General features: G+C 34.1%; 1 protein-coding gene across 1 annotated transcript; it reads right to left on the bottom strand.

The window, feature by feature from the left end:
• Positions 1 to 7561: 7561 nt before the first annotated feature.
• LOC149794508 (guanine nucleotide-binding protein-like 1) lies at positions 7562 to 57174 on the bottom strand. Its single transcript, XM_089968758.1, has 13 exons — positions 57012 to 57174; positions 51703 to 51859; positions 51153 to 51240; positions 46637 to 46765; positions 43248 to 43388; positions 42091 to 42307; positions 40233 to 40322; positions 37737 to 37904; positions 28164 to 28216; positions 23294 to 23419; positions 15571 to 15721; positions 9441 to 9581; positions 7562 to 8073 (listed from the first exon to the last, which is right to left on the bottom strand). Exons 1-13 carry the CDS (start codon positions 57082 to 57084, stop codon positions 7853 to 7855), a joined length of 1755 nt encoding a protein of 584 aa, XP_089824884.1. The 5' UTR covers positions 57085 to 57174; the 3' UTR covers positions 7562 to 7852.
• Positions 57175 to 58546: the final 1372 nt, after the last annotated feature.

Genomic DNA, 58546 nt, shown 5'->3' with positions numbered 1-58546 from the left:
CAAACGAGTTCTACCAAAAGCACACTTATGAGGATTTTAGTAAAGATACATCTGGGTAAAGTTGATTGACATCGTGTGATTAACCATCTCGATCTTCTAAGGTCTTCATTTTTTCTAAAGACAGAACTTATGATTGTATTCATCTGCAGTAAAGACGCCATCACTAGACCAAAATGATGATCCTTAGTAAAATGGTTTAAGTCGCAGTTGGTGCAGAGTCAATTCCAATTAGATTATCTGGTAGCCGATGTGCTTATAGTAGCTAGCTTGCCGGACTCAATACCAAAAGCGCCTGGTTTCGAATCCTACCCGGACCACATATACTAGGACAATGTGGTGTGACTCTGGACATCAAACTTACTTTAATTGTTTTGGTACGCTATCATCTTTAATGTGTTGATATGTCCTTAAGCATACCAATCAAACAATCATTGTTCGAATCTCTTTATGCAGTATAGTGCGAAAACATCTTGGTCCATCAAAAGTGATATTTTTTAATGTTTTTTTTTTAACCCGGATTTTACAATGAAGAAAGACGGTACAGATGGTGAGCTATTATGGTGTTCTCTTACAGAGAACATCATTTTGTCTGCCTTGCAATTGCAATATAATTCATCACACTGCTTTTCTTTATACATAAGAAAAACCTAAGTCTTGTTGTATTTCTATTCATTTACAATATTTATCATACTGTGTTACATTGTAATATCCACATACCCCTGCTGAGGTCTTCAATTCACTAGAAACTTTAAAGGTGACAATTCTAGACGACGAAGATCACTGAGGACAGTTCTTTGCAGGACTAGAGCCTGAATAATACTATTTCTGATGTTCCCCAGTGTTCTCTCCCCACCCCCCCCCCCAGCCGCTATATAGCTATATAAAAAACAGGAAAATTTAAACTGGTGTTTAAACCGACACCGTATGGCATCGTAAGAATCCGTCTCAAAGAAAATACTGCACATTGCTTTTTTCCCAGTACTTGTAAACAGGACATGTATTAAATATTCTCAACATGTACTAGTAACTTATTTCGATAGCGGTTCTATTCAGTGAAATATTGACCCAAAGGTTTCATGATAGTACTAATAATGAAACGTTTTATCCCACGCTTCATTCACAACAACGTCAACAGACGATGTATACAGATTGTGCAATGCAAATATGTATACAACGATCAAGAGATATGTGGCATCCCATATTTGTCCATGAATAATGTCATTTAGCATTATAAGGTGACCGTTAAAGTCACAATGACGTCCGACTTCTGCGATACTTTAAAAAAAGAAGAAAAAAAATGAAATGAAGGATTGAGATGGAGATTCGATAGATCAAACGATTAATCAGTTTCTCTTCCGAACTATTTTTTGTAAACGTTTTGGTTTAATTTTTTTTATATATAAATGTGATACTATTACGGGTCTCGAAGTAGAACCTTCCTGTAATCCATGTTCTAAAAAATGCAGGAGTAGCAGCAAAAGCATCAGCGATAGTAATAGCAGTAGTAGTTGTATTATTATATATAGAAATAGTTTTGGTGATGAAAGCGTAGAGATATTAGTGTACACATGTTGACTAAAAGTGTCAGTCTAATTAGTGTGTGTTTGATTTTGATTTTTAACGTAGCTTTAACAATGTTTCAGTCATATCGCTACGATGTCTGCAGTGTGACAGTTCACAGTGATGTCTAGCACTGCGGCATCATGCCGCAGATATGTAGCATGATGTCCCACCCAGTCACGTTATCCTGACAGCGTGGCAGCTGTTAGTACCATTTTCATAAGCCTTTTTCAAGACTCGGCCGGGGATCGAACCCACGACCTCCCGTATTCGAGGTGGACGCTCTAACCACTTGGCCACCGGAGCAGTCTCAGTCGAGGTAGTGGTTTCCGTTGTCGTTTTCGTCTTCGCCGTCGTAGTAGTTTAAGAAGACGGTGAAAATGGTTATTTTTATTATTACCTTTTTTGTGTCCACCAGATAAGACGTTAATCGGTCTTTAAATAACTATCTGCCTACAAATTATATATATATATATATATATATATATATATATATATATATATATATATATATATATATATATATATATATACCCTCATGTTGTAGCCGTTTATCGTTTGATTTATTAGAACTGTGGATGAATTGCACAAGCTGTTTCGTCAATTTAAAAGTAGAGATGATAAAGTTAACGATGTTGACGAGTTCACTGCGTCACTAATTAAACTTTCAAACAAGCAAACAAATGAACGTGATAATCGCATATAAACGTGACATGCATTCATTGATTGTGATCGTTTAAACGGTTATTTAGGAGAAATATTCGTAACTTGTCGCAGGTAGATTATTTCAGTCTATGACCAACCAATGCTCTCCTGGGTCTTACAAATAGCTTATAAAAGCATATTAAGGTCAATGCTATCGCACATCTATCAGAAACTTGCTATGTTACAAGTCCGTCAAAACACTAAATTCCAGTAAAAAGATGCAACTGATGGTTTTGGGAGGAAACGAAGACCAGAGCACAAAAGCCAAGACAACGAACTCTTATTTCCGCTAAATGGATTGTCACACACCCACCTGCTTTGCAATATTCCCCGTTTAGCTATTTTGATACAAGCGATACAAGCAGTATATGTCATACCTGGGATACCTCCAACAAAGAGCATGCAATTTATAGGGCATAAATATACGTCTTCTTAAGCTGGCAATAAGACTGGCAATACATATACTTACATTTACGCATCTTGAATTTATTCAGAATGTACCTTCTAGTTAATTTCAATTAATAGAATTCATATTTTCTCCAGACTATGATTCTAAACAATGAATGAAAGGAAGAAAACACAGGTGCATTTGGTTCAACTACTCAAATTACATGTACATAGTACGGAATTGAATATGTATATATGTACAATTGCCGAGTGTATATTAATAAATGTTAAAAGCTAAAGATGTATACTGAGACAAAGATGGACATGAAGGAAAACAGACGGACGGAGACAGAGTTACTGTCTGATTGATCATTAGATAATTAAATAAGCATAGCAACAAAGACATGCACGAACTCGGACCTGTACAGACCAAAGAAAAAGAACCAGATATATTTACACTGAAAAGACAGTATTAGAATACACTTCATATACAGTTAAGGTTAGCTGAAAAGAAAGAAAGAAAAAAACAAAAAAAGAGTATAAAGCCATAAGTAGACGTTCAAACTCTTGCCAAAGAGACCAAAATCCAAAAGGCCATCAGCAAGCGTATTGCAATATATTCATTTATTCCAATGTAATACCAATTTAATGCCACTGATTTTATACACCCTTTACATCTCTCATGTCTTGCATTTCTCGTCTCCATTTCTACCTTTATTTTTGTTATATTTGTAATATTTTTAACTGAACAGATGTTAATTATGAATTGTATAATGTATGATGCTGTTTAGTTTCGATTACTAATCCTCTGATATAAATCGAATCTAGTTAAATTGTTTGAATTCTTGTGAGTTAATGGAAAAATAGAGCGGGTGTAAGCATGATGTGACATCTGCAGTTTTATACGTGAAAGGGCTCCAACCTAATAACTAAAGTCATCCTGAGACAACTTTTTGGCACGTACCTCTATAACCCGAAATCGACTGAATTGCTGATTGTCAATAATCCAAAGGGTTATAGTATCATCTCTAACTGAACAATTTAAATCATTGATGTCTACGTGTACTACGCCCATCATTTAGTTTTTTTCTTCTTTTTTGTCAGTGTTCGTAATTTTATTATTTCTCAATAAAACAAACTATTTAAACTTAAACGAGAAGTTTAAAAAACATTTCACTACTAAATTGCCGATGCACAATAAACATGATTACGTTATTTTATTATATATAACAATACCATGATCACGCGTACTAACGGGATTTTGTTACTTTAAATGCATATTTGAACTGCTCAACGTAATTGGGACATAATAAGATCATCTTTAAAAAACAAATTTAACTGTCACATTTAAATCCTGGACTAAACTGAATAACATTTAACATGGTCCGAATCAGCTTGGAAGTTTGGAGAATCAGACAGATATATGGGCCGAATCAGTCAGCAATTTGTACCGAATCAGCCTGGTCCGAGTTTGAGAGTAATTACAACATTAATGAATAATGTTAGCATAATAGATTTACCAATCAAGAAAGTTAACAGCAACATTTGTTTAAAAATTTGTATTGTGGTGTTCCTGTGTGTGTTGTTAAAAGAATCTAACAAGTTTATATGAACACACAGACTTTCAGTTATAAGTGATCAATTTTCTATTATCGACATTACACAAACAAGATGAATGCATAATGGGAAGGAGGGGTTTATCATACAACAAGTGGAAAACAGTCTTGAACGTAAGTGTGGAAGAACAATGCATATTCATCTGATGCAGTTACATACAAAATCAAATGTGCATAATAAATTGATGTTGGTAACATTGAATGAAAAAGCATAAACATTTATTAAATGTTATTTCATTTGGTAGATAATTTCTTACTTTTCAAAGATGGAGAAAAAAAAAGAGTAAAATAATTGAGGATTGTTCCAGAACTGCTATTATTCACACAATTTAGAGCTGCACATTGAATCATCTTGTTTCAACTTGACACTTCGCTGCACAAATTGAATACAACTCTTATATGTTAATCATCTCAAATGACGTCACATCCTGTTTGTATGGAAGGGAGTTAACAAATTCGGGGCAGGTTCTTTCCGTTTGATCTCGGAATACAGGACAATATTTTGTATGAAATGTTTGTGCAAATACAATAGATGCAAAGAAAAAAATAGTCGGGATATACTATACACACAAACTACTAAATATCCTTCTATTTACAATGCAATTGTGCAGGTCGGGATTTTTGTCCCCTTTAAATCCATGCATGTTGTAGTCACAGTAAAGTCCATGAAAACTGTTATGCCACAAATATGATGATCATTTATAGTACATCATATCACAGTTTAAAATCTTCATTTGAACTCTTGTTATAAACCCTTCACCTTTGTTAGAACCCTGCATGTATCACTATTATATTTTACATACAATAAACTCTCTTTACAACATTTATTATTGTTACTACAGAATTTTCACCCCAAAGAAATATTATTGGAACAAGTATAATTACACAATAGTTAAATCTGCAGTTTTCTTTGGATTTTTATAATTTAAAAAAATATTACTGGTAAATTAAATACTGCATACAAGTATATTGCTCCATTTTCATGCAAGTCCAAACAACCTGTACTTATAATTAATATTTGTGTTTTGCTGTATGAACAATGTGATTGATGCCAAAAAGAAATTTTGATTTAGTTTGTATTTTCTGTTTCCATAACTTAGATTTATCTCACAAGTGTTTTCTCAAGTCTTCTGTCAGTGTACATAGCCCAATGAACCCTTGACTTATACAGGCAGCATTCAATTTGAGCCCTTGACTTATACAGGCAGATTCAGTTTGAGCCCTTGACTTATACAGGCAGCATTCAATTTGTTTTCAGGTTGACATTCCTTTTGATCAAGCTGAAAATGTAATACTTTTTCAGTGCCAAATAGAGTTCTACAATTTCCTTTACGTGTTTGACCTTAATCCTTTGTCTTGTGGAAGGCAGCACCCTCTTTGTTTCCCCATGTGACCCTTTGACTGAGCCACAAGCTTGATATTTCCTCAGTAACAAGTAAAAGTAAAAGAGGGTGGTTATTTGAACTCCCTGTGATCTTGTTGTAAAATTGACATGTTCAGTCGCATCCTTTTTTATATTGCCCAGGCTGTATGATCAAAACATTACATGCAGTCAACGCTCTACATAAGCACCCACAAATGATGACAGTGAAGCCAAGGAAAAGGATGACTAGATGATGAGTCACAATGACTAGACAATGATGGAGGATTTCAAAACTTTATCAGACGGTGAGAATTAATTCTTGGACATTGTTTATCAGATGACATTAGATAAATCAGGCATGTAATTCTAGGTGACCCAGTTCATAACAAACTGGAAGACTTCAAGAGAGATGTTGTAAAGGCCATGTTTTATAAACATGAGGTATCTCTACCCAGAAAAATAAGACGACATATGAAAAGTTGATACAGTCTTGAAGACGATATGAATGAATGGTAAAATGTTTGCACTCGTGAAATAAAAAGGATCTGATAAATGATATTACACCTAGGAACCAGCTGAAAATATTATTCCATTAGAAAATGAATATTCAACCAAAGAATAACTCTACTCTAGAGGTAATGTGTCAAAGACACCCTTCTCCAGAGGGCATTACACAATAGAATAGAATGGAGCATGGAAGGTTAGAGCTTTTCAAAGATGATGAGTTTCTTTAATTGACATGTGGTAAAACAGTCCAATAGAAATGAAGGAAGTAAAATATGCCATATATATAAAATAATAGAGGGAAAGATAATGTACATTTCAAGTGAAGAACAAAATTGTAAAATGAATAACTTAGAAGGTGACAACAATGCACACAATTTCACTGAAGGATGATAAATAGTATCACATAAGAAATTAAAAGAGATAGCAATCATAAGTTTGTTTATGAGATTTGAATGTAAAAGGTAATGAAAATTATAAAATTGTTAGTGCAGTCACTGGGGCATTTAAACTGCTCACAAATTTATTGAAGATGGAATATCAGTGCTTTGTGCAATTAATCATGGTTTTTCCTGAGCAAACTTTTTACCATTGTACAATTTTTACAAACATATCCATAAACAATTAAAATGCACTTAATGATTTGAAGAGCAGAGCAAAAGGGATAGATACCACTTCTTTTTCGTGAAGTACAGAAGTGGAATGGATCAAATAGAAAAGTTGAAAAGTTGCAAATTTGATAGATTTAATAAGTTATTAACTTGAAGAAAAACAACAATAAATAAAGCCTTGACAACCACATGGAGACATCTCAGAATTATTATATATGATCCTTGGGGCGACTTCTAATAACACCTGGGATGAGTTCTCCCAGGGTGAGTTTTCCATAATTCATTATCAACAATGCCAGTGTGTACACAGTGTCTCAAATGACGTTACACCCGCTATTTTTACAGGGGGAGGGAAGCACGTTGTTCTATTCAAGACGGATTGGGAGAGATGATCGCTTTTTCATAAATTTCTTCGTAACGAGTAAGAATAAAAGGTACAAATTTTCAGAAAATGAACCTTATACATATAGCAAATTATATATGAAGTTTGCGTGAATTTCAATTTTGGATGTTTGTCCCCATTAAATATGTAAAGGGTTTGTTGACATATCAGCACCATCCTGGCTATATAGTGCTCAGTTAAAATTAGTCCCATGCCTCCTCATCTGAAGCAGCATCACATGATGATTTCCAGGGCTGAAATGTTACCTCCAGAATTCACCCATCATAAGAAACCACACATTTAATGATCCTGGAAACAATATCATACTTTGAAAATAATGGCTCCACTTTTAGGATTGTAAGTATCAGGAATCCCGTAAAATATGAAATTCAGTTCTGAACTATCATTCAATGGAAGCCTCAAAGAAACAACATTTTTCTTTTTAACTGATTTATTCAAGAAAACAAAACAGTACAGTGACTGTGGATAATTACTACTGCATAGACATTGTATTCAAACATATAACAAAGATATAATAATTATAGTTTTAAATTGACAACAAACTGTAACTTACAAATGGCCCATTCTGTGGCAAACATAACACTGTCACATTGTCATAAGTTGGAGTCAGTGGGTAAATGTTGTACCATATAAGGACATTTTAAATTTATAACCGAATCAGCAGATGAGTAACTTGTCCTTTCGACCTGAATGATTGACAGATTTACTCATCTGACAAAAAATCAAACGGATTGGATGATGTGAAGGTTGCAGGACCCTCTTCTTCTTCCTCTTCTTCCTCCTCCTCCTCTGATAGTTGACTCCCATCATCCTTTTCTTCCTCCTCATCCTCATCAGTGCTTCCTTTCCCAGCATGCCTCAGTTTCCCAAGTCTGGTCTGTTGTTTAGATAACTGAATTGTCTCAGGGTGATTCTCCCAAAAGTCTGAAAATGAATGATGCTAATATAACAGAAATGGTAAAATGTGTGGTGTGCTGTCAAATATTCAAAAAGTAAATTAGCATTTAAAACAAAAGTGCTTGTAAATCACATATCTCCATGTTGCCCACTCTGAATACCCACCCTAAAAATCTGTGCATATTGGCATCCAGTCTCAGTGGGTAATACTCTGTCTTGAACCATGTCAGAGGAGTTGCACAAAATTACAAATGTATGCATGCATGAACACATGTGTTCAAAACAAAATGATCTATGCATGCCTCACACACAAGTGGTAAAAATTGCATATGTATGCATCCCTGCAAACAAAAGTGGTAAAAATTACAAATGCATGTATGCATGAATATACAAGTGTAAAAATTACAATAAACATATGCATGCAAGCACACACATGATAATAATTATAAATGTATGAATGCCTAAAAACACAAGTGAAAAAAATGAAAAATGTATACATGCATTTTAAAAAAATTACATACGTTTTCATGCATACATGCACTAACAAGTGTTAAAAATTACATAATTCCTGATTTTTTCTCCAAAAAGCTGAAGGGTAATAATTGCTTAAATGATTCATGTGTCAAAGTTCAAAATAAAAACTGATTATAAAGAGACCACAAATAATGTCTCTGTCAATAAAAACTCGTACCAGCCATACATGTGATGTGCAGATGTATGATGTTAAGCTTGAATGACTATCCTGTACCAAATTATTTGTGACCCTATAAATTATGAACTTGATTTAAATTCCTAAGTTAGCTAAATGGTTTGACTACAATATGCAGAATTAAACTGAAATACTGACCTATACCATGTGTGTGTGTGTGTGTGATTTGGATTTTTAACGTAGCTTTAACAATTTTTCAGTCATATCACTATGATGTCTGCAGTGGCAGTTTATAGTGACCAGTCCTAACACTAACCTCTTAATACTGAGTGCCAAGCGAAGCAGCTAAAGTACCATTTTTATAAGTCTTTGGTATGACTCGGCTGGAGATCAAACCTACAACCTCCCACATATGAGGCAGACACTCTAACCACTAGGCAACTGGAGCGGTTTTTACCTATACCAACATTTTCACCAATTGTTAAATTATAGTAGATCAAATTAATTAAATATATATAGAGGACCTTAAGGATAAACTAAGTGTAAAATTGATAAAACAAGACTCATTTCATATGCAACAAACTTATTAGAGAAAGTAACGATGTGAATATCCTGCCTAAAGTTACCAAACTGTTATATTCCATTCATCATTTATCTGTAATGACTTTATTTGGCTCAATGATGGATTGAAACATTGTTAAATAGTATTTCACACCAGAAACATACATTTCTTTCTTCTCAATACCTTTTTTATCTGTGTATCCTGGTGGTCTAAAACAGAGACACAATCTGCCATCCACAGCCATCCTCAGAATGTAATTGGCTGCCCTGTATGTGTCCAGTCTGGCAGCCTTGGCTGTCACAAAGCCTCTCTTCTTCGCCCATGCTGCATAATGCATTGATAAATCAAAATTACTTCCAGTTCATTAAAGTCTTCAAAACTTACATTGTAAACAAGAACCTCTCAAAGGGACTGATACCATACACACCCAATAGATTTTTTCAATCCATGAATAGTCTGTTTCTACCCTCCCATCATTCCTTTTAACTGTGGAGTATTGAAATCCTTGTAGAAATCAATTTTTTTAAAATAGTAAAATGTGTAATAATACATAGTTTCAATGACATTCTGTGCTAGGAGTATATCTTTTACTTGCAAATCCATCCCAAGCTACAAAGATGTAACCTCTATCTACGGATTGATTTGGTAGCACTCCATAGTTTCATAGTTTGCATAGGGTTAGAATATTAAAGAAAAAGAATTTCCCTGGGTTTCCTCACTCGTTATACATGCAATTCATAAAAAACCTTGTATATCTTATGTTTTGTTCAAAGAACCTTTAATTCTCTTTATTTTGGTGTATGATTGATGGCTGTAATATGTGTTAAAGAGTATACAGCTTGGCCTTACTCCAGATGTGCACCTCTCAAGCAACTGCTAGCTCCACTTGGTCATTTTCACTTCCTGAACTTCAGAGGTAAATTGTATAAAAAAACAGCTGATAAGTATATTTACATTTAATTTATTTGGTAATTATATAATTTTCATTGCACTTTCAGAAGCTGTTATTGTTTAGTCTGGCAAAAAATGTTTTCCCTTTAATAGCTGCTAAATATAGTGTACTTTAGACCAATACAGGCTGATATGTTTAGCACAAGGGAGCAGTCATTTTAGTAAGCAATGTGCTTAGATCATGTACAATTTCCACAAGTACAACATCCAAAGAAATGTCAGCCATATTACATCAAAACAACATAGAGGTATGCCAACATTCTCTCCATTGTGCATGTTTCAAATGCAAACATCTTCACTTTACATACATCACTCTCTCAAAAGTACATAATAACTGGTGAGCACCCACTTTAGCAACAGAAATGCTAAAAGTCATCTGCTTGCCAAGGTTAAAGTCAAATGAGAATGATCTCCCCTTGGACAGAGGGAATGGCACCCAAATGCATTTATTCCTCAGTTACTACTTGTGAAAGTGTGCACACTCTTGCAGGGGTGTAAATCTAGAGGGCTTTGCAGGGTGTGACTGTATTATAATTCAGCAAGTATTATTGATAAAACATATTTTACTCTAGTCTTTAGTTTCCTCTTCAAATACTTTACTGATCATAGTATATTAGAATAGGTAAGAGGAGGGAGTTGGAAATGTTTCTGGTCTCCTAAAGAACATGAAGCAGTTTCAAGTGGCAGGAGATATGGCTTGGACAAGCTCATTGCTTATGCACATAAATGGTGGGAGAATAAGTTTTTACTGACGCAAATTCAGCATATTCAGTAATCCACACAATTACAAAGGCACTGAATAATGTTATGGTAGCCTTTACAGGTCAAACTAGGATGAAAGGTGACACATTGTGGATGGATCAAATGTATTTGTGGTAAATGCTAGATAATGTCATTTCAGATCTCCACCACACAGTTTGGATGAGGTCAGTTAGGGAACAGCTGTGCTCACATGTTATGCTAGTAGCAAGCAACCTTATAAGCCAATATGCAAAAGAATTTGTTCAACTTTTGGGTTAGTCCTTTGTAAGCTGAAGGAAAACCTTTCAGTTTTATCATTTCTTCTTTATTTGTGCAGAAAGAATATGCAAGGTTTCACTCTTCTGATTGGCACAGTTCACCTATGAACCCTTCTGTGCCCTGTTGTGGTCCTGTTGATGCTCCTGGAACTAAAGGTGCACAGCAAATAATGATTTCAAGGCAAAGAACTGATCCCAACAAGAGCAAGATCCTAAATGCGTCCAAGAATTTGCAACTGTTGCCCCTAATAGACATTGGGGTTTACCTCTTTTAACTCCTTGGTAATATGCTTATGCTCCCAATGATGAGAAAGAAACTATCCACTCTCATACATATTTTTAACATGGTGGGATTTGTGGCAGCAATTCTATTCAATACTTGTTTTGAGGACTGTTTTTGTCTGAGGGCTATCCTAATATGAGTGGAGCATGTGTAGAATACCTCAAGATGGAAGACCTGCATTCAGCAGGCAATGTGAAGGCAGGATTTCTAGGGAATCTCCACTACTAAGTGAACTAGACCACTGAGCCATGATATTACCCACTTGGATGGAGCAATCAGGATGAGACGGCATTTTAATTTTCCTGCTATCTGAACAACTTGGGGATCAGAAAGAAGGGGATATACTGTATTTCATAAGATCATTCCAGTACAACGCAATCATACCAACAGGTCAGTTTTCCAAATCTTGTACAGCATAGACAAAGGTTGGGGTTTGTGTTCCACTTTGTTGCACAAGGCTGTGAAAGGTCAACCCATACAGTCAAATTTCAATTTAAGACCAAGTGGAGAAAAAAGCCACTAGCATGTTTATCTATTTCTTTCTTTCTCTGTTTATTTATTTAACAATAGAAGAGTTATATACATTTGCCAATTTTATGTTGTAGGATTCTATAGGCCTTTTAGTAATTATGATGCAATCAGTTCGATTCCAGCAAATAAACAAACTTAACACCAAATTATGAAGAAGTGTATTTTTTTTAAAAATAAACAATAATTATTTTGGTGTTTCAAAATTTTTATAGGATTTACAATAAATCTGATAAACAACACTGCAGTGTGACATAAACTAAGACTCCTCATAAGACAGCCAGATATTACAAAAATGTTCACAGAACATGGATGTGCCACCAAATTGCACAAAACTGACACAGAACATGAATGCCACATCACACTGTCTATAAAGTGACACAGAACCTAAGGGTCCCACCACACTGCCTCAAACACCTCCCCCCCTGAAGTTATAACCAAGGTATGATGGATGGATGGATGGAAAGACAAAGGTAACATTCAGACAAGGTAAGGACATGATTTCTCTAGGATTTAAACACATAGAAAATTCATGCACTGGCATGACTGTTAAGTTGGCAGTAGAGTTTGGGACGAGCCTAGGCTCGATAATGTTGGAGCATTTTCGGGGGCTTGAAGCTCGAGGTTGAAGCTCGACGAGTTTCGAGCTTACGCCTAGAAAAATTCTCCGCTTTTTTATATTATCAGACCGGATAAACTTGTGCGATAATTAATTGACTGTGGGAATGAGCGGCTTTACAGATTCACACAGCCTACGCTTCCCCATGTGTTGGTTGACCAGTGGGTGGTCACTGCCTTGCAACAGTCATCGCTGGGGGCTCCTAAGATAATAATTCTGACTATTATGATTGCGGCTGATGGGGAGAAGGGGTATTTCAACTTCTGCAAGCGAGCAAACCGGTGAACTTCTCAAACGTTTGGCCTGACGATAAGTGGAGCCGGAGGGGCAGTAGGCACACAACTGACGCCCGAGGGATTTCTTTTAAACTGATTTTTGAACAGTTCAAACAACATAAACATGTTATCAGCGATTTTTTATATTGTATCTGCTCTTTGCTTGTTGATTTTTACTTATATTTTATTTCTAAAGCAGTAGCGATGTCAAAAAATAAGAAATCAGCTGTTTGGACTTATTTTAACAAGCGCGGAAAGATTAATTTCGCAGCTTGCAATGAATGTAAGCAGACAATTTCATGTCCACAAGGAAACACTTCAACAATGCGTTGACATCTGTTTAGCATTCATCATATTGAGGTCAACAAGGATGAGTCTGAAACAGAGCCGAAGAAAATGAGAACAATGGATAACTTTGTTGTGAAAACTTCACTGGAAGAAATAGTCTCGAAACTCGCTGCAGTCGATGGATTCTGGATTTGGAAAATCACTCTTTCAGAATTTATTCGTCAATTGCTGTCATTAAGAGGAATGAAGCTACCTGCTGATGAAAGATCGGTGATGGTCCTTATTTGCAATTTTGAAGAAAAAGTGAAGCAACAAGTCATACAGGACATTAAGAAAGAACTTTCAGAATCAAAGAGATTTTCAATATCATTGGACAAATGGACAAGTATCGGAAATCGTTGATTTCTCAACATCAACCTTCATGCAGTCTCGTCAAAATATATCAATCTTGGTCTTGTCAGAATCTACGGAAGTTGTAATGCTGAAAGATTGAACAAGCTCGTTGAGGAACATCTTAATTCTTTTGGTGTCTCATTCAAACAGGATATTTTGCCTCTACCGGTGATGGAGCAAGTGTCATGATCAAGTTCGGAGAAAAATCGCCCGCTCTGTATCAAGCCTGCCTTGATCACGGATTGCATTTGGGTGTTACAAAAACCTTTTACAGAGAAAATTGCCCAGGTCAAGGAATTTCAGTTTTTTCACACGAAGGAACTGGATAGACTGATGATTTCGATGAAAGCAACGATGAATTGAATGCTGAAGAAGTTGAGATACAAAGCGAATCATGGAAGGAAAATATAAACACTGTGAGAGAAATTGTTAAATTTTTCAAAGGCTCAGCCATATGATCGGATGCGTTTAAAGCTAAAAGGTCAGAAAAATTTAACAAAGAACAACAACTGTCCCTCAACTGCAAAACTAGATGGATTTCCATGCTAAAAATGCTAGAAATCTTTATTAAATTATACAATGTCACCAATGAAGTGCTGAGTAAAATTGGATCCGAGCATCTCTTAACTAATTTGAACATAGAATTATTGAAATCCGTAGTTTTGGTGTTGAAACCGGTTGAGGTTACTCTTAATGCTATGAGCAATGAAAAAGCTTCTCTGAGAACCGCTTATGTTGCTATTAGCTTCATGAGGGAAAAAAGGGATCTCTTCAAACCGATCGATTAAAGAAATTATGCCAAGAATTTTCCTTGTCAAAAAGTAATGGTGAACTGACTGAAAATCTGAGGCGATTATCAGATGCCATCAGTACAATCAAACCGACTTCAATTGATTCAGAAAGAGCATTTTCAGTTGCTACTAATTTCTGTACAAAAATGCGATCAAAGTTATCGGATAAATCTCTGCATGCTCTTGTCTTTTTGAAATAGTATTATATTAACAAGAATGATGTTTAAATAAATTATAAAGAAAATTATTTTTCGTACTACTCAAGCTCGAAAAAATTACTGAGCTGGAGCTTGCACGAGCTTCAAATCCCCGAGCTTTCCTAGTTGGCAGGTGGGTGGATATTTTGTTTTTCATTTTAATATTGAAATGGGTGGTGAGGTGGGAGTAGTTTTATATGAGAAAAGTATGAATAAACCCTTTATTTTTCAAAAAAGTGTCCATGTGATAAAAAGTGTTTAACTAAAAAGACAAAATTCAATTATTTATCAGTGAATTATAACAGCATAGCTTTATTAATTAAAACTGTAAGCAATAGCCGAGATGTTAAGAGTGGAAAACAAAAAATCCACTGATGTATGTCATTAAACGCAGATAGTAATAACTAGATAATTATGGCATCTTGCTTCTTAGAGGCAAAATGTCGCTTAGTAAAAGCTTGATTTTGGCACTTGATCTTGAAATCAAGCACTTACATGATTAGTATGAGCCATTTAACATTTGTCAGTGCTATAGTTTTCTTGGGGTCTAGGCACATTATTTGTCTGCAATTCTCACATGGCCACTCATTTTGATGGCAGTATTTATTAAATTTAGTGTGGATTGATTCAAGACATAGTGCATCCTGGAGAAAACGCTGAACAATCAAATCACTAAAACTTTCCTGGCAAGATAGTGACAACATCTATGGACTTGAAACTTTCCTCCAATGATACACAGATTCAGAAAGAGCATAAGTAGTGTTGCTAGCCATTATTTTTAATTCAGTAAGAAATAAATGAATGAAAGTCTACATAATATGTAGTAATGATTCTGCACTCAAGAATTATGATTTTATGTGATGGTTAATGTAACGCCTAACGATGAAAAGCCTTTCATTTCTAACTGGTATTTCTGGCATTATGATCTGCACTATAAGCATTTTTCTTACAGAACGTGCTACCACATACCATCACAAATATCTGCAGCTGACCATTCTGCATCTTTATCCTCCAGATGCTTAATTTTAAGTGCCTGGGGGACATTGATCCTCTCAGCTAGGTAACGGATTGGTGAAACAGTTTCCCTGACTTGAGCAATCGGATATATCCCAGCTAGGATCTGAAATCCATGAAGAAAAAAGACACTTGTGGTTTTTAATAGAATGACTGTCACCTCATTAACTCTCATTGGGTTTGTGCCAAACCGATAATTAGGGACATTCTACCTGCTTCATTATTTTATTACTGTAAATTCTATTATTCTAGTACCACTGACTTTTTACAAATTTATCTGATTCAGAAAGAAGGTGAAACAAAATTCGCAAGATCTGTAAGGTCTATGTAGCTTGAAGAAAAAGCTTGCCGATCTACTAAAGAAACTGTATGTTCAATACAATATTGTCATTAAAGATACAAAATGGATACAACTTAAAAAATATTTTTCGTGCTCATTGTTGAATAAAATATGAAATCAAAATCTGCAAACCTGGTAGAATTCTAAAATGTACTGCTAAACTTAATGGAGAGTTAGATTGTCTAAAATTACTAACTGTATTACCTCCCTTGACGTAGGCTCAGTTTATCATTATCGTCATTCCAGAATGAGCTGATCATTTATTATCGTGAAAGAGTATTGACTGATTACTCATTTCAAGTAGAAACACGAGTATTTTGATGGGACTGATGTTCTACTGGCCAAAATGTATTTGCATGATTTCAAAATAACACCATTTCCTCTTTTCAATTGCTGAGTGTTGAAAGCCTCTCTGATATTCCTTAGTGTTAACAAGATTTAAAAATTGGATGGTGTGGCAGCCATAGCAGATGTAAGATTGGCAATATTTTAATTCAGACACAGTTAGACATCATTCAAAATCTTTTCATGAAAACCCCAAATGACCATCAATTCAGGAGGGGTAATTGTAAAATTTTCAAGACAGACATCTATGTAGTTATACTGGATGTAAAATTGACACCATTTTATTTGAGGAGCAATTAGATATCACAAGAGGTCTTTTGGTGAAAATACCCATCAACTGAGGTGAAGTAGCAATAAAAAAACATTTTCAAGATGGCCATCATGCCGTGAATATTTGATGCAAGATCAGTGACATTCTCGTGTAGGACCAATTAGAGATTATAACAAGTCTTCTGGTGAAAACACACATCAGTATGACTTTTGATTGAAGAGAAGTAGAAATGAAATGAATTTTAAGATGGATGCTAGGGTGACCATACTGGATGCCAAATTGGCACCATTGTCATTTAGGATCAACCAGACATTGTTAGAGGTCTTCTGGTCAAAATCCAATGAACATATAACCATCCATTCAGAAAATGTAGCAATAACAAGACCTTTATAGTGACCATATTTGAGGTCAGATTGGAACCATTTTCATTAAGGACCAACCAGATTTCTTAACACATTCGGCCCCAGCACTGTTATCAGTATCTCTGCTGCTATGCCCCAGAAACACTAAGCTGTGTCGAGCTGCTTGTGCTCCAGAGATCTTACCTGTTTGAAATTTTTTGAAAACATGGTGCACATGTCTTCATTCTTACCTTAATTTCTCTTCTTATATCCAGGTACAATCCACACAATTTTCACCATTTCTTCCAAATGAATTTGTCTACACAGTGATTTTTGTTCTTTCGTATTTGTCAAAGTCTTTCACAACTTTATACAGTATTTACAAAATTGTGTGCAACATTTATCCGCAAGAACTCTATCATCATCGCTGTCAGCATCCTCATCTTTGGATGATTTAATCTCAGAAACTTCTCTGTCCGAATCTAAATCTCAAAAAATATCCAACTGCCGAACATATATTTCCTCAGCTTGCTCAATATTTTCAAGATCAAACCCGAGAAACTCCTCATTTGTGCTCTCATCAAAAATCACTCTTATGTCCGCCATCAAATACGATTTTTCATGAACAGAAAACGTGTAGTGAAACCGTTCTCAAACAGTAACCCTTGGCTTCTGAACAATTCAAATTTCCACAAATGAAAGTAACATCATTTCTGACTGGTTTAATAGCTGTTTAGTTCTTGGAATAAACCCATTTCCATCCAATCTGAGACGTTGTATCTAACACATATTCATCACACCTGGAGACAGGATCGGCCATTGAATGCAGTAAACAATTCATGACTACAGGCGGGATCGGCCAATGAATGCAGAAACCGGATCAAGCCTACAGACGGGATCGGAGCCGAATGAGTTAAGAAGTCTTTCATTGAAAACCCTACACTGATATAACCACCCATTCAGGAGGTAATAGGAAAAAAAATATTTTCAAGATGGCTTCTATGACAGCCATACTGGATGTCTGAGTAGTGCCATTATCCTTCATGACCAACTAAACCTGGGGTGAATGTGTGCAAAAAGTCGCAAGGCAATCCTCCATGTAATTTACTAGGAGTGGCAATAACAAAGTCCTGCTAATGGACAGACAACAGGCCATCCCATAAACTCTTCTGGTCTATCAGCAGCAGAGTTAAAAACAATTTATGTGCAGTGTACATTCCCAATTTATGATTAAAAAAACTGCAGAAAAGGACAAGTGGTTCCAATTTTATCTTATTTTTAAAGGAATAAATAGCAGAAAATATGGATTTACTTCACATGCTGTGTACTGAAGTGAAGAATAATAAGGAGCTATATGAGTAATGTAGGGAAGTATAATAAATAACTATATGAATACTATAGGGAAGTATAATAAATAACTATATGAATATTGTAGGGAAGTATAATAAATAACTGTATGAATACTGTAGGGAAGTATAATAAATAACTGTGAATACTTTAGGGAAGTATAATAAATAACTGTATGAATACTGTTGGAAGTATAATAAATAACTATAAATACTGTAGGGAAGTATAATAAATAACTATATGAATACTGTAGGGAAGTATAATAAATAACTATATGAATACTGTAGGGAAGTATAATAAATAACTATATGAATACTGTAGGGAAGTATAATAAATAACTATATGAATACTGTAGGGGAGTATAATAAAAAACTATATGAATACTGTAGGGAAGTATAATAAATAACTATATGAATATTGTAGGGGAGTATAAATAACTATATGAATAATGTAGGGAAGTATAATAAATAACTATATAAATACTATAGGGAAGTATAATAAATAGCTATATGATTACTGTAGGGAAGTATAATAAATAACTATATGAATACTGTAGGGAAGTATAATAAATAACTATATGAATACTGTAGGGGAGTATAATAAATAACTATATGAATACTGTAGGGAAGTATAATAAATAACTATATGAATACTGTAGGGAAGTATAATAAATAACTGTGAATACTTTAGGGAAGTATAATAAATAACTGTATGAATACTGTTGGAAGTATAATAAATAACTATAAATACTGTAGGGAAGTATAATAAATAACTATATGAATACTGTAGGGAAGTATAATAAATAACTATATGAATACTGTAGGGAAGTATAATAAATAACTATATGAATACTGTAGGGAAGTATAATAAATAACTATATGAATACTGTAGGGGAGTATAATAAATAACTATATGAATACTGTAGGGAGTATAATAAATAACTATATGAATACTGTAGGGGAGTATAAATAACTATATGAAAACTGTAGGGAAGTATAATAAATAACTGTATGAATACTGTAGGGAAGTATAAATAACTATATGAATAATGTAGGGGAGTATAATAAATAACTATATGAATACTGTAGGGAAGTATAATAAATAACTATATGAATACTGTAGGGGAGTATAATAAATAACTATATGAATACTGTAGGGAAGTATAATAAATAACTATATGAATACTGAAGGGAAGTATAATAAATAACTATATGAATACTGTAGGGAAGTATAATAAATAGCTATATGATTACTGTAGGGAAGTATAATAAATAGCTACATGAATATTGTGGGGAAGGATAATAAAGAGCTATATGAGTACTGCTGGGAAGTATAATAAAGAGCTATATGAGTACTGATGGGAAGTATAATAAATAGCTACATGAGTACTGTAGAGAAGTATAATAAAGAGGTATATGAATACTGCTGGGAAGTATAATAAATAGCTATATGAGTACTGATGGGAAGTATAATAAATAGCTACATGAGTACTGTAGGGAAGTATAATAAAGAGCTATAAGAACACTGCTGGGAAGTATAATAAATAGCTATATGAGTACTGTGGGGAAGTATAATAAATAGCTACATGAGTACTGTAGGGAAGTATAATAAAGAGCTATATGAATACTGCTGGAAAGTATAATAAATAGCTATATGAGTACTGCTGGGAAGTATAATAAAGAGCTATATGAGTACTGATGGGAAGTATAATAAAGAGCTATATGAATACTGCTGGGAAGTATAATAAAGAGCTATATGAATACTGCTGGGAAGTATAATAAAGAACTATATGAATACTGATGGGAAGTATACTAAATAGCTACATGAGTACTGTAGGAAGTATAATAAATAGCTACATAGGTAGTATAATAAAGAGCTATAGGAGTACAGAAGGGTAGTATAATAGCTACACAAGTTCTGTGGGGAAGTATAATACATAGCTATATGAGTACTGTGGGGAAGTATAATAAATAGCTATATGAATACTGATGGGAAGTATAACAAATAGCTACATGAGTACTGTGGGGAAGTATAATACATAGCTACATGAATTCTGTGGGGAAGGATAATAAAGAGCTATATCAGTACTGCTGGGAAGTATAATAAATAGCTACATGAGTACTGGGGGAGTATAATAAAGAGCTATATGAGTACTGAAGGGAAGTATAATAAATAGCTACATGAGTACTGTAGGGAAGTATAATAAATAGCTATATGAATACTGTAGGGAAGTATAGTAAAGAACTATATGAATACTGATGGGAAGTATACTAAATAGCTACATGAGTACTGTAGGAAGTATAATAAATATCTACATAGGTAGTATAATAAAGAGCTATAGGAGTACAGTAGGGTAGTATAATAAATAGCTACACGAGTTCTGTGGGGATGTATAATAAATAGCTATATGAGTACTGTGGGGAAGTATAATAAACAGCTATATGAATACTGATGGGAAGTATAATAAATAGCTACATGAGTACTGTGGGGAAGAATAATAAATAGCTACATGAGTACTGTAGGGAAGTATAATAAAGAACTATATGAATACTGATGGGAAGTATACTAAATAGCTACATGAGTACTGTGGGGAAGTATAATAAATATTAATATCAGTACGTTAGGGAAGTATAATAAATAGCTATATGAATACTGGGGGGAGTATAACAAAGAGCTATATGAGTACTGAAGGGAAGTATAATAAATAGCTACATGAGTACTGTGGGAAGTATAATAAAGATATATATGAGTACTGATGGGAAGTATAATAAATAGCTACATGAGTACTGAATTGAAGTATAATAAATAGCTACATGAGTACTGTGGGGAAGTATAATAGTTATATGAGTACTGTAGGGAAGTATAATAAATAGCTACATCAGTACTGTAGGTAAGTATAATAAATAGCTACATGGTTACTGTGGGGAAGTATAATAAATAGCTGTATGACTACTGTAGGGAAGTATAATAAAGAGCTACACGAGTACTGTAGGGAAGTATAATACAGAGTTATATGAATACTGCTAGGAAGTATAATAAATAGCTACATGAGTACTGTGGGGAAGTATAATAAATAGTTATGAGTACTGTAGGGAAGTATAATAAATAGCTAAGAGTACTGTAGGGAAGTAAAGTAGCAAGCTATGAGTACTGTAGGGAAATATAATAGCCAGCCATGAGTGCTGTGGAGAAGCATAACAAGGAACTATACGAGTACTGAAGTAAGTATAATAAATAGCTATGAGTACTACAGTGAAATATAATAAAGACCTACAAGTACAAAAGGGAAGTATAACAATGAGCTATGAGTTCTGCAGAAAATTATACTAAAGAGTTATATGAATACTGAGGAAATTATAATAAAGAGTTATATGAATACTGTAGGGAATTATAATAAATAACTATATGAATACTGTAGGGAAGTATAATAAATAACTATATGAATAATGTAGGAAAGTATAATAAATAACTATATGAATACTGTATAGAAGTATAATAAATAGCTATATGAATAATGCAGGGAAGTATATTAAATGGCTATATGATTACTGCTCATTTAAAAGTTGTAAAATGATCACAAAATCTTACAAACACAGAACAAGGATTTTGACATACTTTAGGCAATTATCAGAGAAAAAAGAATGAAATATACTACAAAAGACATACATTTTCATATGCATGAACATAAATTGGAATCAAATATATTCATTTAAAGCTTTGCTTTATCGATTAGCAATGATTAAATATAAGCTGCAAACATTAGCTGAATCAGGTGAGATAATAAGTCAGGAAACAAGGGATGACATTGGTTTGCAATTTTATCATCACAAAGCCCAAAAAGATCCAGCAGTTTATTTTCAAGTTATGTTTGTCTATGATTACCAACAGTGTTTGGGAGTTAATGCATTTATGTTTGTCTATGACTTCAAACAGTGTTTGGGAGTGAATGTATTTATGTTTGTCTATGATTTCAAACAGTGTATGGGAGTTAATGCATTTATATTTGTCTATAATTTCAGACAGTATTTGGGAATTAATGTATTTCTGTTTTCCTTTGTGATTTACATAATATTAATAATTTATATAATATTACGGTCTAAAAATACACCCCATGACTTGCTACTAAATTAGACTGTAGAGTAATTTTATAAATCTCCTCTTCTTCTGTTGTAATTTTTTAAGTTTTCTTTTTTTCCCTCTCAATCTCTCAATGACTACACGCATAGCATACATTTAAAATTTCTTAAATTTCCCGAACACAATGTACATTTCATAAATCTATTCCAAATTTCCTCAACTGTAAACTCTTTGTTAGTGATTGCTTTATTCTAGTGGTACATCACTTTCATTTATATATCAGGTACAGTTAATAATTAAACCAACTTCTTTGAGGTTTAAATTATCAAATGCAGTAATGTGTCAATTATGAATGGAATATTACAAGAACTTTGACAATTATAATGTGGGTTTTGTAGGTATGGAAGGTTTATAAATAAGTTAACCTTTACATATTGATGATCAACCTGGATGTATAATTATGAGGGGTCTGCATGGCATTTACAAATTGTACATCATCCTGTTATTTTTAAAAGTACCATATCAAATCTTGGACCATTACAACATTGCTTCTTTGAAATATATGCTGTGAAAACCATTATGGCAATATATTTGATTACAACCAATTGATACAGACAATTATTACCTTCTTGTATCTCCTGCAACCAAGCATCATCATTGTAATATTTATGTTTTCCAGCCAATGAGAAAGAACCTTTCCCACATCTTAATTCAACTTAAGAGCTAAGACTATTGAGAGTGAACTATACATATGAGGGATCTGCAGAACCAATGAAATCTGTGACAATTTTTTTTTGTTTTTTTTGTTGGGGGGTTGTAGTTTTGGTAACTATCGCCATAAATCAAAACTGATTACATTTGGATGGAATGTTAATTTTCAATGCAGATGCAATGGGACTCCTCCTTGAACAACTTCCTATCATGAAAAAGGTAATACAAAGCTGTTGTATGTATTACCTGCAGATTTCTGTCCATGAGTGAAGGGAACACAAGTCCAGGGCAGTCACAGAGTTTGACAGTGCGAGTCAGGAATATTGTCTGGAAATGTTTTGTGTGACCTGGAGTTCTGGATACACTCACCACCTGTAATGCCAGTTACAAACACTATTAAAATGCCAGTAATGTATAGGTTTTTTTAATAAAAAATTGTTCCAATGGACTTTGGAATCCAGTAACAGATATAAATAAGGTTAAATCAAATACAGAAATGGAGTCAATCAATCATACAAAAACAAATGCATCTGTCCTTCTTAAACAATAAAAGACAATCAGATTCATATATACAAAGACCAGGGGCCATACAAATATAGCTCATTCTTTTAGAAGAACTTGCAATAAACATGTTTAAAAAAAGTGTCATGTTAAATTAATGAAGTTTCATTTTCTGGGTTAAAGCAGCAGGTTTATTATGCAGTTTTCATTATAGAAGCTCTCATTATATAAGAAGTTTACCGTAGGAGTAATTCCTATGTAGTTTACTGTATACCAGAAATTCCTATGTAATGTACCAGAATTGGGATAAAAAACTACACAAAGGCCAAACATTCTGTGCAACTAGTTTTGTATTTATGCTTCTTCAGGCAAGAAATGAATATGATACTTTCCCTCTCAACATTCGTACACCTCAATTCTACATATTACACAAAACTCATAAAAATCTTGACCTTTAAATTATCCAGGACGACCAATTATATCAGGTTATAATTCATATACTGAAAATGTATCCAAATTTATTGATAAGTGTTTTACAACCTTTAATGAATTCAGTTCCTTCATAAATTAAAGATACTACTGATTTCATTAAAAAGTTGAAATCTATTCCACAGATATCTGATAACTCAATCCTGGTATCATTAGATGTAACAACACTATATACCAACATTCCGCATGCAAATGGTATTGTAGTGTGAGAATATTTTCTTGATAATAATCCTAAAAATACCATACTATCTAGTGAAGATATTTGTAAAATAATAAAACTTATCTTGGAAAATAATAATTTTCAATTTTATAATAGGAATTACATCCAAATAATGGTACGGAAATGGGTAGTCCTATGTCTCCTTCATAGGCTTCCCTTTTCATGGTAACTTAAAAAAAGATTTTCTTCACAGCGAAAAGTTTAATCCCTCTCTTTGGTTCAGATTTTTAGATGACATACTTATGAGCTAAAACCATTCAACTGAAGAACTGAAAATTTTTATTGATCGCCTAAATCATTTTCACCCAACAATTAAATTTACTTATACTGCATCTAAAACGCATGTTTCATTTTTAGATGTAAATGTAATACAAAATATTGATAACACTATCTCTAAAAATATTCCTATCAAGGAAACTAATATCCACCAAGATGTGGAATAGTCTTCATTTCATCCCATGCCATGTAAAAACTATACCATATAACCAGGCCAAAAGATACTGACATATTATTTCAGATAATGTCAATTACAAAATTCATTGAATAAATTACAAACATATATCCAGAATAGAAATTATTCCAGATATATAATTGATTCTGTGCTGAACAAAACCCGTACTCTTAGTCAACAGGCTTTAAACACAGCAGAATGTAAAGTAGAGAAAAATATAATTCCTTTCACAATACAATATAATCCTTCATTACCTAATATAGGTTGTATAATTAATAAATATTATAATCTCCTAAATTTATCAAATAAAACCAGTGTAAAATCACTTTACAAAAATAAACCAAGACTCGCTTATAGAAGACCCAAGAATTTGCAAGATTTTCTAATTAGAATTAAATAGAAAATTTTAAAAGACAGTTTTCATAATCTAAATTTAACAGACATCGGTGCTCTCAATGTGCAGGCATAAAAGAAAGTACTTCTTTCGGTAGTACCAATACAAAAGAGGTATTTTCTCTACGTGATAACACTAACTGCATATCAAATGATGTGATTTATTTGATAACCTGAAAAAAATGTAGTATGCAATATGTTGGACAATTACTTCAACAAGTTTCTAAAAGAATGAATAATCATCGCTTTCACATAAAAAGTTATAGAGATCCTCAGTTTTCCTCCAATATTTCAACACACTTTAACACCAATAATCACACTCTACTCGATTTTTCTTTCATGCCAATAGATATTGTGCATGGTGACATGAATAGACTCATAAAAGAAACTTATTGGATTCATAAGTTAGATACTATGTATCCTAATGGCCTTAATGCCAATGCACTATATAAAATTATATAATTTTTTTAATTTTCTTTTTAAATTGATATATTGTCTATCCTTTATAAAAGCATAATTACATGAATGACTGTTTGTCTTTATTTTGTTTTATTACGTAATGTACCAGTAATTCCTACTTAATTTACTGAACAGTAATTTCAATGTAGTTTACTGTATTGCAGTAATTCCTATCTAGTTTACTGAATAACAGTAATTACTATGTAATGTACCAGTAATTCCTATGTAATGTACCAGTAATTCCTACTTAGTTTACTGTATAACAGTAATTCATATGAAGTTTACTCTATAATAGTAATTCCTATATAGTTTACTGTAAACTAGTAATTTGTTTTGTAGTTTACTCTATAATAGTAATTCCTATGTGGTTTACCATAAAACAGTAATTCCTATGTAGTTTACTGTATAACAGTAATTCCTATGTGAGTACCAGTAATTGCTACTTAGTTTACTGTATAATAGTAATTCCCATGTAGTTTACTGCATAGAAGTAATTCCTATGTAGTTTACTGTCACAGAATTGTATAAATCCTTTTATTTATTAAATACATGTAATTGGGTCTTGTTTTTTTGTGTGCAACAATACCCAAGGATGATTTATGTATATTGTACAATATTTCAAAACAGTGAGTTCAGTTCATCCTATGCTGCACATGTGAAGCACTTTCTATGGGAAGAACAGAATACTTCCAGTGCACAGACGATGTATGGTGGCATCGTCTATGTTTAAATGCCCCACCGTACAACTAAGTCTACACAGTACAGAATGTCTTGTCAGTGAGCAGTCTACTTTAAGGACTTGCATATCTTCAGCTGTAGAGGTACGCAAGTTATTTGTTAATTTCTTGTGTATAAGTTACTGTTGTTGTGGGGATTAACACCATTTTTCTTCACACAATAGGCTATGCATGGTGGCCAGTATTAATGGTGGAGGAAGAACCCGGGAAAACCCCAGGAAGAACCACTGACCCATGAGAAGCTACTGGCAAGCTTTCTCACATACCCACATTAGCCGAATTCTAGACTAGAACCCACGCAGACAGAGGTAATATGACAGTGATCCGTAACGGATAGTGCTTTAGACCACTCGGGGCCCCTGTATAAGTTATAACTATTGCACTACCACGTTTGTTTATGGTATATTTTCTATGTAGCTACAGCTGACATAGTATAATGCAAATATTTTCTATGTAGCTACAGCTGACATAGTATAATGCAAATATTTTCTATGTAGCTACAGCTGACATAGTATAATGCAAATATTTTCTATGTAGCTACAGCTGACATAGTATAATGCAAATATTTTCTATGTAGCTACAGCTGACATAGTATCATGCAAATATTTTCTATGTAGCTACAGCTGACATAGTATAATGCAAATATTTTCTATTCTTGTTTGTGACTTAGCAAGAGATTTACATTAGCAATATAAAGTTGCATTGTTAAGAAATGTTTAGTACCATAGGATACTTATCTAGCAATGGGTAGGTTCACTTCTGAATCTGTGTATTTTTTTTTGTAATTATTGTGCCAATAATGTAATCTGTATAGCTTACCGTATACAATGTCATTACATTTTATCATAGATGCCAGTGTTAGATGTATTTTCAGCTGGTCGGAGTTGACATGGTAACAGCTGTAGAGCTAACCATAAAAGCTGACCATAGCAGCCACAGAGCTGAGTTAACAGTGTTGCTGGTTGAGTAGCAGGTGACTGGATGTTGCTGACCGGTTGGTGGACGCTGATTGTTAAATTGACTAAATAATCGAATGGTGGTCGGTGACTACCTAGAATGCTGACTGCTTGATTGACCAATGTGAGTGGTAGCCAAGTGTCCTGGTGACAGAGTGTGTAACTCCATACATGATATCATTCAGCCATGTGCTAATTTTGGGGTTTGCAATAACCAGTATTATGGGATTGTAAAGATATTATGAATAACTGTCCCTTTGTTTTCATCATTTTACTATTTGAGTAAAATACATCATTTTTCACTATATGAGTGAATACATTTTACTATATGAGTAAATTACCACATCTTTTACTATCTGAGTAAAACAGACCGCTCTGATGGCCTAGTAGTTGGAGCATCCGCCTTGGATGCGGGAGGTCATGGGTTACTTGGTAGTAATTCATTTATAGTTTATTGCATAGCAGTGATTCCTTGGTAGTAATTCCTACGCAGTTTATTGCAAAGGAGTAATTCCCTGGTAGTAATTCCTATGTAGTTTATTGCATAGCAGTAATTCCTTGGTAGTAATTCCTATGTAGTTTATTGCAAAAGAGTAATTCCCTGGTAGTAATTCCTATGTAGTTTATTGCATAGCAGTAATTCCTTTGTAGTAATTCCTATGTAGTTTATTGCAAAGGAGTAATTCCCTGGTAGTAATTCCTATGTAGTTTATTGCATAGCAGTAATTCCCTGGTAGTAATTCCTATGTAGTTTATTGTAAAGGAGTAATTCCCTGGTAGTAATTCCTATGTAGTTTATTGCATAGCAGTAATTCCCTGGTAGTAATTCCTATGTAGTTTATTGCATAGCAGTAACTGCTTAGTAATAATTGATATCAATAAGAACTTACCTATTAACAAAAGAGTTTACCTTTTTACCAACAATTCCATTAAGCAGTGAGGATTTGCCAACATTTGGATACCCTGAAATATATGAAACACAACTTTTTGTGTGACTAAAAACTAAATAGAACTTTGAATTTGTTTTAAATATACTGAAAGTTTTGGCCTGAAAAATGCAATCTGTGTCTATATTTAACATTACATATTTTTCATAAAACTTTAAAAGTTGGTATGGTCAGACTACAAATCATGAACACTTTACATTTGTTTATATTGATGAGGTACCCATGTTTTTAAAACTTTTTGGCTCTGCTGAACCATTGACTGACACATCTGGTTAACAACTTATGTAACTCTGTGAAGAAGTCTGAGAAAATTACTTAATGCCAATCCTAACTTAATTAGTTCAATCAAAGGAAAACACAAATCAGTGAACACTGAAATAAAAATTTTAAGTAAATTATGCTTCTCCAAGAATACTTACCTGATCACGTTAATGCCTGGGATATAAGCATGCTAGCTCCTGAATCCAGCTCTACTGAAAAGATGCAAATTTGTCTTTAATATCCATCTAGACAAAGGGCAACAACTCTTGCCAATTACCTCCCCTTGCCACCACCTAGTGTTGCTAGTTTTAAAAGTGACCAATATACCAATGAGGACGCTAGCATAGTGGGGTGTTCAGGTAAGTATTCTTGACAAAAAACAATTTACTAGCATATTATTTCTTGCTTCAAATACATTCTCCAACCACATAAACGGATGGAGAATAGGTAATAGGAGGAGGCACCAATAACTCTGGTATCCATCCAGAGAAGAAAGGTTGAATTCCATACATGAATCATAACTCGCTCTACAACCTAAAGCAACACATCATATGGTCCTATGAACCGTGATTGCTGAAATCTTCTTAACCATCAAAGTTCAATGGCGAATCCATTGAAGCTAAGAGGATACGTTGGTTTTATCATCATATATGCCAAGCACATAACCAACTTAAGCCACAAAGATCTGGCTTGGAATCTATGACCTGCTTTCTTATTTATTTTGTGTATGCTATGACTTGTATCTCTGTGTGCTTCCAGAAGGGCTTGTGGGCATGGACAGGATCTTACATGCCCACTATTCTCAAATTATCAACAGATGAGAGGGAGAAAACTCTCTGACTGCCCCTTACAGTGACTGGTTCTTGGTTACTACCCCTGATCAAATCATAAGGATCACCAAACCTTCTGATCTGAACACAACATTGTTCGGGTTGACTGAAAAGGCAAGTCACTCAACCTGCATGCTAAAACTATGAGGAAACTGGTAACAGGTAAGATAACAGCTTCATTAAGATCCAGATTAATGGCTCAAATTTGTCTGAACTGAGCCATAACAAGATCCAGGACTGAACTGGGTGAGAGATTTTGCCCTATTAATATCAGGATTGTTTAATAGGTCTGATAGGTCTTTGTCATGAGTGACATTTCTTCTACCATGAGGCCTGAACTATCATAGAGTGGTAGTCTTTGATGGTAACTGGTGTCCATTCTTTCTCTTCCTAGGTTCAAAGAAAAGGTTGGCTAGTTAAGGGATTGAGGCATTCACAAGGGACTCAACACTAGCCCCTGAAAACATGCCCCTTTCCCCCTGATAAGCAGTTAGAGGGAAGGGCTTTCTTGCTCTTGAGATTCTCTCCACAACTGAAGGTCATAATTTTCCTGAGTCATTCTATTGCCAGACAGAGTATATTGTTTACCAAGGATTTGCCCCATCTGAGAGGGGCAATCAGAATTATTTTGCAATTCTGACTAATTCTGTATTATTTTTGGTATTAAGGCTGTGAAATGTAGGCAAATGCATCCCCCCAAACTGATTGACAGTGTACCCATGGCCCAAGCTTTAGGATCCTTGTTACAAAAGGATGATCATCTGACACCCACAATCCAACAGATGATGGAAACATTCCATTTGGATAACCTTATCCTTTTCTTGGGAGAACATTGGCCAGGACACTGAGACTGCTGGGAATGTGTCTGATTAGTACTTTGATCTGAAGTTGGTAGCACTGACATTGAAACTGCCAAACCTAGCATGCACTGGTCAGGTGATTTAGTACCCACCCTTCCATTTGTCGGACAGTTCTATCATTAACATCCCAGTAACTGTAACAATATGTAGCCACAGGAATGTTAGGGCTTAAAATCTATCATTAAAATCTCCATAAATGTCACAAGGTGAAGCACAGATCATTCAGTGAGATGGCTGGACTGGCTGGATGGCCAGTTCACTCATTGGACAATTGTGGATGTCTATACGGTATTAGTTGTTTTCATTGGGTCTAACTCCATTCTTCAACACAAGACAGGCCATACATGGTGGCCAGTATAAATGGCGGAGGAAGAACACAGGAAAATCTCGAAAGAATCACCGACCCACGCGAAGTTACTGGCAAGCTTTCTCACATACCCACATTGGCCAAGCCTGAGACTCAAACAAATGCAGACAGAGGTGAGATGGCAGTGATCCATAATGATGAGTGCTTTAGACCGCTCTGTCCCTATTTAGACCACTCTGTCCCTCTATATGGTAGCAAAGGATAAATACGTTCTTGGGACTTATGCCTCCTTGGATGCCTAAAAATAGGGTTACACTCCCCCATTGTATCATAATTACTTCTAGGAATCTTAAATTTTGTATCGTTCTCACCCTCCTTCTTTGTTTTGTCAACTTTTAAAAACCATAGTGTATACAATCTCATACCAATTATCACACTCTGTGTGGTACTGGCAAAGTACATTTTGTCACTGCAAGGCACGACTTGTGCTCATCTTCTTTAGCCTTGAACCTGTTGCATATATTAAAATTGTCAACAGGTTTCACTGAAATAACATGATAAAACAAAACACAACAAAAAACATAAATTAACAATGCATCATGTTAAAATAAGTCACTAAAACAATACCTGTTACTAACTGGGTAAGCGAACAATAGGCAGTGTGCATGAAACCGTGAATATTAACATGCATCAATGATAGTGTGCTGTACACTGGGTTTAAAAATTGACCAATCCAAGAAAGTTAAAAAATTTCACAAAATAGTTGCAAAATTCAAAAGTTATATTTACCACATGTTTGGGAATAAATATTTATGGAAACCAATCCAAATTCCTGTATGAGAGGTTCCAATTCAACACAAAAGAGGTTTTGGATTCATTAGAGGTGTCCTGTGCAATGTTGTATGTTGTTGTTGTTGTTATAGGGTTTAACACCATTTTTCAGCACAAGATAGGCTATACATGGCGGCCAGTATAATTGGTGGAGGAAGAACCTCTGGAAAACCCAGGGAAGAACCACCGACCCACGAGAAGCTACTGGCAGGCTTTCTCACGTACCAACGTTAGCCAAGCCTGAGACTCAAACTCACGCAGACAGAGGTGAGATGGCAGTGATCCATAACGGTGAGTGCTTTAGACCACTTGGCCACTCGGGGCCCCGCAATGTTGTATGGAAGTGAAGCTTAAAAACTAATCACACATGGTGGTGGCAAATGGAGGTAATGGACAAGAGTTATTACCCTTTGACTCTATGTTGTTGGCAGAAAAGACAAATTTTTGTCTTTTTAGTAGGGCTGGATTTGGGAGGTAGAAGGCTTATATCCCTGAGGTTAATGTGATCTAGGAACATATTTAAAGAGAAATATATGTCACAGTGACCTAGTTTTCAATGTAGAACTTTTCATGATGAAATTACTTTCCAAGTGATACAACCCCATCAGCAACTTTACTCAAGAAAATTCACTAAACGCAAACGTAAAAAAAAAAAATCACAACCCTAAAATAGATCAAAACCGACCTACTTTTCATGGAAAAGTGGAGCACTCATAATGATGCAACTAAATAACAACATATATGACTAAAAACAAAGGTGTCTGTGAAAAGTGACTTAGGTGGCGCTCACCAGATAATATGTACTTTTGAGAGAGTGACGTATGTAAGGTGAAGTAGTTCGCATTTAAAACATGCACAGTGGAGAGAACGTTTGCATACCTCTATGCTACATTAATGTAATGTGGATGATATTTCTTTTGGATATTGTACTTTTGGAAATTTTACATGATTTAAGCACACTGCTAACTAAAATGACTGCTCCCTTGTGTTAAAAAATCAGTCGGAATTAGTCTAAAGTACACTATACATAGCAGCTATTAAAATAGGGAAAATGAATTTTGCCAGACTAGACAATACCAGCTTCTGAAAGTGCAATGAATGAATTACCAAATATATAAAATGTAAAAAAAGTTATCGGCTCTTTTTTATACAATTGACCTCTGAAGTTCAGGAAGTGAAAATGACCAAGTAGAGCTAGCACTTTTTTGAAAGGTGCACATTTGAAGTAAGGCCAAGCTGTATACTCTATAACCCATAGTACACCCATCAATCATACACCAAAATAAAGGGAATTAAAGGTTCTTTGCATTATACCTAAGATATACAAGGTCTTTTTTAAATAGCCAGTATAACCAGTGAGGAAAGCCGGGGACATTCTTTTTCTTTAAATTCCTAACCCTATGCAAAATGCGAAACTGTATAGCGCCACCTTAAAGAAAATAAAAAAATGTTTGCAATTATTTTTTTTTACTTTCATATAATTATGTATGATGTTCTGAATAAAATGGTACATTCATATTGCATTTAAGCATGAAAATAAGCTAATTATGATCATTTTTCTCTTGCTTACATAATTTGCCATGAGGTATATTTGTGTGAGTAGTGACCTTAATTATGGGGAAATTAGAAGACTTAGAATATAGGAATAGAGTCAACTTAAATTTAAAACTGTTGCAATAAGTGACAGAAATATATGGTGAAAATGTTTCTTTTCATTTATTTGCAATGAAATAAAAAAATAAATGAAGAGAAAGTGAATTCGCTTCTTCCATATTAAACAATAGGCAAATATTTTACACTTTGACCTTTGACCTTTATGAAGCTGATGAGTTACCTCCCTTTTCTAATTGTAAAATTCATTGTTGATATCTCAGAAATAATTCTGGCTAGTTTCATGTTCCTGTCATTCAGCATAACATTGGTTGCTATGTTTACAAAATGTAATGTGCATTCTTAAAATAGCTCACTTTTATCATGGGGGGGGGGTAGGCTGGACTTATTAGAGACTCTGACTCTCATTAATACTGTTCTGTGGGGAAAAAGGCAGGAGAATTATTCATAAAGATTGTTTTGATGCTTGCGACTTAAATGTTTCAGCCATATAAACATAATTAAATCATAAAAAATAATACCTACATCTTCTTTATGGTGGCGCTCACCAGATAATATGTACTTTTGAGAGAGTGACGTATGTAAGGTGAAGTAGTTCGCATTTAAAACATGCACAGTGGAGAGAACGTTTGCATACCTCTATGCTACATTAATGTAATGTGGATGATATTTCTTTTGGATATTGTACTTTTGGAAATTTTACATGATTTAAGCACACTGCTAACTAAAATGACTGCTCCCTTGTGTTAAAAAATCAGTCTGAATTAGTCTAAAGTACACTATACATAGCAGCTATTAAAATAGGGAAAATGAATTTTGCCAGACTAGACAATACCAGCTTCTGAAAGTGCAATGAATGAATTACCAAATATATAAAATGTAAAAAAAGTTATCGGCTCTTTTTTATACAATTGACCTCTGAAGTTCAGGAAGTGAAAATGACCAAGTAGAGCTAGCACTTTTTTGAAAGGTGCACATTTGAAGTAAGGCCAAGCTGTATACTCTATAACCCATAGTACACCCATCAATCATACACCAAAATAAAGGGAATTAAGGGTTCTTTGCATTATACCTAAGATATACAAGGTCTTTTTTAAATAGCCAGTATAACCAGTGAGGAAAGCCGGGGACATTCTTTTTCTTTAAATTCCTAACCCTATGCAAAATGCGAAACTGTATAGCGCCACCTTAAAGAAAATAAAAAAATGTTTGCAATTATTTTTTTTTATTTTCATATAATTATGTATGATGTTCTGAATAAAATGGTACATTCATATTGCATTTAAGCATGAAAATAAGCTAATTATGATCGTTTTTCTCTTGCTTACATAATTTGCCATGAGGTATGTTTGTGTGAGTAGTAACCTTAATTATGGGGAAATTAGAAGACTTAGAATATAGGAATAGAGTCAACTTAAATTTAAAACTGTTGCAATAAGTGACAGAAATATATGGTGAAAATGTTTCTTTTCATTTATTTGCAATGAAATAAAAAAATAAATGATGAGAAAGTGAATTCGCTTCTTCCATATTAAACAATAGGCAAATATTTTACACTTTGACCTTTGACCTTTATGAAGCTGATGAGTTACCTCCCTTTTCTAATTGTAAAATTCATTGTTGATATCTCAGAAATAATTCTGGCTAGTTTCATGTTCCTATCATTCAGCATAACATTGGTTGCTATGTTTACAAAATGTAATGTGCATTCTTAAAATAGCTCACTTTTATCAGGGGGGGGGGGGGGTAGGCTGGACTTGTTAGAGACTCTGACACTCATAAATACTGTTCTGTGGGGAAAAAGGCAGGAGAATTATTCATAAGGATTGTTTTGATGCTTGCGACTTAAATGTTTCAGCCATATAAACATAATTAAATCATAAAAAAATAATACCTACATCTTCTTTATGGTGGCGCTCACCAGATAATATGTACTTTTGAGAGAGTGACGTATGTAAGGTGAAGTAGTTCGCATTTAAAACATGCACAGTGGAGAGAATGTTTGCATACCTCTATGCTACATTAATGTAATGTGGATGATATTTCTTTTGGATATTGTACTTTTGGAAATTTTACATGATTTAAGCACACTGCTAACTAAAATGACTGCTCCCTTGTGTTAAAAAATCAGTCGGAATTAGTCTAAAGTACACTATACATAGCAGCTATTAAAATAGGGAAAATGAATTTTGCCAGACTAGACAATACCAGCTTCTGAAAGTGCAATGAATGAATTACCAAATATATAAAATGTAAAAAAAGTTATCGGCTCTTTTTTATACAATTGACCTCTGAAGTTCAGGAAGTGAAAATGACCAAGTAGAGCTAGCACTTTTTTGAAAGGTGCACATTTGAAGTAAGGCCAAGCTGTATACTCTATAACCCATAGTACACCCATCAATCATACACCAAAATAAAGGGAATTAAAGGTTCTTTGCATTATACCTAAGATATACAAGGTCTTTTTTAAATAGCCAGTATAACCAGTGAGGAAAGCCGGGGACATTCTTTTTCTTTAAATTCCTAACCCTATGCAAAATGCGAAACTGTATAGCGCCACCTTAAAGAAAATAAAAAAATGTTTGCAATTATTTTTTTTTATTTTCATATAATTATGTATGATGTTCTGAATAAAATGGTACATTCATATTGCATTTAAGCATGAAAATAAGCTAATTATGATCGTTTTTCTCTTGCTTACATAATTTGCCATGAGGTATGTTTGTGTGAGTAGTAACCTTAATTATGGGGAAATTAGAAGACTTAGAATATAGGAATAGAGTCAACTTAAATTTAAAACTGTTGCAATAAGTGACAGAAATATATGGTGAAAATGTTTCTTTTCATTTATTTGCAATGAAATAAAAAAATAAATGATGAGAAAGTGAATTCGCTTCTTCCATATTAAACAATAGGCAAATATTTTACACTTTGACCTTTGACCTTTATGAAGCTGATGAGTTACCTCCCTTTTCTAATTGTAAAATTCATTGTTGATATCTCAGAAATAATTCTGGCTAGTTTCATGTTCCTGTCATTCAGCATAACATTGGTTGCTATGTTTACAAAATGTAATGTGCATTCTTAAAATAGCTCACTTTTATCATGGGGGGGGGGGGTAGGCTGGACTTATTAGAGACTCTGACTCTCATTAATACTGTTCTGTGGGGAAAAAGGCAGGAGAATTATTCATAAAGATTGTTTTGATGCTTGCGACTTAAATGTTTCAGCCATATAAACATAATTAAATCATAAAAAATAATACCTACATCTTCTTTATGCTGGCGCTCACCAGATAATATGTACTTTTGAGAGAGTGACGTATGTAAGGTGAAGTAGTTCGCATTTAAAACATGCACAGTGGAGAGAACGTTTGCATACCTCTATGCTACATTAATGTAATGTGGATGATATTTCTTTTGGATATTGTACTTTTGGAAATTTTACATGATTTAAGCACACTGCTAACTAAAATGACTGCTCCCTTGTGTTAAAAAATCAGTCTGAATTAGTCTAAAGTACACTATACATAGCAGCTATTAAAATAGGGAAAATGAATTTTGCCAGACTAGACAATACCAGCTTCTGAAAGTGCAATGAATGAATTACCAAATATATAAAATGTAAAAAAAGTTATCGGCTCTTTTTTATACAATTGACCTCTGAAGTTCAGGAAGTGAAAATGACCAAGTAGAGCTAGCACTTTTTTGAAAGGTGCACATTTGAAGTAAGGCCAAGCTGTATACTCTATAACCCATAGTACACCCATCAATCATACACCAAAATAAAGGGAATTAAAGGTTCTTTGCATTATACCTAAGATATACAAGGTCTTTTTTAAATAGCCAGTATAACCAGTGAGGAAAGCCGGGGACATTCTTTTTCTTTAAATTCCTAACCCTATGCAAAATGCGAAACTGTATAGCGCCACCTTAACCAACAAACCCCAACTTGACAGCTGATGGCAGATGGTTGGGGAAACATCATAAATCAATCAAGCAGATTTATTTTGCAATCTGACTAAATAATTACTTAAGTATTTCATTCCTTAAATCTAAGGCATTTTGATGACCTTCAATCAAACATTACCAGCTAGAGCAGCATTCTGAAAGCATGATTTCTTCATTGGTTTTGGCATTAAATATTAAAAGAAACCTGCTTCCATTAGACAGTTGTAGGCCAGGACAATACAAACAAAGGAAACCTGTTTCCGTTAATAAGTTGGGGGTTAAGATAATATGGATTCATTTACAAGATGGCAATTCCTTAAAGCAACCAATTCATCCATTATTTCTTTTTCTTTTTTCAAAAATAGCCACATTACAGATTGGAAATCCATATATGGCTTAATGAAATAAAAGTTTGAAATATGTACCTGGCGAATGATTAGATTAATTTATGGTGTAAACTCAAATATATAAATGTTCAAATGTGCACATTTTTGGAAACTGCACACCTTGTAAAAAAATTTATTTTTAAAAATGTTTTGTAAACAGGTATCTATCATTAGGTATATGTTCTATATTGACAGTCATCTTTTTCACTGATGTGTCTGGTGATATAAGTTAATATGTAACTTTATCCCTATATACTTTGTCTCCACATTCCACAGCATATCTTGTCAAACCATAGCAAGATGTCACATTTTCTTTCAACAGAATAGTACCTGTTACAATTTTGTTCACTTCATAAGAGAATGTCACTTTTGTAAGGCTACCTTTTCGTATACAAATGGTATACCTTTTCATATACAGATGTTAGGATTTCCATATACGAAGGTGTACCTTTTCATATAAAAAAGTTAGCTTAACTAGGAGTAAAAGGCTGTATACCTACCAACACACCCAATGGTCAAAATTCCATCTTTGAAACACACATGGTCCTCAAAGTCAAAGTTCTGCTCTTCTAACACAATATGTTCATCCTCATCTGACTCAGACTCGGGTTCCTTGGTTTCTGTGCCTTCTCCTACTTTAAGTTTTTCCTCCCAGCTACTAAGGTCCACTGGAGTGATGGAAAAAACAAAAGATGGGAAGTCAGTGAATGTGCTGATGGATTGACAGGTTTGAATGAATACATATCACAGATACCCCATTTCTTAGACTACAAAATGCATACAAAAAGCACAATGTTACAAAGACATACTTGCCATTAACACGTGTCTGGCTTTTTTTAAACCCCAAACCACCTGACATGGTTTTGTTTTCAAAAAATAAAATTGTCAGTAATCTTTGAATAAATAAATAAAGCATCAGTATCTGCCCATTAAATGGAGCATATATAAATGGTAATGACTGGAGCTTACCAAAACTATCATTGGGGCAGTCTAAATAGTAGTAATTAAATGGCAAATAGGTCTGGTATAGAATGCCATTTAATATATTGCTTAACTGGCAAGTGTGATTTGTTTGAAAACTGCAGTGGGCAAGCCTAATGCACAAATTTGCAAAGGTAAAGATCATGAACCAGAACAACTAACAATAGGTAAATCTAACAGTTACAATATATATGTAGAAGAAAAAATGTTATTACGTATCATTGTATTAAATGAAGATGTTTACACCATCTGTATTAAAGATTACTGTCAAGTTTGGGAATAACAACATTTCTTTAGAGTTTGATTTTATTCCATATACAAAAAAGCAAGGCATGATATTTCAGCTGTCAGACTAGCATGGTATCATGAAACCAAGGATCAATAGATGAATGAAATTGTAGGCAATTACATCACCGAAATATATGGGTCATAAAAGAACTAAATAAATGTGTTCATATAGGTACTGTGGCTAGTTTACTGAACATAAAACTTTCAGAACATAAAGCACTGTGAACTGAACATGACAACCAACCTCTCTCTCTCTCTCTCACACTTTAGCTTGCCCATAGCTGTATTGGAACTTGTTCTGGGCAGTGATCAATACCAGACAGAAATCCTAGCAAATACAGGTAATTATACTGATTCAGTGTTTCAGCTAAGACAAAATTGTCCCTTTAGTCATGACAAAACTGTCCCATTGTCATGATAAAACTTTCCCTGTAGCAATGACAAAAACGCCTGTAATCATGACAAAGTGTCCCATTATGACAAAACTGAACCTTTAATCCTGACAAAACTGTCCCTGTAGTAATGATAAAACTTTCTGCAATCATGAAATAAGCTGTCACTTTAGTAATGTTAAACTTGTGCCTGCCAGTCATGACAAAACTGCCTATAGTCATGACAAAATTGTCCATCTAGTGATGACAAAATTGTCCTGTAGTCATGACAAAACTGCACCTGCAATCATGATAAAACTGTCATTGTAGTCTTGAGAAACTTGTCTGTGCCAGTCCTAACAACACTGTTCTTGTAGTCATGACAAAATTGCTTGTCACAACAAAACTGCCCCTGTAGTCATGACAAAACAGTCCATGCATTAATGAGAAAACTGTCCTTGTGGTCATGATAAAACTGTCCCTGTAATCATGACAAAACTGCCCATAGTCATGAAAAACTGTCACTGTACTCATGACAAAACTGCCCATAGTCATGACAAAACTGTCCACGTACTCATGACAAAATTTTCCCTTTATTTGTGACAAACTGTCCCATCATGACAAAACTGCTCCTGTAGCCATGACAAACCTGTCCCATCATGACAAAATTGCCCTTGTAGTCATGACAAAACTGTCCCCGCAGTCATTACAACTGTCAACATAATCATGCAAACTTATCCCTCATTTCATGACAAACTTTTTCCTGCCAGTCACAATAAAACTGTCAATAGTCATGACAAAACTGTCCTTGTAGTCATGAAATTTGTTTTCTCCATTGTCCCTGTGGTCATGATAAAACTGTCCCGGTAGTCATAACAAAACTGCCCCTGTAATCTTAACAATATTGTACCTGTAGTTATGACAAAACTGTCCCCATAGTCATAACAAGACTGCCCCTGTAATCTTAACAAAATTGTACATGTGGTCATGATAAAACTGTCCCAGTAGTCATAACAAAACTGCCCTGTAATCTTAACAATATTGTACCTGTAGTCATGACAAAACTACCACTATAATCAAGATAAAACTGTCCTTGTAGTAATGACAAAACTGTCACTTTATTAATGAGGGACGTTAAAAACATGAAGAAAAAAATTTGGGGTTGTCTTTCTGCATACATGTCAAATTTCAATTATATCAAGATACTCTAATTTGAAGTTATGAGCTCTGTTTTTATATTCAAACAGTTTCATACCAATGGGACTATGTCTCATTATTCATTTCATGAGCAGAACCACAACAGTTCAATGAACTTTACATGCATATCTATACTAAATTACAACCTAAGTCACTAACCTTGGCCTTTGACAATGTTCTTGCAGGCTTCATACAACTCTCTTGGTCCAAGGGCAAGGTAACGTCCCCTCTTTCGCTTCTTTTTCACCTCTAGAAGAAACAAATTGTACACTAGTCTTAGAATGGTCTATATAAAGAATCAATCAAATTTCAGACTGTTCTAAAACAATGTTAATACAATAATACATTATGTAGAATGTAACAGAACTGTCGATATGCAACTTTTTGTTAGGCATCAAGTTTATGGCTGCTAAAGAGCACAAATTTAAATAACCTTTGAATAACAATCCTTCTGGAGAATCAATAGTATCCTTTGGGGAAACAATAAGACCCTTTCTGTGGAAACAACAGGATCCTTATATGGAATTTTTTTTTAACCCTTCTCCAGTGAACAAAATTTAGTACAGAAGAAAATTGTCTGCAATTTATTAACTAATATCCACTAAAAATAATGAACTGACAAGAAATAATACAAACAATATAAACAAGAATTAATTAAATACATGGTCTTTCCTAATACATGCATGGCGTATTCTAATACATGCATGACCAAATCTAATCATATATGACCTATACTAAAACAATTATGGCATTTTCTAATCACACATGGTCTATTTTAAAACGATCATGGTCTATTCTGTCATACATTTTCATATAAATAATAATAATAATAATGAGGACTTTGTATAGCACCTAATCTTTAGAAGCTCTAATAGCTTTACAACATTAGACAACACCTATAAGATAAAAAACATATAATGATATGAATACAAAAACAAACACCATGAAATTAGAAAATATTAAAATACAAGGCTTAATGACATAGTCTATTCTAATACACACATAACCTTTTCTAAAACAATCATGGCCAATCTAAATATATACAAAACTAATTCTGTATCATGCATGGCCTAATCTAAAACAATCATGGCCTATCTAAATATATACAAAACTAATTCTGTATCATGCATGGCCTGATCTAAAACAATCATGGCCTATCTAAATATATACAAAACTAATTCTGTATCATGCATGATCTGATCTAAAACAATCATGGCCTATCTAAATATATACAAAACTAATTCTGTATCATGCATGGCCTGATCTAAAACAATCATGGCCAATCTAAATATATACAAAACTAATTCTGTATCATGCATGGCCTGATCTAAAACAATCATGGCCAATCTAAATATATACAAAACTAATTCTGTATCATGCATGGCCTATACTAAAACAATCATGGCCTATTTTATCATACATGGCCTATTCTAATACAAACACTGCCAAAGTCCTGAAATGACAATTTTTGGGGAATTTCACATTTGAAGCAAGGGGGTAGGGGGGAGAGGAGAGGGGATTTTTCAGAATATTTTCTTGATTTAAATGAGATACAAATGTAGAGCTTGAGCATAGAATTGCAAAATTTCGTGCATTCCTAATCATGCGATCATGGGTCCTAAAACAGTCTTTGGTTTTGTTTTGTTTTATTTGCATTTTTAAAGCATTACTGGCTTTATCATGCACAGCAAATGGGCACTAAGTGCCTTACCCAAGGACATAATGAGACAATCGACCAGGGTGGGTACTGAACCTGAAACCATTGGATTACAAGTACAAATCAGAGACCTTGGCTCCCCATGTCCTAAAATAGACTCTGACCATTAGTTACGAGGTAATGCAAATCGGGATATTTATTTGCAAATTGCTCATTGGCAGTATGTCAATTGTATATGGGCTGCATTATATTTTTGAGGTGAATTATATTTTTACACATTTATTCTTTGCTGTTTACATGCATCTTTTGTGACAAATTTTGTGATGAAAGAGAGAATAGCTTTTTGGTGTAACAACTTACTCCCATCACTTTCAGTAATGTCCCTTAACTCCTTTGCATCTCTAGGGAAGGATGTGAAGAGGACGATATGGACCAATGGGAATTTCTCAATAAAATAATGCTGCCAGGCAACCACTAATGAAGGAGGAGCTAAGTCCACCTTGTTCAGCACTAGGATTATGGGCTTGTCAAGAACCTTGGTAACAAGATCATATAGGGCGGGAGAGAAATGAAGAGCCTGCAAAAATAGGAAGAGTGAAGGTGATATATTTCCAGGATAGTGACATCTTCTGGGTGAACTGGTGTTTCATGAATAACTTATAGTTACAATATGATTTGCACCTCATTTGAGTTGTTACATTAGTGTCAATAATGTCCAAGTTCTGATACTGTAAATCAGGACAAGTTTTTTAAAGTTTTGCTTGATTAAAATTAGAATACGTTTTGTAACAGTGTCCCTTAATTATTAAATACAAAACCCAAAATTAGTTCATGTTTTGCCCAATATAAATACATCCCTCACTTTTATACATAATTTGCAAATATTTACTTATGAAAGCTTGCCCAATTCTACCTTCTTTATACATTTACAAGGCTATCCTCTGTGCTTGTTCTGCATGTCATTTCACATGAAACTGACACATTTATTTTGGGTCAACAGAACATCCAACATAAAAGTTGTCAGCGATGATGTGACTGTTTGTTTTCTTTTAAAATGGGATTTAATATAACAGCTGTAGCTAAAAATCTCTCATCAAGACGAATTTTGACATCGTCACAAGAAACGATGAAGAAATATTTGAAATAGTCAATACTTTCAATTCATTCCAATATTCTTGGAACTGAATATTAGTTAATCCAACAAATATTGGTTTTGGAATTTAACACAGATAAAATATCACAAAATGAAATCTTACTTTAGTGTGTGATAAGCTAATCCTTGGAAACTTTTGTCAATTTCAATTTCCAATATTATTGTGGTTTTCATATACCGGTCTTTCTTCTATGGGTTCGGGCATATTCTTGGGCTTTAGAAAAAATAAATACCCAAGATCGATATCAAATAGTAAAGTATAACCATGGGTTTGCATAATAAACAGTTTGCATACTTAAACAAAATAGGTTGAAAGAAAGGATATATAGATGCAAAAGTAAACAGAAGCCCAAGTTAATCTTACAGGGTAACGTATATCTGTTATAAGAAGAAGAACGTCTGACATCTCCAGGACTCGCCACAGCTGTCTCCATGTTTCTGGATTCATCTCAAAGTAGCTAAGCTCTGATGGGCTATACTGGGACACAATCTTTTCCAAGTAACCCTGAAATCAAAACAGAAGTAACACACATAATAGTGAAACAGAATGATAAGAAAGATTAATTATCAAATTCAGAACAATGAAAATATTCCTATAAATGTTCACACACTGAACAAATTCCCTCCAGAACTGGACATTATGACTTTTGACATGATTAAAATTAGTACAAAGAAAGGCTGTGCAAATTCCTAGCAAAATACAGACATTGTTTTTTTTTTTTCATTTGCTGCCAATTTATATACAAGTGTTTTATTAAAACTGCATGTGTTGTCAATGATGATTCACTGTTATTTATTTAATTGTCTAAGGCATAAAGTTTTCTTTCTTGTTGACTAAGATTATTTGTGGGGTTGTGGAGGCTGGGTTCTGGACAAATCCTTTTGGATAAACATTTGATTAACTGGTAAAAAAAATTATCAGATTTTTTTTCTAAAACCATTTATTTTCCATAGTTTTTATTGTTGTTGTTATTGTAGGGTTTAACGCCATTTTTCAGCACACGATAGGCTATACATGGCGGCCAGTATTAATGGTGGAGGAAGAACCCGGGAAATCCCCGGAAAGAACCACCGACCCTCGAGAAGCTACTGGCAATCTTTCTCACATAGTTTTTCAATAGTATAACTATTTGTGATGGGTGCATCATAAAAGGCCCTGCTCACTGCACTCTACGCAGCAGGGCCTGAAATGGATAGACTTTTTATTGGGAAAAGTTAGGGCTATCTAAAAACATTATGCTGAATACAAGAAATCCAATTCATTCAAGATCTCATCTATACAAAACTGCAAGCCAAATTACATGGAAATCCAATTAATTCAAGATTTCATCTATACAAAACTGCAAGCCAAATTACATGGAAATCCAATTAATTCAAGATCTCATCTATACAAAACTGCAAGCCAAATTACTTGGAAATCCAATTCATTCAAGATCTCATCAACACAAAACTGCAAGCCAAATTATGTGGTAATCAAACTCATTCAAGATCTCATTTATACAAAACTGCAAGCCAAATTATGTGGAAATTCAATTCATTCAAGGTCTCATCTATACAAAACTGTAAGCCAAATTACTTGGAAATCCAATTCATTCAAGCTCTCATCTATACAAAACTGCAAACCAAATTACATGGAAATCCAGTTCATTCAAGCTCTCATCTATACAAAACTGCAAGTCAAATTACATGGAAATCCAATTCATTCAAGATCTTATCTATACAAAGCTACAAGTCAAATTACATGGCAATCCATATCATTCAAGCTCTCATCTATACAAAGCTACAAGTCAAATTACATGGAAATCCAATTCATTCAAGATCTCATCTATACAAAACTGCAAGTCAAATTACATGGAAATCCAATTCATTCAAGATCTCATCTATACAAAGCTACAAGTCAAATTACATGGAAATAGAAGAATCCTTAGCATTATAATACTGTGGCAACCAAAGTCAGATGGATGGATAAGCAGGGTTCATAAAACATCTCAAAGCTGCTTTGGAAATAAAACACAATAACTCACTGAGAGTACCACCATTATTATAAAGCTACCTGCCAGATTGGGTTGAAAACTAACAGTACTAATGCCAGATCGGGTTGAAAACTAACAATACTTGGTGAAGCAATACTAAAGATATCAACATCACGAGATGGCTTATCAGAGGATCCTAACTCCTGTAAACGATGTCATGGAATGGTAGAAGCAAAACAAACTTATAGTCTTATCAATATCAAGATGCATGATAAATTTGGTTCAATTAAAAAAATCCTTAGAAAAGTTGTGCTGCAGAAACCAAAGTGAAAAGGATGAAAATAAAAAAATAAAACTCTTTTGATACACGCATGTCCCCATAAATTAATACCTCATCATTAGTATTAATTTTTGGATACAAAATTTTTTAACATTCCCAGTAAAGATGTTTTACGGAAAGTAAATTGCATAAGAATGGTGGAAGTGTGTAATAAAAGCTTTTCTAACTTCATCGAGCGGAGCATGAATTATATTTTGATTGTGAAGGGGCAAATTCTGGCGATCTATGAAGAACACATTAGTTGAGACCAGAGAACAATTAATTAGATTTATGGGGACAGGCGCATATCAAATCGTCATACTGCCATGATCGGTAATGTCTTTTTGAGGGGAAAATTTCATTCTTAATGAAGCATTTGTTTGTACAGCAGTCAGACAGACTATTAGGGACACAATAAACTTTGATTTTATGGTAAAACTGTCACAAATTGAGAATTTCCAGTAACCTATAGTCACAATGTAGAAGGTCAAGTTGACCCCAACTTTGGCACCTCTGGAAAAAGGCAGCAGATATATTTGATTTTGATTGGTTACGCTAAATAAGGGGTGTATTTCCCACACTAAATTTCCTAGTTTCAATATCGCCCACATCAAAATTTTTAATCAGTCTCAGCTTTTCTGCAAGAGAAAAACCAGTGTAAAGAAGACTGAGAGAAATTATCTCGTAAAACTGTTGTCGAGGAAAACCGAATAACAAATTTGGCGGTAGAAGCGAGGAACACTGAAAGCTCAAAGGGAGAAAATAGCTCCTGCAACACATGGTGTGATGCATTAATTCTGCGATGGATGGTATTAATTCTGAAATGAATTCTGAGATGTATACTGAGACGTTATGCACTCGTACAAGGCATTGACTTCGATTGTTCACTGGATCTTATGATAAACTTTATCTATCAGTAACAGATCAGCTACTTTATTTAAATATATTTGTGTTTTTCTGTAATTCAGTGGAAGGTTTATATCTAGAAACAGAGTATATTCCTGATGTAATGAATTCTCACAGTTGTTTTGTGCAATTGAATAAATTGTTTATTTACATGTATGGGGGTTCATGTTGGTTTGTTCTATATATCTGCTCAGATCTCTATCTATTCCACCTATAAGTTTCACCACTTATATTTATATTTACTCAAAATGGGCAATAATATCGAGGGCGTTCAACCTCTAGATAACAAAAACCAAATTAAGCAGACACCTTGAAAGAAGGTACAATCTGCCAACCCACACCTCTTGCAAGAAGAGGGGACTTTGTGTAAGGTTTCTACAAAGTGGACCGTTGGCTAACACCTTACACTGATATTGGGCCCATCCAAAAGGGTTTTGTAGTATTTCTGCCCCTAAGGATTCACACTAAATGCCTGCTAGATCAAATTACAGTTGTTAAAATAAATGCACTGTCAAAAACTGACTATAGATCATATGACAGTCATCATACACATACCTGGAAATATTTTTCCTCCCTTGCCAACAGCTCAGCTTTGGACATATTGTAGTTCCATGGTGGTCGTCTAGGAATGTCCAACACTGAACCTGGCTGGTACACTGCCTCTATATCAACCTCCAAGCTTTTCTACCAAAAAATAATACCAGGAAATGAGAAGACTGAGAATCCCAAAATGAATGTTGCAACCAATTAATTTAAAAAATGTGACCTTAACCTCTGATATTTTATCTTGCAGGTGTTTTGTTGTGTTCTATGTTCAAGTCAAAATATCTGGATAAAAACAGAATGTGCCATATCATATTGTAGCACAACTGGATTGTTACCTTTCAGAAACAAGACATTGTTTAGCCAACTGAATACACAAAGAAAACAATTCATTATTAACCTACCTTTCTAAATACCCAAGCCATGATGGTGCTAGGTATGAACAAAATGACATAAAGATAAATGTTCAGATAGCAATTATTTCAATTAAAACAAAATATTAAGTTTTTGAAATTTCAGGTGCTGACGTCTGCCTTCAAGTCTATGACGTCCACAAGAATAACATATTTTCAAAAAAATAAAAAATAAACATTATGGTATAGCAGTGTTAGGGACCAGCTTCGCACTGCTAAAAGAGACTGCCGTAAAGCTGAGAGGCTCTGGCTTTCCACCAGACTCACTATTCATAAGCAAATCTATGAAGCCACTAAGAAGAATGTCACAAATATAGTCCATGCAGCGAAATCAGCCCACTACACTACTAAGATCATGGAAAGTTCCAGCTGCAAAGAGCTCTTCGAGATTACTAACAAGCTAATGTCAAGGAACAAATCTACACCACTTCCAACTACCTTCTCTCCAGTCGACCTTCCGGACATGTTTGCAAATTTCTTCCACAACAAAGTAAAAATCATTAGAGATGAGCTTGACACTACAATTTCAATTGACTCGTCATCACCATACAGATGGGATACAGAATTTGAGCGGCAACACATTAGCAGCATTTGAACCTGTCACTATGGATTTTGTACGTACAATCCTGATGAAGAGGGCACCAAAATCATGTGAACTTGATTCAATTCCAACATCACTGCTGCTTGAGTGCTTAGATCCAGTATTGCCTTCACTAACTGATGTTATTAATACCTCTCTCTCATCCGGGGAATTCCCATCATTTTTCAAAACTGCCATTGTAAAGCCTCTGCTGAAGAAACCAACACTAGACCATAACGATTTAAAGAACTACCACCCAGTTTCTAATCTCCCATTCATATAAAAAATCTTAGAAAAGGTTGTTCTATCCCAGCTTGTATCTCATCTAAATTCAAACAGTCTTTTTAGCAATGTACAATCTGCATATTGCCCTTGTCACAGTACTGAAACTACTCTTCTAAAAGTAGTTAATGACATGCTCTCTGTGTTAGATAGTGGAAATATTACAGTCCTCACCCTCCTTGATTTGTCTGCAGCATTTGACACAATAGACCATGATATATTACATCACCATCTCCAGCATGTAATTGGCATTCATGATACAGCCTTACTGTGGTTCAAGTCTTACTTGGTCAACAGGACACAAATTGTATCTGCAAATGGAATACACTCCAGCCCAGTTGATCTATGTTGTGGTGTTCCAGAGGGGTCTGTTCTCTTCATTCTATACACTCAGCCACACTCAAGTGCCATAGATCATCATCCAGTGTCTCACCAATTGTACGCTGATGACACCCAAAAATACAAATCTAGCCACCCAACTGAAGTTGATGCTACCATCCAAGGTGTAGAGAGGTGCATTTCTGATGTGAAATCATGGATGACATGTAACAAGCTGCAGATGAATGATGATAAAACTGAGGCCATTCTGATCATAAAACAAAGACTTTCTCATTCATATCCTTTACCTCAAACAATAAATATCAGCAACACCAACTTTAAATTCACACAATCAGTACAAACAACCGAGGATTCCTAGGTGTTACTCTGGACAGTACTCTCACATTGCACCAACATGTCATGAATATATGCAAGGCTGCATATCTTGAGCTGAGACGCATCAGCTCAATTCGCAATTATCTTTCAGTTGATGCCACTAAAACACTTGTGTGTTCATTAGTACTTTCAAGACTGGACTAATGTAACTCAATTATGTCTGGTTCATCTCAATATCTGCTCCAGAAACTTCAAAAAGTTCAAAACACTGCTGCTCAGACCATACTTAGAGTACCAGAATTAAAGCACACCTCCCCGCTGCTCTGTACCCTACACTGGCTATCCATTCGATCCAGAATCAAAACAAAATTTGTTCTCTATGCTACATTTCACTGTCAGACTCTTGTCCAATATACCTATCCAACTTCACCCATGTGTACAAACCAGCAAGATACTTATGCTCATTATTCCCACTATGAAAACAAAGTCATATGGACAGCGTTCCTTTGCATGCCAGGGACCAGCAATGTGGAATGAATTGCCCATTGAACTTAGACACAAAAGCACAGTGATCCCATTCAACAGTGCTCTCAAAACTCACTTATTTCGACTGCAAGAACAAACTTAAAGACCTAATAATGTTTTTTATGTTTTCTAATTTCATGGTGTTTGTTTTTGTAATCATATCATTATATGTTTTTATCTTATAGGTGTTGTCTAATGTTGTAAAGCGCTTAGAGCATCTAAACATTATGCGCTATACAAAGTCCTCATTATTATTATTATTAAATTTATGGTTCCCATGGATATTTCATCCATAAATTCAAGCACCTTTCAAAGTAAATATTTAATTTTAAATCACTATAACTTACCACATATGTGGAAGAATGTTGGTTACAGTAGGAATTGTACATACATGTTTAGAAAGGAAGTGTTAAATTCTTAAACAAGAACATGTGGTGTCATTAGTTGCCAGGATCCTGAGATTTACTTCAGCAACTTTGCTGCTAGCACCTGTCTACATTCTGTAAATCAATAAATACTTTTGAATTTAAAAAAAAAAACCTGCAGATTTTGTGGAAAACCCTGTACTTATAAAATTAATAAACACACTGACAAACTCCAAAATGTTTTTGGTCAAATTCAGAGTAAAGACATTAGCTCAATGGTCTTTGACATCGGTCATATCATCTACATCAGTTTGGGCTTTTTGGACTCCTCCTTGACTCTATCATGGTTAAGCGAAAAATATTTTAAATACATTCCAACTGTCAACATTCCATCTTGATATATTTTTCACTTTTTGGCTTGAAACTTCAAAGTACTATTATTCATTGATCTACCTGAGGTTACTTTAGTTCTAGAAGTCCCTAGTTATACTAATGGTGGGGATTTTAGAGTTAAACTCACATGCAGAGACATTATCAACCAAGTTGCCAGTTTCTAGCAATTTTGCACTTGGTGCTAGTTTCATGGCAGTTCTTAATTAATGTTAAATTAAAAAAGTAATATACTATTCAGGAAGTACTTTTCTACTTGTTGAGTTGGATGCAACAGAATCAGAAATGCAAGATTTCTGTATTATGGCAATTGGTACACAAGTCAGCTGTCATATTCCCAACATCATGATTTAATGTGATCTCAGCTATTGCTGATTTAATGCGATCTTAGCTATCTATTGATGATTTAATGTAATCTCATGTATAGCTGATTTGATGAGATCTCAGCTATTGCTGATTTAATGTGATCTTCGCTATAGCTAATTCAATGTGATCACACCAGCTGCTGATTTAATGTGATCTCAGCTATTGCTGCTTTAATGTGATCTCTGCTATTGCTGATTTAATGTGATATCAGCTATTGCTGATTTAATGTGATCTCACCTATTGCTGATTTAATGAGATCTCACCTACTGCTGATTTAATGAGATCTCACCTATTGCTGATTTAATGAGATCTCAGCTATTGCTGATTTAATGAGATCTCACCTACTGCTGATTTAATGAGACCTCACCTACTGCTGATTTAATGAGATCTCAGCTATTGCTGATTTAATGTGATCTCAGCTTTTGCAAATCCAGTGCCTTTCAACACATCACATAGCTCTGTGTTTATCACTAAACCCACATGTATGATGTGTTCAATAGTTATGGTAATCTTGATTGAAATATGCTTCCCATCAAAATGGACATTAACATCTTCTTTATCATCCTTAACAACCAAGTATATCAGCTTTAATGATCCAGTCATCTTCCTTATCATCCTTAACATCCAAGTATATCAGCCTTAATGACCCAGTCATCTTCTTTATCATCCTTAATAACCCATTCAAAACAGCATACCCTTACACCATCAGGTTATTACAGTGCTTACAAGTGTCCGCAATGTCTGGAAATATTGTGTACAAGTATTTATAAGATAGTATTTTCAAATAATTTAAAATTGGAAACAAGTTTTTTCCAGATAATTAATTTTCCAACTGTTGTAATATTTTCTCTTTTGCTGTGCAAGCAAAATATCAATAAAAATGAATTCATAAAAACTTGAAGCAGCGGGAGATTTATGTGTCTATGTCTCATAAACAATGCCGAATTACATACCTCTGGCAGAGACCGAAATGGTTTTCTAGCAAGCTGCTTTTTTTTTGCGATGTCATCATCATTCTCACGGAAAAAGTGAAGACGATACCTGAAGAGAGAAAACACGTTAACATGGGTCATAAAATAATATATTAAATAAATACACAAGTAACTTGTATTTTTTTGTCAGTGAGGAATACAAAATGAAGTGCAGTTTATGTTAGCCTATGTTTACTGGAGATTGTTAAAAGGTGCATGTTTTCATTAAATTAAATAGCTTGCCTATAAGCCATGCAACAAAGACTGGTTCAAACAGTAAATCAAGAAGTATGGTCTTGAAAAGTTGATTCTCTTTAAAGTCAAACTTTCCAAGCAATAGTGTGGAAGATCCACGCATAGAGGTAGGCAACTTTAAACATTTTATTTTGGACTGGTTATGCAATCCTTCATGAAATTATTTTGGTGGTTCTATGTGATGATAATAGACAGCATCATAAGAAAATCTTATAAAGTTTTTTGTTGTTGCAAGATTCATTTGACCAGTTGTACCTGTTCTGTCAAAAATATTTACCTGTTGGGATCAAACTTTTCTCCAGGTTTTGTAACAGGCTGCTGGTTTATTTTCTCAACAACTGGCTTGTTTGTGAAACTGGATGGTGTCTCATCATCATCACTGTCATCATCATCAGCAACCACCTGAACTTTCCCATCCTGTGCGAGGCGGTCTTCTTTATATGTAAACAAAAGATTGGTAAAATGGAACAGTTGCAAAGGTTTCCAAACATTTTGAGCTAATCAAGTGCCTATTTATCAGGGGATTCGAACCCTGGCTGAATCATACCAAAGACTTATAAAAATGGTACAAACAGTTGCCTCACTTGGCGCTCAGCATTATGAGGTTAGTGTTAGGACTGGTCAGCCTGGTGTCAGGATATTGTGACTGGGTGGGACATCATGCTACATGTCTGCGGCATGATGCCCCAGTGCTAGATATTACTATAAACTGCCACACTGCAGATATCATAGCGATATCACTGAAAAATTGTTAAAGCTATAATAAAAATCCAAATCACACACACACACACAGACTCTATCAGGGGAAGAAAGAACTTAAAAAACAAATCTATCATGTAACACCAAAAACAAAAGAAAACATGCAGATTTCCATTACAAGGGAAATTTTTCAAAAAACGTGGCAAAAAAACCCAAAAGGGTAAAGTAGATGAAAAACAGTACAAATATTTTTATATTTTGTTTTGGAGTGAGAATATAGAGTTCCTTCAAAAGTAATCAAAGGTGGGATGATCTGTATATTATTATCATTAGACTGTGAAAGCTATTATTCCAACTTCAAAGTAGTTACTTAAAAGATTTTAAATGTAAATGAAGACCACAACATTTTCTTGTAATGTTTACTTTTAAACGGTAAAATCTGATTTTCTTTTTAAAATCTATAAATAAGAGCAATTTCTCTACATGCCTGTTCCAGAAAAAAAACACACTATTTCAACAATAGAAAACCAAAGTAATTTGAAGATCTTAACAATTGTCATATATTTTCAAAGGTACATGACAGAATCATTTCCCTACTGGAATAAGGTCTTTTATGTTAAAGTTTATTTAATAGAATTAATACAAATAGGACTGCAAAAAAGACTAGAACATATCAACACTGGTGAAATGCATATATGCAGTTGTTACAGCATCATGGGTTGAAATAGCATCAGTCTGGGGAAAATGATGGTAAGCAACCCTGGGTAAAACAATGATAAAGACAGTTACTGACATTCCTGTACCACTCTCACAGTTACTGACATTCCTGTACCAATCTCACAGTTACTGACATTCCTGTACCACTCTCTCAATTACTGACATTCCTGTACCACTCTCTCAATTACTGACATTCCTGTACCACACTCACAGCCTCCACCCTTCTGATCCTGCAGCTGAAGGTGGATCAAAGTCAAACATTGAACTACAGAGTTCTTAGTGGTGAGATTTCCAGCTTCTACAATCCTAAGTTTGTTTAAAACTATCTTCGGTTCTGTGCACACACACACACACACACACACACACACACACACAAACTCATGACAAAATATAAAATATCTATAGCAAGTGTAGATTGAATGGTGCAAAGAACTAAGTTTTTCAACAATCATTGTGACCACAATTTGTATTTATTGTCTAGGGCCATGGGCTAGCAAAATATGATCAGTGAAATTTAAAATGACAAAGCCAATATACAATTCATTACACTGTTGAACTGCACAGAGATTTTGGGACATGTTTTGTGGGGCTAGAACATGGCTCAATTGCCAATGCCAAAACATGCACATTTTTTCTCAATTTTAGTTCACAAATTCCAGTCTGAATTTTTTTTAAAACTATGTGTTTTTCTCTAACTCAACTTTAGTAAACAAACTACTGCCCTGCATGTAGCATGGGAGATTGGCTAACGAATTATTTTCAGGCTATTGGTAATACAAATTTACTTAATGAGTGGTGGGTGTGGCATAGTCCAATATCATATATAGCATGCAACCGATTTAAAGGTTAAAAATCTGTCATTTCTATGCTCCCATAAAATAGTGTGAATCAAATTACAAATTTTTTTATAAAATTACAAACTGATAAGGTAAGATAAGCAGAATACTTTACAAGATACAAGATGGTGCTTCATTCAGTTCTGATGGATGTTAAATGAAGTACAGTGCAACATGCTTAATGATGGTGAATATATTCATGTGTACATGCCGTTTTTCCACACAGGATTCAACACTGTGTCAAACATAGAAGAAAAGAGCTGACACTTATTTGTGCAATTAGTTGTTTACATATTATTGGTGATTCAGTGACTATTGAGTGAGTTGGATTTCTTGTATAATGACATTTTTCTGTGTCTGTCTTCACTAGTTATTTAAGTTGTTTTGTGTATAACACTGGACAAATGAGTTGTCATCATTATACACTGCAGTCATTTGCAAAGACATGGGTGTATTACAACAGTATAAATGAGGCAGTTCAATGTGGCTGGGATAATATTAGACCAAAGTCTTAGATTTTGTACATTTTGCCTTGAACTCAGGGATACCAAGAAAAAGATCAGAAATTTAAACATAATTTTCATTAATTAATAATGTTCAGAAAACTGAATTATCAATTGTTGTACGAAGTTCAACATTTATAGAAAGATGTCAGCAGAGAATATTAATATTCTAGACTCTTCAATTTGGGGAACATCATAATGTTTGGGACTAAATTTAGTCATTATTATTATTACCAAAATACATTGAGAACTGTGATATTGTCTTTATACCTTTTTTTAAGAACTACTGTAAAAAGTTGTTAAGGACTGACCAGAATCCATTTTATTTGCAAACAGTATGTGCAGAAAACAGCTCATGTTTAATTTTTAAGTTTTATTCAAAATCCACTCCTTGCCACTAAATGGATTTTTCATAAGAATCAGTGGCATTTCATTTTCACTACATAAAGACTCCATATTGCTGAACACTGTATCAAAGTCTGTGGACAGAAGGGTATGGAACTGTCTTTATCATTAGTTAATCTATCAAACTCCCTGCTAAATTGTGCATTACACTTAACTGAAAGAAATGGGACAAACCTATTACCATAATTTCAGCCATTTCTTCACAATCAGTGTATCACCCCCACTTAGTTACATGAAACACAGAAATACACTCAAAAACTGAAATATATCAAAATACACACTGAAATACACAATTGTTTAAATATATGTACACTCTGATATTATGATTTGTAATTGTTTTAATAATAATAAGCCAAACAAATTTTGACTTAAGCTAATTTGATACAAACTATTTATTTTTTTACAAGTTTCTAGCACTATTCATGTAATGATGTCACAATGTTGTTGTACTTGATTTTACTCAACTGGACAGGTATGATAAATGGCAAATCAGTCACAGCTTAAAATTAAAAACAATATATTCCAGAGTGAGAAGCCAGAATATAACATTCAGTATATATATCATAGAGTTATGTGTAAAAGATGGAAATGCCACATACAAACATCTAATAGAAGGCAAATTAGATCTGGGTAATTTTCTTAAGACAGGATAACTTAAGCTGAGTAATTGTTGTTATTATCAGAGTCTAGCGTTTAATGCATTCTGTGTGGTTTAAAAATTTCTTTGTTTTGAATAAGGATGAGACTCAGAAAGAGGTAGAATAATGGGAAAAGTTCTTTTTCAGATGACTATGGTGTGTTTCATACATCTGCTAATGCATCTCTCAAATCATATTATTTTCGGTGGCTCAATGGGAATCTGCAAATTAGTATTTTTATTTTCAAATTGGGAGATGTCCTGATCCACATGTTCTATATACTCAGTTGAAAAGGGACCATATGTACAAGAAGTGCCTCACAAGGCTAGGGAGAGGGGTCTGCTAAAAGTTATTTTAGTTTTAATTTGTCAAAATCTATATTTTTAAAAGCAAAAGTAAATATATAATATAATGCTGAATACTTTTGGTACTGTCAAACTTTATGCTTTCATTCTGTCAAATTATTATGATTTGCCTTTTATGCTAGCTGTCTAATCAAGTATGACCAAGTGACTTCAATACATGGATTGTGCAATAAAAATAGAAAAATATAAATAATTTATACAAAATCCCATAAAGATTAGTTTGCTTTTTCTATCATCATTCAAACAAATTATAATACATTCGTCTTCATTAGTATTATGGTAAAAATATATGCATTTATGTGGGTATTTCAGGTTTTGGGCATATTTTGATGCTTCTAGTAACCCCAGCCAAGTCCTACATGTAAGACATATAACAAAAGCATAAATATCAGCGTCGAGGTCTTACATGTAGGACTACCTACAATGTAAATAAGACACATCAACCAATATTTTTGTTCCGGTGTCCACCACAGGTCTACTGCCCAACTAACAGCGCTGTGTAACGTGTTTTGATGTCGAATAACAGTGTAACAAAAGTCAAATTTTCAGAAATATCACACACAACTGGCAACCAATAATGACGCTTTTCTACAAAGTAAAATTATAATGTTTTCGCCTGACTTTACTTACCCTGATGTCTTTCTCTAATAAATTCAAATTCTCATGAAAGAAATGACTTGTTTTCAAGTTCCTTAGCCTACATTTCAGTTGGCTAGAAAGCGATGAAAGCCAGGAATGCTGAAATTGGGTTCAGTTGAAATACTAACTATTCTTTAATGAAACAAATTAAAATATATTATGTCTATTGGAACTGTAACATTTTGTTTCGTTCAAGAAACATATCACCTACACGAACCTACTTAAACATACTTCGGAATACTTTGCCTATCGTCCTGTTGCAACAAATTCAAACGTATGTCAATGGAACATGAAAATGCATCCATTTGTTAGTGTCAAATTTTCATTCCGCCAGGATAAAGACAGCACAGTAAGTATATTAATTACACATAAATTAGTGGAATTGTGTCGATATAGGCTGCCAAGTGTGTGAGATATTCATGAAAGTTTGATTCATTCTGATGTCAACCGACATTAGAACACGCTATACTAGGCCGTTATATGAATAGTAAGACAGCACTAAAACAAAAACAATATGTGCTATGTCTTACATTGTAGGACTACCCCCAATCCACCCATCTGTACAGAATTGTGCATTACCAATAACCCTTAATCCTTATAAAACGTTTCATTTGTAAATTTTTATCAGTGTGACCTTATTATATGTAAAATTCTAAATCACACGGAATCCATTCTGAAAACGGCAGACTACTTTCATAGGATTGGCATTTTGTCTCATACTATAATTACTTTGCAATTTTTTAGAACTTTAAAAACTAATTTAAAATGCCACAAAGTCACAAACCCTGGTTCCTCTTTCGTTTCTCTTTCAGTTGCTGCTTTTTTTGCTTGGCACTGAATGGCTTTTTTCTAGGCATTTACAGACAAATTCTCAATTTATTTTGAACCTCGCTTGCGCAATTGACGAGTCGAACTTAAGGGCGCTACCATATTGCAAGACCGCAGCAAAGGGATGAACGCAAGATATTCGAGAATGTTCTAATATTCTAACAATAATTTAGAGTATATATATATATATATATATATATATATATATATATATATATATATATATATATATATTCCGTCCAAAATGTATATTCCGTCCAAAATGTCTCTCCTTATGGTCACAGGAGAACAACCATATTTGATTATGATTATGCTGATTTCAAAACACAACCAGTCACACAATCAACATTGTCAATTTTATGTAATTTATGTAATACATGATTTTTATTTTTTTTTTACTGATCTTGCAAGTGTAGATCAAGTACGTGCAACTGCAAACAACGGCCCGCGACCTGAGTATATGTTTATTACATCATAGGGTGTGGCTTTAAAAATCACGTATCCAAAACTCACCTTGTGTGAAGTTGCACATGCCTCGTTTAGATGCCACAAAACAACCATTGTTGTTGGTGTTGCCTCTACTACTGCTACTTGTGCCAGATATACTATATTCGTATATATTGCACATGTTAATACCACCTATTACTGCTATAAGTGAAATATCTTTATATTTTCCAACCTTTATGTTTTACGGGGGGCGGGGGTTATATTAATAAATTTATATAAATATATCATAAATAAATTTTAACTTTTGTTTTCTAATTACACTGCATATCAATATTCTTTAAATATCTGATATACATTAAAATTAAGAAGGCAACACATAATTAAGAATCTGGTCTGACAAACTGCATGATCGCTACTGCACCTTGGAATATAACAAAAATGAGCGTGATTAAACGTAAAGACACGAAAATCCGATGAAAAATGGTGAGAACGTTTAAAGACAATGGAGGAATAGTAGGAAAAGAGCTTGCAACCATTTTTACACTTGGCACTGATGTCTATTCTATTGATAAGATAATATTTATTTAACGTCGATATGGTTTAACACAACAATTTAATATAAGCTATAGTGAGTTTTATACAAGGATTGTATAATAATGGCATCATAAATGGTGATGGCGAGGGAACTTCTGTACTTGAGGTAAATGTTAAAGTTCACAATAAGTCCGCCAACTAACACGAATGTTGAAGTGTCGATAAAAATGTATATTTCAGATTGTGTTTAGTGCCAGAAGAAGAAGGCGAAATAAATAATTACCCCCCCCCATGTTTTTAAATACAAATTTAAAATAAAATAAATAAACAGCTATTGACAAGCGAATGAGTACAAACACAAGCGAGTTAATGATGACTATATTTCAATGTTAAAAGGCTACTGAATATAAAATGGAAATTTCAACATACGTTGAACGGCCCAACAAAGAAACAATTTCTGGTCACAAAGTACCAAATCACGAGAAAAGGTGAACTGTTAAAATCAACTGA

Source organism: Sinohyriopsis cumingii, chromosome 8, assembly GCF_028554795.1.
Source record: "Sinohyriopsis cumingii isolate HCF-2022 chromosome 8, ASM2855479v2, whole genome shotgun sequence".
NCBI lineage: Eukaryota > Metazoa > Mollusca > Bivalvia > Unionida > Unionidae > Sinohyriopsis > Sinohyriopsis cumingii.
Note: the sequence above shows the minus strand (reverse complement) of the source record. Positions and strands in the feature narration are given on the sequence as shown.

Bases quoted from the DNA above. Each gene is read 5' to 3' on its own strand.
- LOC149794508 (XM_089968758.1), bottom strand. From the start codon at position 57,084: ATGCCTAGAAAAAAGCCATTCAGTGCCAAGCAAAAAAAGCAGCAACTG. The intron at 40,323-42,090 runs GTAAGTTGTTAC...TGTTTCTTCTAG, and splicing joins CATTACTGAAAGTGATGGGA to AGGTGAAAAAGAAGCGAAAG. The intron at 23,420-28,163 runs GTAAACTCTTTT...CTGGCATTACAG, and splicing joins ATGGAATTGTTGGTAAAAAG to GTGGTGAGTGTATCCAGAAC.